Source organism: Cotesia glomerata, linkage group LG3 (genome assembly GCF_020080835.1).
Source record: "Cotesia glomerata isolate CgM1 linkage group LG3, MPM_Cglom_v2.3, whole genome shotgun sequence".
Classification (NCBI taxonomy): domain Eukaryota; kingdom Metazoa; phylum Arthropoda; class Insecta; order Hymenoptera; family Braconidae; genus Cotesia; species Cotesia glomerata.
In genome coordinates, this window is record NC_058160.1 from 11,708,116 (window position 1) to 11,780,204 (window position 72,089).

General features: G+C 36.4%; 3 protein-coding genes and 1 long non-coding RNA gene across 4 annotated transcripts in view; 2 read left to right on the plus strand and 2 right to left on the minus strand.

The window, feature by feature from the left end:
- Nucleotides 1-22,300: 22,300 nt before the first annotated feature.
- On the minus strand, nt 22,301-23,034 carry LOC123261330. Its single transcript, XM_044722919.1, has 2 exons — nt 23,024-23,034; nt 22,301-22,923 (listed from the first exon to the last, which is right to left on the minus strand). The coding sequence occupies exon 2, from the start codon at nt 22,868-22,870 to the stop codon at nt 22,301-22,303; it is 570 nt and encodes a 189-aa protein (XP_044578854.1). The 5' UTR covers nt 22,871-22,923; nt 23,024-23,034.
- Nucleotides 23,035-28,058: 5,024 nt separating this feature from the next.
- On the plus strand, nt 28,059-29,348 carry LOC123262283. Its single transcript, XM_044724472.1, has 2 exons — nt 28,059-28,186; nt 28,256-29,348. Exons 1-2 carry the CDS (start codon nt 28,177-28,179, stop codon nt 29,341-29,343), a joined length of 1,098 nt encoding a protein of 365 aa, XP_044580407.1. The 5' UTR covers nt 28,059-28,176; the 3' UTR covers nt 29,344-29,348.
- A 4,310-nt stretch (nt 29,349-33,658) lies between these two features.
- On the minus strand, nt 33,659-37,928 carry LOC123262282. Its single transcript, XM_044724471.1, has one exon. It carries the CDS (start codon nt 37,684-37,686, stop codon nt 36,400-36,402), a length of 1,287 nt encoding a protein of 428 aa, XP_044580406.1. The 5' UTR covers nt 37,687-37,928; the 3' UTR covers nt 33,659-36,399.
- Nucleotides 37,929-68,546: 30,618 nt separating this feature from the next.
- Nucleotides 68,547-72,089, plus strand: part of LOC123262297 — a 14,821-nt gene continuing 11,278 nt past the window's right edge. The window contains exon 1 of the long non-coding RNA XR_006508907.1: nt 68,547-68,556. This is a non-coding gene — a long non-coding RNA (uncharacterized LOC123262297). The remainder of the gene's footprint in view (nt 68,557-72,089) is intronic.

The following is a 72,089-nucleotide window of genomic DNA, read 5'->3' on the forward strand; positions in this document are numbered from 1 at the left end:
AAAAAACTCCTATCTAAAAATTTCAGGATCTTTTAAGATCAGTACAAGGTATCATATAAAAAAAATTGAGCCAAAATTTCAATGGCGGTCTTCATTTTTGACGATTGTCAAAACTTCAAAATTTGACAAATTTGGCATTTTTCAAAATTTTTTTCCAAAATATTTCTAACTTCCCGCTAAGAAAATTGAAAATTTTCAAAAATTGGGAAGTAATTGGTTTTATCCCGTTTTTCGAAAATCGAGTTTTCATCAGGTCTCGACGTTGTGAGGTCCTAGGAAGCTTCCCTGACTATTTCCGCGAGGGTGTCACTATGTCTGTATGTGTGTGTGTTTTTTTTTTTTTTTTTTTTTTTTCAGAGGGGAGATCCTTTTTGCGGATTCCAGGCATAGCTGTTTTGCCTGGATATGTGAAGACTCGACAAAGCGTCCTAAACCCCTTTTCTTCTTTCCTCTAATCCCTCATGGGTACCACCGTCAGGCATTACTTCGTGAGGGGAGGAACTAGCTACTCCTCTTCCTTCTGGTGGCTAAGGTGTTAACTACCTTCCTTCTATCTTCTGATATTTGCTCTTCTTCTTTCGGTGGAACGCAAGTCTTTGAGGACTTCTGTTGCAAACGTGTTGGTAGCTTTCCAGGCAGCTTCTGATGAGAACATTGCTTCCACTAGTGAATCTGGTTGCATTCTCTGGTTCAGGATCCTCTCCAACTCTTCACGCTGTAGATCGAAACGAGGACATACAAAGACGACGTGCTGCGCATCTTCAGCAACTCCTGGGCAGGATGGGCACTCCGAAGAGTCGTCGTGCTTAAAGCGGTGTCCAGGAATAATGCCAGTGCTGCCCTAAGGATTGATTTCAGGGCAATATTAGGGATTCCGTCCAATCCCGGTGCCTTATTATTCCCTACTTGATTGCCTGCCTCTATCAACTCGTCCAACGTGATAGTTGGGGTGTTTTCAGGGTTGAGCTGCTCCAACTTGTAGGTGAATATCGGCTGTTGGGAAAACAGTGCAGTAACAGTCTTTTCTAAGAGCTTTGGACACGTACGTGATGGCATTGGCTGGCATTTCAGGTGGGCCATAACCACCTTATACGGTCTGCCCCATGGATCTTTCTCTACTTCTGCGACCAGTTCCTTCCAGCAGCATCTTTTGCTATCTTTAATAGCTCTGTTTAGTTCTCGACAGGCCTTTTTATACTCTGCCAACAGCTCTGCGGAGTTATGTCGTCTGTAGCCACGCTGTGACTTTTTTCTTTTTTTAAGACACTCTGAACGTAGAATGCTAATGTGATCGTTCCACCAGTGCACCGAAGGTCTTGAATTCATGCCACGTTTCCAAGACATACGGGCGTCGCAAGCCTGGGTGACTCTTCTCATTAGGTCTTTGGTCTTCTCTTTAACTTTCTACCCAACCGCGCTGGCGTTCCTGTTGACTCTTGTTAGATTCTGGCCAGTTAATATTTCCCATAGTATCGCACTATGGTCACTGGCTGTGTAGATGTTCAATACTTTCCAAGAAAAACTTCTTCGAGCTAAGCAACTGCTGACAAATGTAAGGTCGACAATTGAGTTTGCCTCTCCCTTAGTATACGTTGGCGTGTCACCGGTGTTAATAAGGATCACGTCCAGTGTGGCCATTGCCTCGAGAAGTGCTTTTCCACGTGTATTAGTGAACTTGCTGCCCCAGTCTGCTGCCCAGGAATTGAAGTCACCAGCTATTGTCACGTGAAAGTGTTTTCTTGCGTCCTCAGTTAGCCGATCAAGGAAGTTTTCAAACTGTTCATTAGAGAGACTAGGTGGTGCATAGCAACTGTAGAAGCGGAGACCATCTACCCATGCTGCTACGAAGCCGGCTTCTTTATTGTTGACTGTTCTCTGAAAAGGACATTTACTATAGGATCAGATGATGGCTTTGTTAGTGCCGTCGGATTCCCAGGGTTGGTTACTCAGGTGTCTATAAGGCTCACTTATAAGTGCTACGTCTGCCTCTAATTCGCGCACAGTTTGCATGAGCAGGTCATGCGCAGCCTCACAATGATTGAGGTTGAACTGCAATATCATCATGTTCTTGGCTTCGTTATCTTCTGGTGCGCTTCTTGGAAGACGGGACATCTGTTCGTGCCTGCATGGTAAGCCGCCTTTCTACGCCGTGCTGTTCAACGCACAGTGCACATTTAGCTGGATTTTTACAATCAGCAATTTTGTGTCCTTCTTTTCCACACCTTATGCAGTGCTTAGACCGGTCAACTTCGCTTTTGCACTGAGATCCGGCGTGCCCAAAGTGCCAGCATTTGAAGCATTGTATGGGTCTCTTCGTTGCTCTCATTCGGCAAGTGACCCAGCCGATCCTTATTTTGCAGTTTCCCTCCAGTAACTTTTGTGCTGCAGCTGCTGGTAGTGACACTATGGCAGTCTGCGTACCCCTAAAGGCTTTACGGATTTTGATTACCTCTAGTGGGATTTCACAACTTTCTCCAGCTTCTCTCTTTAGAGCGGTCTGAATATGCTCTTTCGTCGTGTCATTATCGACATCTCGGATCTCGATGGTCTCCTGTGGTCCTTTGCAGATCACTTTGGCCTCCTCCTTAAGGATGTCTGCGATCGTATTTTGGAGGGCTTGGCCTTTGTCAGTGCTCTTCCTCGAAATCGTAATTAACAAGTCGCCACGTTTGGTCTTGTTGATCTTATCTACCGTTGAACGAACCTGCTCATCTGGGATGTCCTGCTTTATGCGACGCAGAATCTCGGCATACTTTGTTTTCTCGGCCGGGCGGATGATCAGTGCGTCGGGTCTGATCCATTTGCGTGGTTTTTTCCGCTTAGGCTCTGACCTGGACTCCTTCGGCGGCTGCTTTGAGAGTTGCTCTCTAGCTAGCTTCCTCTTCTCCTTCTTAGACTGTACTTTTTCCCAATCAGTTGCCTTCTTAGGTTCGTCGCCTTGCCCTGCCAGTCGTTGGGGAGGGCTTTTTTTCAAGTCCTTCTTCTTTGTGACTTTGTCAGTTGGCTCTGGCGAATTTTGGTCCTTTCTCTTTTCAGGCTTTGTGTCAGTTTCACCCTTGTCCTCAGCAGCAGATTCGCCGTCACCGTCGGCTCCAGTGTCTATTGCTTCTTCCGTCTCAACTTGAGTTTGAATGCGTCGTCGTAATGACTGCCATTCCTCGTCCAGTTTCTTGAATTTTCCCAGAACATTGACTTCACCGGTTGTCTTGGTCTTTATCTCCTTCTGGATATTGACCTTAGTTTGGACAAACTCTTGCAGCTCAATGGTCAGCTTTTCAAGGCGCTGCAACGCTTGCGTTCTCTTCATTTTAGCGCTTACTTCAATCGCTGCTTGTTGGGTATGATGCCCGTTTCCACTTTTGTTTGTTTCCTGTAAATTACTCATACTTTTTGATTTACCAGCGCATCATACGGAGTAGAGCGGGTTGTCATAACTAGGAACGGGTGTACCCTCGCAGATAGTACTCCTACCCCAGTTCTCTGAGACCTAGCCGACACTTAGCCAGTCCCGGAATACACGGACGGACTAGACTCGCTCGGGGCGGTGAAGATTCCGATCTCTAATACTCACCGCGTACTTCCTGATCAAGGTCCGAAGTGGCTAGCTCCTGATCCGCTACTGCAACTTACACCTCGGTATAGCAAGCTCATATCAGCCGTAGCCCGCATTGTCAGAAATAATCGACATGGGTTCCGGACACTCTCAGTGAGTTACAGCAGGGAACGATCGTCTTGCTAGGTCAATTAGTGTGACCAACCTATTAAAGGGGAGGGGGGGAGTTTTGTCCACGGGAGCGTCTTTCATTTGGCTCTTACCCTCTGTACCTCATCAACTAAGAGACCTAGTGTCATCCAAGGACAGCTAGCGTTCTCCCATCCGCTACGGGGAGACGCGCCTGGTAGCAGTTTCTTCTCAACCGCAGGCCTGTATGTGTGTGTGTGTGTGTTTTTTGGGGGGAATCCTTTTTACGGATTCTAGGCATAGCTGTTTGGCCTCGATATGTGGCGACTCGACGCAGCGTCATACTAACTCGACACTAACGCCCCTACCCACTAAACCCTAAACCCCTTTTCCTTCTTTCCTCTAATCCCTCATGGAAACCGCCGTCAGGCATTACTTCGTGAAGGGAGGATCTAGCTACTGCTCTTCCTTCTGGTGGCTAAGGTGTTAACTATCTTCCTTCTATCTTCTACTATTTGCTCTTTTTCTTTCGGTGGAACGCAAGTCTTTAAGGACTTCTGTTGCAAACGTGTTGGTAGCGTTCCAGGCAGCTTCTGATGACAACATTGCTTCTACTAGTGAATCTGGTTGCATTCTCTGGTTCAGGATCCTCTCCAGTTCTTCACGCTGTGGATCGAAACGAGGACATACAAAGAAGACGTGCTCCGCGTCTTCAGCAGCTCCTGGGCAGGACGGGCACTCCGAAGAGTCATCGTGCTTAAAGCGGTGTAGATACTCTCGAAAACACCTATGTCCCGACAACATCTGCGTAAGATAGTAATTGACCTCACCGTGATTCCGGTTAAGCCAAATGTCGACCCGAGGTATGAGACGGTGCGTCCACCTACCCTTCTCTGCAGCATCCCATTGTAGTTACCATCGGCCTATGCTCTTCTGCCGTTCTTCAATTCTAAATTCTTCCGGGCTCAGTGCAGTTGACCTTTTTTCGTTGGTAAAGGGCCCGTCTTTCCTCTGCTAGAACTCTCAGAGGTAGGGTTCCAGCAATGACGCACACTGCTTCTTCTGATATAGTGCGGAAGGCACTAGCTACTCGTAGGGCACTCAGTCGGTATATTGGTCCAGCTTTTCTCCATGATTCTTGGGTTTCCAGTGCATCAGCCCAAATGGATATTCCGTAAGTGAGCACTGATGTGACTACTGATGACAATAGTAGCCTCCTGCTCTGCATTGGGCCTCCGATGTTAGGCATCAGCCGTGCGAGACTAGCCCTCACTACTGACGCTTTGGCACTGACATGTTCCACCTGCTGTTTGAAGTTGAGTCGTGCATCCAGCATCACTCCCAGATAACGGATAAATGGTTGTGATGTGATTTCTTGTTCTCCGACTCTCAACTTGATGGTTTCTACCGTTTTTCTGCTGGTGATGAGCACTGCCTCGGTTTTATGCTTGGCTAGTTGCAAGTTCATCATGTCCATCCACAAATTGACTCGTCTGAATGTAATATCAAATGCCATTTCTATCTCTTCGAGGTGCTTTGCGACAATCACGACAGCTACGTCATCCGCATATGCTACAAGTTTGACTCCCGTAGGCAATGCTATTCTCAGGAGGCCATCATACATGATGTTCCATAGCAGAGGACCTAAAACTGATCCCTGTGGCACTCCTCCGGTGATTTCGTACTCTTCCGTACCATTCGTCGTGTCATATTTCAGGAGCCTGTTCGTGAAGTAGCTCGCTACTATTCTGCGAAGGTATCCTGGTATGTTTTTTTCTTCTAGAGCCCGCATAACGCAGTTCCAGTTAGCGGAGTTGAAGGCATTCTTGATGTCCAAAGCAGCCACCAAGCAGTATTTCTTCTTTCCACCTTTCCATCTCGTTCCGGCGATTGCATCCTTGGCTATATCAACAACCAATTTGATAGCATCCAGAGTTGACCGTCCTTTTCGGAAACCAAACTGGTTCTCTGCTAGGAGTGGATCGACTAAAGCCTCTATTCTCTGATGAATTATGCGCTCGAATATCTTGCCGGCCGTGTCTAACATGCAGAGTGGTCGGTAGGATGACGGTTCTTCCGGCGGCTTTTTCCCCTTCGGAAGTAACACTAGCCGTTGCTGTTTCCACTTCTGGGGAAAAGTCCCTTCCTTCAGGCATGTATCGTAAACGTCCAGGAATAATGTTGGTGCTGCCCTAAGGATTGATTTCAGGGCAATATTAGGAAATCCGTCCAATCCCGGCGCCTTATTATTCCCTACTCGATTTCCTGCCTCTATCAACTCGTCCAACGTGATAGTTGGGATGTCTTCAGAACTGAGCTGCTCCAACTTGCAGGTGAATACCAGCTGTTGGGGAAACAACGTAGTAACAATCTTCTCTAGGAGTTGTGGACACGTAGGTGATGGCATTGGTTGGCATTTCAAGTGGGTCATAACCACCTTATACGGTCTGCCCTATGGATCTTTCTCAACTTCTGCGACCAGTTCCTTCCAGCAACGTCTTTTGCTTTCTTTGATGGCTCTGTTCAGTTCTCGACGGGCCTTTTTATACTCTGCCAACAGCTCTGCGAAGTTAGATCGTCTGTAGCCACGCTGAGACTTTCTTCTTTTTTTAAGACACTTTGAGCGTAGAATGCTTATGTGATCGTTCCACCAGTGCATTGAAGGTCTTGAATTTATGCGACGTTTCCGAGACATACTAGCGTCGCAAGCCTGGGTGACTCTTCTCATTAGGTCCTTGGTCTTCTCTTCAGCAGTTTCTACGATGATCGGATTGCAGTCTAAGGCTACTAATAAAGCAGTGGGGTCGAGAGACTTAACTTCCCACCCAACCGCGCTAGCGCTCCTGTTGTCTCTTGTTAGTTTCTGGCCAGTTGATATTTCCCATAGTATCGCACTATGGTCGCTGGCTGTATAGATGTTCAATACTTCCCAAGAAAAACCTCTTCGAGCTAAGCAACTGCTGACAAATGTAAGGTCGACAGTTGAGTTTGCCTCTCCTTTAGTATACGTTGGCGTGTCACCGGTATTAAGAAGGATCACGTCCAGAGTGGCCATTGCCTCGAGAAGTGCTTTTCCACGTGTATTAGTGAACTTGCTGCCCCAGTCTGTTGCCCAGGAATTGAAGTCACCAGCTATTGCCACGGGAAAGTGTTTTTTTGCGTCCTCAGTTAGCCGATCAAGGAAGTCTTCAAAATGGTCATTAGAGAGACTAGGTGGTGCATAGCAACTGTAGAAGCGGATGCCATCTACCCATGCTGCTACGAAGCCAGCTTCTTTATTGTTGACTGTTCTCTGAAAAGGACATTTACCGCAGGACCAGATGACGGCTTTGTTAGTGCTGTCAGATTCCCAGGGTTGGTTACTCAGATGTCTATAAGGCTCACTTATAAGTGCTACATCTGCCTCTAATTCGCGCACAGTTTGCATGAGCAGGTCATGCGCAGCCTCACAATGATTGAGGTTGAGCTGCACTATCTTCATGTTTTTGGCTTCGTTATCTTCTGGAGCGCTTCTTGGAAGATGGGGCATCTGTTCGTGCCTGCATGGTGAGCCGCCTTTTCTACGCCGTGCCGTTCAAAGCACAGTGCACATTTAGCTGGATTTTTACAATCAGCAATTTTGTGTCCTTCTTTTCCGCACCTTATGCAGAGTTTAGACCGGTCGACTTCGCTTTTGCACTGCGATCCGAAGTGCCCAAAGTGCCAGCATTTGAAGCATTGTATGGGTCTCTTCGTTGCTCTCATTCGGCAATTAGACCAGCCTATCCTTATTCGATCGTCTTTTGCAGACCTTGGCCTTTGTCAGTGCTCTTCCTCGAAATCGTGATCAACAAGTCCCCACTTCTGGTCTTGTTGATCTTATCCACAGTTGAACGAACCTGCTCATCTGGGACGTCCTGCTTTATACGACGCAGAATCTCGGCATACTTTGTTTTCTCGGCCGGGCGGATGATCAGTGCGTCGGGTCTGATCCATTTGCGTGGTTTTTTCTGCTTAGGCTCTGGCCTGGGCTCCTTCGGCGGCTGTTTTGAGAGTTGCTCTCTAGCTAGCCTTCTCTTCTCCTTCTTAGACTGTACTTTTTCCCAGTCAGTCGTCTTCTTGGGTTCGTCGCCCTGCCCTGCCAGTCGTTGGAGAGGGCTTTTTTTCAAGTCCTTCTTCTTTGTGACTTTGTCGGTTGACTCTGGCGAATCTCGGTCCTTTCTCTTTCCAGACCTTGTGTCAGTTTCACCCTTGTCCTCAGCAGCAGATTCACCGTCACCGTCGGCTCCAGTGTCCATTGCTTCTTCCGTCTCATTTTCAGTTTCCATGCGGCGTCGTGATGACTGCCATTCCTCGTCCAGTTTCTTGAATCTTCCAAGAGCATTGACCACACCGGTTGTCTTGGTCTTTATCTCCTTGTGGATATTGACCTTCGTTTGGACAAACTCTTGCAGCTCAATAGTTAGCTTCTCAAGGCACTCCAACGCTTGCGTTCTCTTCATGTCAGCGCTTGCTTCAATCGCTGCTTGTTGAGCATGAAGCCCGTTTCTATTCATGTTTGTTTCCTGTAACTTACTCATTCTTTTTTGATTTACCAGCGCATCGTACGGAGTGGAGCGGGTTGCCATAACTAGGAACGGGTGTACCCTCGGAGATAGTACTCCTACCCCAGTTTCCTGAGGCCTAGCCGACACTTAGCCAGTCCCGGAATACACGGACGGACTAGACTCGCTCGGAGCGGTGAAGATTCCGATCTCTAACACTCACTGCGTACTTCCTGATCAAGGCCCGAAGTGGCTGGCTCCTGATCCACTGCTGCAACTTATACCTCGGTAGAGCAAGCTCACATCAGCCGTGGCCTGCATCGTCGGAAACTACGATACAGGTTCCGGTCACTCCCAGTGGGTCACAGCAGAGAATGATCGTCTTGTTAGGTCAGTTAGTGCGACCAACCCATTAAAGGGGAGTTTTGTCCACGGGAGCGTATTTTGTTTGGTTATTTTGCTTGGCTCCTACCCGCTGTACCTCATCAACTAAGAGATTAAGTGTCATTCAAGGACAGCGAGCGATCTCCCATCCGCTCGGGGAGACGCGCCCGGTAGCAGTATCTCTTCTGCCCCGAGTGTGTGTGTGTGTGTGTGTGTGTGTGTGTGTGTGTGTAAGTATGTAAACCTCTAATAACTTCTGAACGGTTAAACCGATTTCATCGTGGTTGGTGCCATTCAAAAGGGCTAGGCCAAACTTAGATTTTGAATACAATTTGGACTGATTCGGACCGATGAATTTCGAAAAATCTAAAAAAAACTAAAAAAAAAAAAGGTGTGTGTGCGATTCACACACGATAGAAGTGAAACTTCAGTGAATCGACAAAAGAATGAGATGAATATTTATAACAAGGGTAGGATAATTACAAAGTTTAATTGTTCAAAAATGAAAGTATTTTGATTAATTTTAAAAGATATTTTATATTTTATTTAACATATGTTACATAATCTATTACTCAAGTTCCATATTTTCAGTTTCAACAAATGATACAAGAGGCTTATGATAACTAAAATACGATACAAATATTTTAGTTTCAATTTGGTTGATATATCTTTGGAACACTGCATCTATTACCGTTTTTGATCTTGTAGTTGATTGAGTGCGATTGTTACACATTTTTAAATAAAATGTTGTATCGAGAAACTCAATCAAAGGAAGCGCTGTATCTGATGCAAAATTTATGTTAAAATCCCCACTTAAAATCATCGGAATTTTATCATAATTCTTTTGAGAATTCGCGATACCTCTGGGGTATATTTGATCAAATTTTCATGTATAAATTCAATAACTGATTTTATTGATTGGTTGGGAAAGATGTAAATTGCTACGATCAAAATTAAATCTCCTTGGTCATTTCTGCTCTCACAGGCACATATTTCTCCAACTTTCGAAAGCTGAACAGACAATGATTCTAGCTGTTGTGCATTGAGATCCATTTGTGGCGTAACAACACGGGCTCCATCATTTACGTTGTGATAAATTGCTACTCCGCCTGCCCTCGTACGTGGTCTTTTGTAATTAACAACAATATTAAAATTTGGAATGTCTACAATATCTTCATTATTCATCCATGTCTCCGAAAGAATTAAAAAATTTGACGATGACACTATATTGTCATGTTGCAGATCTTGTACATGAGCTCGTAAGCTTTGACAGTTAAAGGTAAACAGTGACATCCCTTTTCTTTTATTTAAGAAATCATATAAAACATTTGTAATTGTCTCAAGTCGATTCAAGTTCAGCCTTCGAAATTCATGTTGTAGATCAATTGTAGATACTGACGCTCTTCGGCCATGGTAAAATTTTTTATCATTTTTTTTTGAAACGAGATATAAGCCGTTTATTGATGTAACTCGTGATAATGCGACGTACAGGAGTTGTTGAACGTGTGATTTATCATATTCATATACAATCTCACCAAAAGTAGCTCCCTGGGACTTGTGAATCGTCATTGCACATGCAGAGACTAATGGGAAATGATTACGTTTTACAATAACGGTTTTATTAGGTACTAGTGGTATAGATGATGTTCTGCGATCTATTGGTACTGCCAGTGGATGAAGATTATTTTTGAATTGATGCCGCTGCCTTTCTTCTCAATTTTTCTCCGATTTTTGGAGATTCTGGAAATTCTAGCCATAAACGACCTATCTCTCCTTTGTCATTATATTCAATGAAAATTAATTTTCCCGTCGCACCATTTGCTAATCCATCTGATACATCGATGTTAGTTGTTATCATGTATGGTTTGTTCAAAACCAATGTAATTTGATATGGCAAACCTCCTGTATCAATAGTTGACATTTTATGTAATTTTTGACGCATAGAAGTTTGCTGTTCAACATTTCTACATCCAATATATATATCAGTTGCCTCTGAATTCACTTTTTCTTCTATAGAATTCAAAATTTTATTGTTGTATTCAGCAACTGAATGATTATTACATCAAAATCGTATACCGTCTGGACAAAGTCTCTCAGCTTCTTCTTCAGAGTAAATCCGTGACTCAATTAAATCTAGCTCTTCCTGATCTAACAACTGTCCATTACCAATTTTTGTTAATATTGTTGCAAAACTTTGATTAGCTTGTCGCATAACTTCGTTTAGTTCGAAAAATTTCAACCCTCGCCATAGTGTTGAACCTGCTATTTGTCGTTTTATTTGTTTGTAAATTGGGGTAGCACGAACTGGCGGTAGTTGACGTAGATCACCAATCAAAATTATATCTAATCCACCAAAATGGACTTCAAAATTACCGGTGATTTGCTTTAACCTTGAATCTATTTGGGACAACAACTCGGCTCCAATCATACTAATTTCATCGATAATCAATACACGAACATATTTAAAAAGTGATCTATATTGTTGGGCTACTTCAATTGATAAAGGAAGCAACTTTGAAAGACTTATCTTCAGTGCAGTGTGTACAGTGTACAGTAAGCTCACGTAGTTTTCACATGCACTACACACGTTAAATGCTCAAATACAAGCACGTATTAAACAGTGTGCAATATACATACACACTGACATCTGCTCTCTCGCTCTGGCTCACAAATTACAGGCGACTATGCTTAGAAGACGGGAGTGGGGACGCTACGAAGTATGGCACAAAGAGGAGAGACCGATAATATACAAATTGTATGTATATTTCTGTCTCATTCTTTCCCCTGGCTTCATCCTACACATTTTTGTATTTGTGTCTCTTACCTGTCGTTTTTTCGTTGCATCCGGTTTGAAATCACAACGATTCTAAAGAAGTTTCACTTCAAAAATTTTTCAAAAGTGGTTTTTTTGGAATAACTTTTAAACGGCTTTGTTAATCAACTCTAAAAACTAATCAGCTCTTAACATAACAAAACCACGTCGATTGTCGCTAATCCGGCCAAAATCAGTTGATTCGTTTGAGAGATATCGTGCAGGAAAAAAAACCCAAAAAGTGTTTTTTCAGAATTACCCCTAAATTTCTAGTTTGACCAATTAAAACTTAAAAATTCTTCATGAGGCTTAAAAAAATGCGTAGAATGCCGCCAACCACGTACAAATCGGTTCATTCATTCAAAAGTTATTGTGGTTTGAAAAAATTCAAAAAATAGTGTTCTATTATTTATATATCCAATTCTTGGAGAGCTCAAAACAACACACAGATTGTATTTTTGAGATCGGAGAGCTCAAAAACTTCGAAGGTGCAATTTTAAGCGCCCAGGTATTAACGGAATTAGCGGGAAGTTGCAGGGATGGCCTTTAGGGTCAACCGTTTTCCTATTTTAAACCTCCCGCTAAGAAAATTGAAAATTTTTAAAAATCGGGAAGTTATTGTTTCTACCCCGTTTTTCGAAAATCGAGTTTTCATCAGATCTCGACGTTTTGAGGTCCTAGGAAGCTTCCCCGACTATTCCCGCGATTGTGTCTGTATGTATGTATGTATGTATGTGTGTGTGTGTGTGTGTGTGTGTGTGTGTGTGTGTGTGTTTTTTTTCCCTTAGGGGGGGGAATCCTTTTTACGGATTCTAGGCGTAGCTGTTTGGCCTGGATATGTGGCGACTCGACGCAGCGTCATACTAAAACTCGACGCTAACGCCCCTACCCACTAAACCCTAAACCCCTTTCCTCTTTCCTCTAATCCCTCATGGAAACCGCCGTTAGGCATTACTTCGTGGGGGGAGGATATAGCGACTGCTCTTCCTTCTGGTAATTAGGTATTATTTTACCTTTCTTCTAGTTGTTGTCATTTGCTCTTTTTCTTTCGATGGAACGCAAGTCTATAAGGACTTCTGTTGCAAACGTGTTTGCGGCGTTCCAGGCAGCCTCTGATGACAGCATTGCTTCTACTATTGTCTCTGGTTGGATTTTCTTCTTCAGGATCTTCTCCAGCTCATCGCGCTGTAGGTAAAATCGTGGGCACTCAATGAAAACGTGCTCCGCGTCTTCATTAATTCCTGGGCAGGACGGGCACTCCGGTGAATCATCATGCTTGAAGCGGTGAAGATACGTCCGAAAACATCCATGTCCTGACAACATCTGCGTCAGATAGTAATTGATCTCGCTATGACTCCGGTTTATCCAAATGTCGATTTTCGGTATGAGACGGTGTGTCCATCTTCCTGTTGTCGCGGCGTCCCACTGCGATTGCCATCGTGCGATGCTGTTCTGCCGTTCTTCAGCTCTGAGTTCCTCGGCACAGTGTGGTTGACTTCTTTCATTGGTAAAGGTTCCTTCTTTCCTCAGCTAGAACTCTAAGCGGCAGAGTTCCGGAAATGACACACACTGCTACTTCTGATATCGTGCGGAATGCACTGGCTAGTCTTACAGCGCTCAGTCGATATACTGGTCCAGCTTTTCTCCATGATTCTTGCAACTTCAGCGCGTCTGCCCAAATGGATATTCCATATGTGAGCACCGATGTGACAACTGATGATAGTAGTAGTCTCCTGCTCTGCTTTGGCCCTCCGACGTTCGGCATCAGTCGTGCGAGACTAGCCCTCACTACTGACGCTTTGGCACTGACGTGTTCCACTTGCTGTTTAAAGTTGAGACGGGCATCAAGTATCACTCCCAAATATCGGATGTAAGGTTGTGATGTGATTTCTTGTTCGCCGACTTTCAGCTTGATGGTCTCTAACATGTGTGTGTGAGTGTGTGTGTGTGTGTGTGTGTGTGTGTGTGTGTGTGTGTATGTAAACCTCTCATAACTTTTGAACGGCTTGACCGATTTGATCTTTTTCGAATTACACCGAAGTTTCCGGTCTGATCAATTTATGTTTGAAAATATATCATAGAATTTGAAAAACTGCGTCGAATGGCGTCAACCGCGTGAAAATCGGTACAATCATTCAAAAGTTATTGCGGTTTGAAAATTCAAAAAATAATGTTTCATTAAACTTCTATCAGACTTTTGAGCTCGGAGAGCTCGAAACTACACGAAAAGTATATTTTTGAGCTCGAAGAGCTCAAAAACGTAATAAGTGCAATTTTGAGTGCTCAATTACGAAAGTAGCGGAAAGTTGCAGGGATGGCCCTCAGGGTCAACCGTTTTCCTAATTTTTTTTTTAATATCCCTAAGTGTCCCCTTTCAAACAAAAAAATACCATTTCTGTATCTATAATAGTATCGAGATATTGCAAAAACAAAATTGAAAAACTGGAAAAATCGCGAAATTTTAAATTTTCATGTCTTGAAAAAAATTTTTTTATTTTTTTTCCTTTGGCAAAACTTCGTTTTATGATAAAAGAAAACTTCTGACTAAAATTCATCTAAATCGAAACGGGTCGATTCCAACTATTGGTCGATTTGACATGGAATGACCCATATTAATGTTGAAAAATGTTCTGAGCGTTGATAATTATTTAATTTAACAATATCACAATTATTAAATAAGATTAGTTGAATTACCCGAGTTTATTAACTTATTATTATCACATTAATTAATATTAATGTTAATGACGTGAGAATATTTATTACGAGCGATGAGACGAGTGAAGAACACGGAGGAGAGCTTGAACGCTAACTGAACTTAAATTGTGCATTCACAGGAGAAAGACGAAGAAAGAGATTAAAAGATTAAGTGCGTACCTGGTGATCGGTGATACCACCTCAGCCAGGTATGACAAAGATTGAACTTGATTACTAGATTGTTGTATGATGAGTCATATCTCATTGAAATATTAATAAACGATAAATTTAATCCCGTGTGATTGCAGATCATGATTGTATTACAATGCAATAGTGAATGATCAAATTTATACCTATAGTTTACCGGCATGAGAATTAACAATGGTGAAAATTATGAATGATGATTATTTAACAGGTTTTTAGTAAAAAAGTTAATGAAATGCATGAGAAAACAATACCTGCGTTACTAATGATGTTAACTTTCCTTGGTAAACTAATTATAGTGATGAGATGCACTTAAAATATTAAGTAAACTTATGAACATACAATGCACGTGTTGTTGTTCACCACGTGTAGATTAATTATGGCGGATGGCCCGCAAGCAGCTGTTGACTTCGGGAGGTTGACAGTCAGAGTGCGCGACAGTCGCCGCACATCTGATGAGGTTGAATGCGAATTTACCACATGTTTTGGCGCGAACATGTGGTATTTACGCAACAATAAACTACAAGAATTATTACGGATTTTGCCTGGCTTAGAGATTTACCAAGCCAGGCTCACCGAATATATTAATCTGACTTGAATAATTATAAAGTTAGACGCCGGAAGATTATTCTCCAATTAAATTGAAACTTGACTGCGGCTAGCTCGATCTCACCTCTTCTTTAGGGTTGTGGCCTATGTTAAGGATTCTCGGCACTGAAATGAATTAATTATGAAGTGAACTTATCTCGAAATTAAAATAAGATAATTAACATAAGAAAATGAAAATGAATGAAAGAAATAAACAATTCAGCGGCCAATATTAATCGTCGTTTAGCGAAAGTATCTGCACGCACTCTAGCAACAGCATCGAACAATCTAAATCACCCGGTGGTACAATCTATGTGGCATTCCATGCCAAATCACCAAGGTTTCGGCCCGACCCCCTTCGATTTCGCTGAAAATTTTTTATCATTTTCTACCCGACCAGACATTTTTCTGAATTTTTTCAGATTTTTTTACCCAACCCAAAAGAAGGTAAGAACTTTTGAAAAAAAAAACGCTCTTTTTTTTCAAATTGCTATAACTTTGACACAAATTGACCTTTTGGCACTTTTATTTTTTAAATTTTATTTTTAATTGCAGTTTTCAGAAAAAAATAAAAAAAAATTTTATAAGTCAGGAGATGAAATATTTTCGTTTTTTTAATAAAACCGTCATTTTTTCGAAGTTCGGAACCTTCGATTTTCAATTTTTTTGTCTCAAAAAAATCTTTAACTAAGATAGTATTTAACCCCCCTATTTAGATTTTGTGCCGACTTTTCTTTCTATTTTTTTTTCGATTGAAAAAAAAAAAAATTCTAAAGTTAGCTTATTTTACATAACTTTGCGTTAAAATTTTTTTGGATTGTTTTTAAAATCTTAGATATTGAAAAAGATTGTACAAAAATAATCGTTAAGTGTATTTGCGCAAGTATTAAATTATTTTTAACAGCTTAAAATATTTTATTAACGTATAGTGTTATTAATTTTTCTCTATTTATTCAGTTTTGTTTACCCCGCGTGATGATGAGTTTAAAATTTCAAATTTTCAAATAAGAAATTTTTTACCAACTGCTCATATCGCCGATAAGAGAATTCACCACTGATAATGAAGGTAACTTCTTTTTTTTTCTTAATCATTTTAAAGCTATGTTTTCTGAACGATGTTAGGTTGTACGACATTTGTACGAAACGACATTTGTCCAAAAACAGATTTTCTGAGGTCGGTAATTGGTGAAATACTTATCGTAAGTAACAAGAGATGGCGACATCACAACAGATTGCACCAAAACAGCCAACAGAAGGTAACGAGACTTTCCGTCTCTGTGAATCGTGTTTGATTCTTTTAATAGAAAATGATAAAAGATTGACATTACTGGGATTATATAAAGGCCACTATGTATACAATTTTTGTTTCATAAGGAAAAATCAATATAATTTTCAAGGAATAAAAAGAACGAACTAATATCGATATAGGACGAATTATAAATAATCATTTTTTGAATAGCAGTTCAAACGCATATTCAATAATTTCTTTGAATAAATTTAAGGAATAATAAGAGTTTCATTGAGAAATAACGATACGCTTTCTTGATAATTTGATATCTACTGCTTTATAGGAGTAAGCTAAATATTATCAAACAATCAAATAAGAAGACAAAATGAGTTTATTTTCTTATTTTGAAAATCATAGTCAAAATTATTTAATGAAATAAAAAGTATCGAAAAAAAAAAATATTAGCGTGGTCGTTTTTAAGCACTTTTGTGTCTACTGTTTGTTAGCAGTATAAACTAAAAATACTCAAAAAATTTAATCCGATTATTGGAGAGACTTTTATTTATTTATTTATTTTTTTTTTAAAGATGAATTAACATTTTTTTAAGTAAAAATTAATTAATTAGATGTCAGAGCTTAGATAAAAAATAAACATACCCTTTTTGCAATATTTCTTTCCTACTGCTTGTTAGCAGTAAACCGAAATTATTCAAAAAATTCAATTTAATCATTAGAGAGACTCTCAAATTTAATTTTTTCATAGAAAAAAACACTTGACATCTTTTTTTTGATGACAATCAAAAATTAATTACATTTAAAAGTTGAAAATAAAGAATTAATATACCTTATCGATGCAACTTATTTCTTAGTGCTCGTTAGCAGTAAACCGAAAGTACTTGAAAAATTCAATTCATAGCTTGACCTTCACTTAAGAAACTTCCAATTACTATTTTTTTAATAGAAAGAACAGTTGATATCCTATGTGATTACAATAAATTAATTAGATTGAAAAGCTTAGAATGAATAATTAATATAAACCTTATATATACTATTTATTTCTTACTGCTCGTTAGCAGTAATCCGAAAATATTCAAAAAATTCAATTCAATTTTTGCAGAGACCTTTAAATTTGATTTTTTTTAAAATAAAATACACTTAATATATTTTTTGATTACAATCAATAGACTGAAAAGCTCAGAATAAATAATTAATATACTGTATCTACACTGTTTATTTCTTACCGCTTATTAGCAGTTGTTCACAACTGCTTATTAGCAGTTGTGAACAGGCCCAGCCGCGATAAAGTCGCTCCTGGGGGACTCCCAATTTCACGAGCCGCACCTGTCTACCGCTAGTTCCCGCAAAAACTAACCACCTATGAAAGCTTAGCTTGACTGATCACGCCATGTCTCGGTGGTGTGATTGGCTGATCGCTCCGCTGACATGCGCAATCAGCCTTCTTCCCCAAGTCGACGAGGAAGAAGACGCATTATTATTATTATTCTTTCGCTTCACCGCCATTGAGTCGAACGTTTCGCTATCCCGCTAAATTAATTCGCTTAAGTTATAAAATTCCGCTTTTTCGCTAAATTGATTATTAATCCGCTTTAATAAATTGTGCTTATTTTATTTTGAGTCTGTTTCAGATAATTTGTGTTATTTGTGCAGTAATTCACCGCTTTTCCAGTGCGGGCAGTGTGTTCACCAACGTGTCAACCGGCTTCGCTTTATTATTCACGCAGTGCTTGAATTATCCGTTTTTATTTAAACAATCCACGAACTAACATATTTAATATAACTTGTATTTAGTGCATATTAATAATAATATTTCCGCGTTTTAATTGAGATATCCAGACCAAAACCTGATCCTCCGCTTTCCGGCAATTTCAACATTTTACATTTGGTCCTTCGAGCCGGATCAAGCTGGCTCGATCTCAATTAATTTAAGATAGTAGTCTGGTAACATGCCTATTTTCATGACTTCTTTGGAGGGTAGTTTTTTATAGGAAAATAAAAATGAATTATCTTGAATATTCAGAGTGTTTTTATTTACATATTAAAAATATAAAAAAACATTTATTTGAAAAAATTTAATAGTTTATTACTATTATTATTGTCACTCGAAGTTGGAACCTCAAAAAAAAATGCACGTTGATTGCCCGGGTGATTTTGGCTCTTGATGTTATCTGAAATCAAATATTCTTGATTATTCTTAATCTATAGACATGTCATTCTGGTCGGAACTACTGAAGTTAAATTTCAAGGGTAAATAGCAAAATGGCGAACTTTGAAAAAAAAAATCCTTTTATTTTAGCAAAGAAAGGGTTCTAAAATAAAAAGTTAGGGGTGAAAAAAATTCTCGTTAGTACCGACGAGAACTATAAGTGTGTAGAACAGCCTGTTGAAATTTGAAAGCAATCGGTTCAGTAGAAAAAAAGTTATGACCCGGGCCGACCAGAAAAACAATGTTTTGAGAAAAACGCGTTTAAAGTTCAACAACAAATTTTCATAAATAAACTTATACTTACGTCAATCGTCTATGCCTGGAGCGTATAATATGCCTTCATCTTCTTCATAGGCATCATTCTCCGCAACTTTGTCCGCTCTTCGACTCTTTCTGGCTTCTTTCGATGACATTGCTGTGGCATTTTCCGCTTTTGCAATCCGAGATTTATTGTAAGATTTTGCAAACGCGACAGCGCACGGGCCGAGCGTAACGTCCATGACTTCCAATATTTTTAGTACTGGATAAAATCCTTCGTTAAATATACATGCTGCAGTGAATGCAGCAATTTCTAACGTTTTTTGGCCTACAAAAATATGTTTTGGTGCAAAACTCCAAACAAAACGATTAAAAGCCTCGTTATTATTCTGTGTGTTTCTTCCTGAACATCTTTCCAAAAGATTATCTGATGACAGATCTTCGTAAATTGGTTCGAAAAGTTTTGCAGTGTCTTTATCGAAAGCAGGCGGATGAACAAACGTATCTTCATGACCTTCAGATTTCAATTTTTGATACTTGCACCAGAAATCGGGACCCTCTGGGCAATAAGAGTGCTGGGGTTCTTCATTTTTTTTTTTTTTTTTTTTTTGGGCGAGAGGAAGAAAATCTTCATAAGACACCGGCTAGATGTTGATGATTTGGTTGCCGGTAGTGTGAGATTTTTACTCACTAAAACCCTCCCCTCTCTTGTACCTGATACTGCGGGACCGCGTTAGCATTACTTCGTAGTACCAGGCCCCCTCCAAGCTACTCCTGTAGCTATTTCTCTTATATAATCCTGTAGCTATTCCTCCGCTTTTTTTTCCTCTTTCCTCTTCTCTAGCAGGGCCTCACGCGTCAGCCTTCAAGGCCTCGACATATGGGATTTTTTACGTTCCTCCTACTATTCCCTCCGTTTTGCGGCTGTGGCCGACTTACAGTCTGTACCCGCATTTGCCTGTGCCCCGCCTATTAGCACAGGGGCACAGTGACCGAAGAAACCACAGAGACCTGGTCAAGGTACAGTCGGCAAGGAAGCAAGCCCCGGAAAATCGCAGAAAAATTGCGACTGCCAGGGCTCGAACCTACGCCTGAGCGACTGCTGTACGGCAGTTTAAGACTTAAACCGCTCGGCCACGCAGTCGCCTGGGGCTCTTCACTAGTTGATATCAAATGATAATAAGTTGCCCATATAGCTTTTCTCATATTTTCCACAGTCTTCATTTCTCATAACAGCTAAGCCATAATAAGTACTAAGTTTGATCATTAATTTATAAGTTAGTGTCAGACTTTTGGTAGCTTTGGTGCTCTCGGTATCAATGGTATCCTTCTTTGGTGTTCTTGTTTTTTTTGGTGTCGTCCCTTTCTTCGGAGTTACTCCTTTCTTCGCTGTAACTTCTTTTTCTTTTTTATAATTTTTCTTCGTTTTTTTAGATTTTTCTTCAGCAGCTTCTATTTTTTTTTAGCTTTTTGGAGCTGCGTTAAAGTTTTTTTAGCTTCTTTGACTCGTCTGTACATACGCTTTTTCACATGTAAAACGCACTCATTTTTTTCAACTTTAGGATCATTATTGTAAATATTTGCTTCTAGTAAATTTTTATAAGTTTAAGCAATATGTATTGTATCAAGGATACTGTAGTATCCGCTCTTACTTAACCCTGGTCCCAAATCCATCATGGCACAAAAAATGTTTATACCCGATAAACTAACACCGAGTAGTCGCATAACAAAAGTAAGATGTCTGTTGACCTCAAACGCATTCCTCACTTTTGGGCAAGAATTAATGGTAGCAAATTCATCGCACTTACACTTCATACACAAGTTAAATCCCAATCCAACTTGAGATTTTTTAAGAAATTTTATATCACTCTTGTAAGCTTTACAAATCAGAACACTTTCTAAAGCACTGAATACTAAAGTAAAACTCAAAAGAGCGTACGCTGAGCTCTCATCAATGGCTACTTCAATATCTTCTTCATTTTTTAATTTTTCAGCAGACTTGCTCACAAATGTTACATCTTTTTCAGCAGTGTATCTATTACCGTGAAATTTTCGCTTAATGCCTGTATCCCCAGGACTTTTCGTACCACGTTTTTTTCCTTTCCTACCATCTTAGATGCTTACGTGTCAACGTACGATCAAATACTAACAGAGTACTGTGAATTTTAACCTAAATATACTTTAAAATTAGTATATATTATATATACATAAATATATAAATATATATATAAATATATATAATAGAATAACAGAGTCAACCCAGGTATAAAAATGCGCGCAAACAATAAAAGGGTCCAAGCGTTGCTACTGCCGGTCAACCTTAAAGGTTGGACTCCGAGGCGCTCTAGGAAACTCGTTATAACTCCCGAAATATTTCAAATTTCTGTCTGAAATTTTCACAGTATATTCTCAAGACATTGTACTTTCAAATTAAGCAAAATTTCGATTTTTTGAATCCAAGTTACCAGACTACTACCTTAAATTAATTATACCGCTAATAATTGTGTTGTGCGAGTGAAGTTTATTACCGCTAGGAAGGGTCGAGTGTCAGGGGCATCGCAGAGCACTCGAGTGCTGCTCCTGGTAGTCATTCGTACACCGGTACGCTGAACTTTCCGCTTTATTAAGACTGAAAACTCGATCTCGGGCCTAGATTAATCCCGCAATGCAGTTCGAAGCAGCTATTGCTATGCAACAGTACTACCTAGATGCATTGTACGCCATGGTAGACCGCTTAACTGACGAGGAGCTCAACACACTGTCGCTGACTGCTATTGACTTAGTGGCAACACAAAGCTCCAGGCTTTGGCAAGATATCACTGCCCTGAATTCGCTTATTTTTAAGACGTACCCGGAAGTACTCGAGCACGAGTACCACACCGAGAATCGATATACTGATGCACACGCCACTTACGCAATTTTAGAGACTCGCATAGTCACCCGCAAGGACGCCATACAGCTGGAGATTGAAGCCAAGGAAGCTGCTCAGACTCAACATTTGGCTATGCACAGCACCGCATTCATGGGAGGTTCCACAGGTACTTGGCTCCCAAAGATCAAGCTTCAGAGCTTCTCTGGAGACTTCAAACGCTGGGGATCCTTCAGTCAGCTATTTTCTGATATTGTCATCGACAATGCACTTCTGAAGAACAGCCAGAAGATGCATTATCTTAAGACCTTCACCGAGGATGAGGTACATTAGCTCATTGGCAATATGTCATTTACTGACGAGTCATTTGAGCCCGCTTGGAACTCATTGAAGAGCCGCTATTCAAATCCTCGCCACGTCGTTTCATCACATCTTGAAGACCTGTTGGTCGGTGAATCAGTTCCCGCTAGATCAGCCGCTAAATTAGACGCTTTGCTATTAGCCAACCAGAAGGCTTTGGATTCCATCAAGGCCCAGGGGGTTCCAGTTGAACACTGGGACCTGATGATAATTCATTTGACGCTTCGCCGCTTACCACCCGCTGTGGGAGAAGATTGGGAGACCAACCTTGGTCTTACTGATAAAATGCCAACCTACACGCAGCTTTCACGCTTTATCACGCAGATTTCGACGATGTTCAAAATTTGACAAATTTGGCATTTTTCAAAACTTTTTTTTTCAATAGCTCCAAGTGTCCCCTATAAAACAAACGAAAGCCGATTCCTGTATCCATAATAGCGTTCGAGATATTACAAAATCATATAACTATATAAATCATATACTATCGATTTCTTCAGGACGGATTTTGTCGATGAACCAAACCAAAATGTGTGCATGAGGTAATCCTCGCTTTTGCCACTCAACCGAATACATCCAGCAACGTGTGGGACCAAATACATGTGATTTAGTAATGAAACTTATTAAAGACTTCAACTTTTGTCTGAACACACGTGCTGTAATGTCATGGCGATGTATTGCATTTTGGCCAGGCAGTAGCAAAGATGTAATCTCTGGCCATTTTGGATTACATGTGAACGTGATAAATAAACATGGTTGTCCATATTCGCGCACGAAAGTCAGAGCATCCTGTATATATTCTTGCATATGACGTGGACTGCCTACGTACGATGATGGTAAAATGACATGGTTACCAATTTCGGCGACGTCGGCGTTGTTGTTAATAGCGTCTCGCAAATGAATGTACTCTTCCGCGCGCAGCTTTTGTTGATTATATCGTAAGTATCGTAGTCGTTCGCTCTCAATCTTCGCGTACATGTCGACCATGAATTGTTGACAAAGCTCACGACATCGTAAAATGACGTTGTCCAGGCCACGTCTAATCATTAATCGGTACGCATAATAATCCTTTGAGCTAACGTTCTTGTTTGTTTCAGCTCCTGTAATATTTGTTCATAAAAATTAATTTAAATTTATTAAGTTCAATAATTTAATTGTTTTGTTAATGATTAATGATCAAATTAATAATCAATGAAGTACCTGATACGGGATCTCGTTTATGTTTATTTATGTTTATGCAATATCCGTCTTGTCCCTTCCAGAATATTAGCGGATATTGGAGAGCGTCATATGAACGATGTGTGTCAGCAATGAACTGAAGATTATTATTTTTTCTACGAATCACAATTTCTCGTGCAGCTGTACAATCGCCAACCATGATTCCAGCAACATCATCAACAACGGGTGCATTAAATCTACGAATATGCTCTCCAGCTGGTGTTTTATCAGGATTAATGACGATAGCGTGATTATCGCTTTGTAATTGGTGCATATGTGATTTGAATATTTTCAACAACTCGTTGTGCTCGTTCAAAAGAGCATCTAGCTCGCTGACGATGCGCCTGGTATAAAGTGAATCAAGGTTATTATAATCACAACGTGCATTCACGCGATTGGCAAGTGCGCTTCCGGAATCCTCGCCGCCCATAAAGTAGATTTGTAAGAATTTATGTGGTTCGTTTGGCATTGGCAGCAGTGAGCCCATTTTATGATAAACTTGGCCTTTGATTTTGAATGTAGAATTGAATTGTTGACCATTTGCATTAGTATTTCGAACTATTTCTGTTGCTCCGAACGATGTCATTTGAAAGCATGAATTGAATCTTCGAATTGACTTCAGGAACACGTTAGAATCTGAATCCGTGCCGATAAGTAAGCCGTTCAATGGTTCAGGTGGTGTTTCAATTTCAGGTAGTTGCACTTTTCCTGACGCGCAACATATCCCAGCTGGCTCATTTTTGAATTTCAGAGCATGACAATGCGGACATTCCTTGTCCATAGCACCAATTACTACTTTTGAATGAGCATAATATTCAATATCGGGCTCATACTGGAATGCTAGACGCAGGAATGAATCAGATATAAATGCTCGATGTACCTGTTGTCGTTGTTGGTCATTTGTTCTTCGTCTATTGACTGTGAAACGGCGTGATTGTCGTTGTTCTAATCTTCTGACTTCATTGCGTTCAGCTCGTGTATCTTCTGGCTCTTCTTGATGCAATTGCGCCATTCTGACACGTGCATCAGTATTTTGTTGCTGGATTTGTTCTTCTGTTCTTTCGGATCTGCTATTTCACAAGTTTCGAGCTTTACTTGTACTGCGGCTCAAATCAGCCCCTTTGCGTTTTCTTGGCATTGCTCACTGTACAAAACATACATAAATAGAATTAATGAAATTATTTGATGATGAAAAATGTTAAAAGTATAACTAGGGCCAGGATTTTTGCCGCAATTTTGAAATGATTAGTTTTAATTTATGAAATTATAACAAAAATATAAGTTTTATGGAAAAATTTTTCAAACAAAAGTAAGAAATTAAATTTTATGAAAACATTGTCTCTTATAATTTTTTCATACAACCAATATTTCCATTGACATTTCAAAATAAAGATTCATAATGATTGATTTTTTGGAAACTATGAAAATCTTAATTGTTCAATTACATTTTTTTAATAAAATTAAATTAAAATTACATTTTTATAAGATCAACAACATTTTCGATATAAATAAAAAAAAGTATACTTACAACACAAAATCCGTTGTTATTGGAAGCTCGTGTCACGTGTTGAGTACTTTTGAGGTTATAAAATCACTTGATTAACTAATCGTGCAAAATACACTCAAAATTGATAATTTAATTATTATTGATAAAATAGGAATGATTAAAAGTTAATATGAGAGTTACACTGAGATAGCAAAATAATAATTGTCAATGTTACTACTACACTTGATGCATAAACAATAATGATGGCCGACAAATGTGTAGGGAGTGAGAAAGAAAGGAGACCGGCTTCGTTCTCATCCCTACTCCGTGCTGTTTACTGGGTCAGAAGTGACACCTGTAGACATCTGGCGGGGATTAATTAAATGACGATTGATCAGTTTTCGACCGGAGAGGAAAAATGATTAAATTACTAAAATGGCTATTAAAAAATAAGGGTTGATCGTAGAAGGGTGAAAATTGAGGATTGTATGTATTTTTGTATGTTGTGTAACAGGGAAAATCGAACTTCCCGGGGTCATTATCGACCACTTAATTAACGCACGGTAGGTCAGGGCTTTCCCTTACCTTTCGATTTTTCACAAGTAGTTTCGACTTGTCACCGGGCGTGCTAATCGAAAGTCCTCACTACAGTCCCCGGAAAATGAAGCGCGGGAGCGAAGATAGGAAAGTTGGAGAGCACGAGAAGAGGTTATAAAAACGCCGGGTGTTGTGTCAAGACTCTCTTTCTTCCGGTGAAATTTTGCGAGTACGTTGGGTAACTGTGTTCCAGTGTGGGATATTTTTCTGAGACAAGTAAGTAGTTGATTTCTTAAGGCTTCACGAATGGAACGAAGCGATTAAATTTTATTGTCTGGTATTTTTGTTAAAAATTACTTGTCGTTAGGCCATTTGGCTGACGATTTTCGTCTTATTCGAAATATTCATTTACTGGAATTTCTAGGATAAATTGATCGAGGATAAGATTGGGAGCTGGGTGTAATTTGGTGACACGAGTTTCTGGAGCTTTGGAAGTCAGCAGGCACAGTGGAGCTGATCCCGTCATTTTCTTTCTACTGGGAAAAGAATTCATCGCTGGAGTACCGGTTTCAGTTGTCAGGTATTTTGGGTTATTTTAGGCCAAATTAATTAATAATTTAATTAAGAGGCCAAAATAATTAAATTTAATTTCTCGAGCGGTCATCTTTCATTAGCGAATTCGTACTTTAGTTTCTATTGTTAAGGTCAAGTAGTTAGTTTTGTCGCTGGACTTTTATATTTAATGGATAAATTGTTAATTTATTGGTAAAGAATTTATTAGTAATTTATTATAGGCCTGTTGGCTATGATAAATTAATTTTAGTTAAGAATTTTCGAGACAGAATTTAATTAAGAAATATCGCCTAAAATTTATTTAAAGAGAATTAAGAATTGAAATTAAGTTAGTGAAGGTCATTCTATAATGCTCTACGGGTGTAATTTTGTTGAGACGTTTTAGAATTTCAGAGTTGGATTTAAGAAATTGTGTTAAATTAGATTTAGGCCAGTGGGCTAAATTTAATTAATTTAGTTAATTTAACGAATGTATTTATTGAGAAATTTAGTGAATTTAGAAAATGATTACCGAACTTGTTAAGAAAATTATGTAGTGAACTTTGTTAAAGATTATTTAGTGGAGATCAAGAAATGAAATAAATCAGTGGGTTCAGTAGAATAAATTGATTGATAACTTTAGTAGAAAATTTGGTTAAGTAAGTTGGAAATAAATTTAGTTAAGAAGATGTATTAATGAATTTAATGAATTAAAATCGAAGGTCGGAATTTTGTGTTAAGTAATTATTAGGCGTAATTTTGGTAATTTTGGAAAATGCGAAGTTTTGAGATTTAATTTTATTGGGTAAATGATGTCGTTTGTTATTCCGTCAGTTGGACGAGGGTTTAAGAAATTGAAGATAGATGCGTAATGGTCTATGTTGAGTTAAGAAATTGAAGATAGATGCGTAATGGTCTAAAAGTGAATTAGGAAATTAAGAAGATAGATGCGTAATGGTCTATGTTGAGTTAAGAAATTAAGAAGATAGATGCGTAATGATCTATGGTTAAAAGAATTTAATGATATTTAGTTGTAAGTTTTGGCAAGTGCCTGCGTAGGTGAGAGGTTCTCACAATTAAGTGATTGATAGGTTAATTTTAAGGGCAATATTGTTAAGGAATTTTGTTAGAATTAAATTGTTTACATTGAATAAATAATTAAATTGTTAATAATTGTTTCTCAGTATTAATTTTTCAGCCTTTCTCAACTTCTCACGACCCGATCTTTCCTTCTCATGCTCCCCGGTTTCTGGGACACCGAGTATAAAATCCCAGTGGCGCCCTTTTCAAAGAGGAAGGGGTGACCGATTGGGCAGGGCTAACCACCCCGTTACAGTTGTATCATAACAAAATAGAAATTAAAAATTTTGTCTAAAAAATAAAAAAAAAAATTTAGGGGTGGACTACCCCTAACATTTAGGGGGATGAAAAATAGATGTCAGCCGATTCTCATAGATACCGGATAAGCACAAAAAATTTCATCAAAATCGGTCAAGCCGTTTCGGAGGAGTATGGCAACGAAAACTGTGACACGAGAATTTTATATATTAGATATAAGATATATGGGGTATTCCATGCCAAATCGACCACTTTTGACCCCGACCCTTTTCGATTTGGCCGAAAGTTTTCCATCCTTTTCTACCCTATAAAAAACGGTTCTCAGAATTTTTTTGAATTTTTTTACCTAACTCCAAAAAAGTTATGAATTTTTCAAAAAAATGGCTTTTTTATTTTCAAATAGCCATAACTTTTTCAAAACTAAACATTTAAGCTCAGGATCCCAAGTTAGCGCTGCAACTCAATTACCCGTAATAAACCATGCATTAGAATTGTTAAATCAATCACCGATTCCATCGAAGAAATTGAATGATAATCAATTTTTGAACAATAAAATAAATCGGGTATCCGACAGCTTGAAAAAAGTTTTGCTTTCTTCTTCAGATGAAGAATCGATTGATGACGATGGTGAAAATTTTCGCTCTCTAATTAAAATGTTGTATGATAAATTCAACGATAAAGAAACTGATAAGTCTTTGAAAATACAAATTTTAATATTATTACCTGTAAAATGGAGTGAGAGACGTATTTGTGAAACTATGAATACATCAAGACATTTGTCAAGAGTAGCAAAAAATTTGGTTGAAGAAACGGGTTTACTTTCTACACCTGAATCGAAATTAGGTATGGGTAGCGTAAAATCGATGTTTTAAATACACTTGAAAACTGAATTACTCAACATTTTTGTATAGGGAGGACAATTACTGATCAGGTAAAATTAAAAGTTGAAAATTTTTACAACGATGATGAGTATAGTGCTCAAATGCCCGATATGAAAGACTTTGTATCAATTCGAAGTGATGATGGTAATCGGATACACGTCCAAAAAAGACTTATCCTGTCTAACTTAAAAGAATTATACCAATGTTTCTGTGAAACAAATCCTGCTGAGAGAATTGGATTTTCAAAATTCGCTTCTTTGCGACCAAAACATTGTGTGTTAGCAGGGGCAAGTGGAACACACACCATCTGCGTGTGTACGATTCATCAAAACGTGAAGTTAATGATGCTTGGTAATTATCAAATTAATTAATAATCATAAATGCGTGAATTTTAAGTTTACTAAATTACTGTTATTTTAGGTGCAAATATTTATTCTTTGACAAGGAACACAGAAAAGCCCATTAAACACTACAGCGATTACTTGAGCATGATTATATGTGAAAATCCATCTTTTCAGTGTTATTTAGGTGGATGTAAAAACTGTCCTGGGGTCGATGAGTTGAGTAAAATTTTATTAAAATGTTTTGAGGACCGGGAAATCGAGAATATTACATATAAATATTGGATATCAAAACCGAGAAGTAGTTTAGAAACTATTATTGAGCCTACAGAAGAATTTGTGGAAAAATTTTGTAGTGAGTTAGAAATTCTTCTACCTCATTCGTTCATTGCTAAGGAGCAAGCCCAATTCTTGAAGACATTGAAAGAAACATTGAAACCAAACGAATACGTTATTATTTGTGATTTTGCAGAAAATTATGCCTTCGTAGTACAAAATGCGGCAGCTGGTTTTCACTGGAATAATAATCAGGCAACAGTTTTTCCAGTCGTTATTTATTATAAAGTAAATAACAAACTTGAACACAAAAGTTTAGTAATTATCTCAGATTCTAACAAACATGATGCCGTTGCTGTTCATGTTTTCATCGAAATAATAACTGATTACGTGAAAAGTCTTCCTGAACGTTGTAACAAGATTTATTATTTTTCTGATGGAGCTCCTCAACAATTTAAAAACTTTAAAAACTTTGTAAATTTATATTACCACGAAGATGATTTTGATATTCCTGCTGAATTGCATTTTTTTGCGACTGCCCATGGGAAAGGTCCGTGTGATGGAATCGGTGGTATTCTCAAACGACTTGCAGCGAGAGCAAGTCTCCAACTCGCGGTAGACAAACAAATAACGACACCAGAAGAACTTTTTGAATGGGCTTCTGCACCGGATAACTTGCCGAATATTATAGTGAAGTTTTCCCCAGAAGAAGATTATGACACAGCAGTAAATGATTTAAATGATCGATTTTTGAAAACGAAACCGATTACAGGAACTCAACAACTACATTGTATAATTCCGGACAAAAATGGTTGTTTACTAGTTAAAAACTTTTCGAATTCGAATGAACACAGAATTTGTAAAATATTTAAACGACAGAGAGAAAAGTAATTAATTTTAGCTGCATCAATTATTGATCTTACTAATTACAGTCATCGATGAAGCCTCTAAATTGTGAATGTAATGCCGTAAAATTGTTGAATTGTATTTATCTTATTATATAAATAAAATTTATGAAAAAAAATTTTTTTTCCATTTTTGAAAATTTAACAATTTTTTTTCAATTGAATAAAAAAAATAGAAAGAGAAATCGGCCCAATCTGGGTTCTACAGGGATAACTGTGGAATTGATTAAAGTTTATTTTAGAAAAAAAAATTTAAAAAAAAAAATGTCGAACTTCGAAAAATCATTGATTTTTGTCAAAAAACTGAAAAATTCCATATGTATTGACTTACAAAAATTTTTTAATATTTTTTATCGGAAAGTACATCTAAAAACAAAAATTTTAAAAAAAAGGTACCTAAATGTTTAGTTTTGAAAAGTTATGGCTATTTGAAAATAAAAAATCCATTTTTTTGAAAAATTCATAACTGTTTTGGAGTTAGGTAAAAAAATTCAAAAAAATTCTGAGAACCGTTTTTTATAGGGTAGAAAAGGATGGAAAACTTTCGGCCAAATCGAAAAGGGTCGGGGTCAAAAGTGGTCGATTTGGCATGGAATACCCCATATATATATATAATGAAAATGGTTTTTCGTAGACCGTCAACCACGCCAAAACTACTGAACGTATCAATATGGGACTGGAGCTATTCGATGCGGAATGAATTGTAGATGGTTGTAAGCTACTTATTTTTCGAATTTAATCGATCCTTCAACATTTTATTTCTAATTAACTTTAATAAACATTTTTTCCCACTTATGAAAACAAAAGACGGACATTTTTCTTCAATTTATTTGTTTTTTTTTATCGGCATAAAAGGAAATCATTTGTATTACGTTTCTTTTTTGAGAATTTAGTTCCGTCTACCCACACGCGGGCGGAAGCCCGGGTGGATGCATATCTATGTATATATAAGACACTTCTTTTTTGTTCCCGATTTACATTAAAACTACTGGACCGAGCGGCATAAGACCACGACCGTTTGACGCGGAATTATCCGAGTCAAAATTAAAACACTAATTCGAGCCTCGAAAGCCTACTTTCTTTTGATGATGTGCCTACCGCTGAATGTGAAATACTATTTTGACCCTTAATAATCTCGAAATAGGGTATAGAGGCCAAAATTAGTGTTTTAGAATAATCTTTTCAACCTCCAAAACCTAAGATCACTTTGAACACCTTTTTTGCAGTACTTCAAACTACTAAGAACATATGTAAGTTAATTTTACGATTTCATGGAACATAGAATTTCGTCAGTTTACAGTTGAAAACATTAACTAAGCCCATTTTTGGACTTGAAATTTTTCAACTTTATGATCTAAATAAAATTTTCAAAGTTTTTACTTTAACTTTGAATGTGAAAAACTAAAGTTTAAAAATTTCGTTAAATTATTATTTGTTAGTAACAATATTCATTTTTTTTACACGGAAAAAAGTAAACTGTGATAAATAATAATAATAATAAGAATAATAATAATAATAATAATAATAATAATAATAATAATAATAATTCAGTGTAAATGCAGTCAGTGTAAATGAAGTTCGTTTAGCTCTAGATGGCAGCAGAAATTGGGCTGCCCCGGGACCAGATGGCATTAATGTCTTCTGGTGGAAGAAGTTTACTTCTACCCACCTCCATTTGGCCCGTATATTTACATCCTACATTAGAGCTGACGAACCGATTCCAGACTGGCTCGTAGAAGGGCGAACCGTACTGATACCCAAAAAAGGTGACTTGTCTGACCCAAAGAATTACAGGCCTATCACCTGCCTGAATGCGGTTTATAAAATTTTTACAAAAATTTTGAATAACCGTATCTTGCAGGAGATAGGACCTATATGGCAACAGATATATGAACAGCGTGGCAACAAAAGAGGCCTGTCAGGTTGCAAAGAGAACCTGATAGTTGATCGATGTGTCATACAAGATGCGATCTACTATCAACGCAACCTGTCAATGGCCTGGATTGACTATCGCAAGGCATTTGACTCAACTCCTCATGAGTTGATTTTATACCTCCTCAAGTGCTTGGGGGTCAATCCCGAAACGGTGGAATGCATTCAGCGTATAATGCAGCTCTGACGAACGCGTTTCCATATAGGAAATGGAAACGCATTGCACGTAACCGGAGTTGTAGAGTACAAACGAGGGGTCTTCCAAGGCGATTCCTTGAGCCCTCTGCTGTTTTGCATCTCACTGCTGCCTATATCTGTTGCTCTCCGTAAAACCCATGGGTACTCTGTGGGGCCTCCGGGTGATCGAAAATACTCGATCACCCATCTGCTTTACATGGATGATCTGAAGCTATATAAAGCTAATGAAGATCATCTACAGGCAGCCCTGAACATCGTAGCAGAGTACACATGAGATGTCGGAATGTCTTTTGGGTTGGACAAGTGTGCGGTCATACATCTGGCGAGGGGTAAGTGCTCTGATACGGGTGATGATGTCGAGTTAGTAGATAGGAGCATCTTAAGACAATTAGGCGCCGGAGAGTTGTATAGATACCTAGGAATGGAAGAGCACCGCATGCATGCGATCTCTGAAGTCCGAGCAACTCTCCGTAGTGAGTATGTTAGGAGACTCCGGAAAATTTGGTCCTCCGAACTTTCCGGCAAAAATAAAGTCTCCGCCACTAACATGCTCGCTGTCCCAGTCTTACTATACTCTTTCGGTGTCCTGAAATGGGCCCGAAAGGATTTACGAGATCTCGACATCAAAACCCGTAAGGTTATCAATATGAATCGGAGCATGCACCCCAATTCATCAGTCGCCAGATTATACCTCTCCCGGTCCATCGGTGGGAGAGGTCTGCAGAGTTTGGAGCGGCTGCATGATCGTTTGGTCCTGGGCTTAACATTCGAGGTTGTCAATTTCACTGCAGACGAGGATGACTTCCTCATGCAAATCGTACATAAACATGAAAATGCGCATAAGGGGTCGTTCTTGTATAAGGCAGCTATATATGCAGCAAGAACCCTTGGTCTTGGAGAGATAAACGCACTTATGGAACTCCGAAAGGATGAATTTAAGAGCGTCATCAGGAACGCCGAGGAAAAACAACTCCTAGGCGAACTGATGGACAAGTCCATGCACAGCGTGTACTTCAAACACGTGCGTGATCATGGCTTGTCCACCCAGCTGACCTTTTCCTTCTTAAAGTCAGCTGGCCTGATGTCCGAGACTGAAGGGTTCATATTTGCCTGCCAAGATGGTGTCATTAACACTCTAGAATACCGTAGCAAGGTGCTCCAGGTGCAGCTTCTGGACACGTCATGTAGGATGTGTAAACAACACCCGGAGACGCTCATACACCTTTTGTCGGCATGTCCTGTGCTGGCGAGAGGTGCATATATCCAGCGTCACAACGCTGCCCTGAGAGTACTGTACTACTATCTTCGTCATTACTACGGTATTGATATGACACCAGTGCTGCCTTATCTACCAGGAGATATTCCCCAGGTTGTTGAGAATGACAGTTGCAAAATTTACTGGAACATGCCATTTGCAACAACCCGGCGGATCGATCACAACAAACCCGATATTGTGCTCTTCGACAAGGCCACTCGTGACATTTATGTCATTGAGTTCTCGGCCCCGGCTGAACACAACATCTCAGCCAAAGAAGAGCACAAAAGAAAAATATATCAGGATCTCCTATTTGAAATTGGCAAACTTTACCCAGGTTACCGTGTCAAACTAGTCGTCCTAATCGTTGGCGTCCTTGGAGGGATGAAACAGTCTTTTGTATCCTCACTTGCCAAAGTTCCAGCTTGCACGTCAAAATCTGAGTTCTTGGCTGTCAGGATGCAGAAGGCTGTAATATTAGGTTCCCTCCGTCTACTTAGGGAAATGACTTTGGCCTGCTGTGGCCGCTAACCGCCTTGTTGTGCGGAGTGGTCCAGCAGTAATGGATGGAGCTTAGGCTGGGCCCTCGGAGAGTCGGACTTCGGGGACAACCCCCCTGAGCATTTAATAAAATAATAATAATAATAATAATAATAATAATAATAATAATATTTATTTAGCCTTTGGCTACAAAATACATAATAAAAAAAATAAAAGATCTACGATCTTTTATTTACACGATATAAACAATTTTACCGTTATTCATTATAATTTTTCGTCTTTTATTTTTTGCCTCAAAAACTTTTTGAAAACTTTTATATTAGTCGCTTCTTTAGTATTTGTATTAAGTTTATCAAATATTGAAAAACCACACGCATTGATTGTCTTTTCTGCCCCTTTTGTTCTAGATTTTTTCACTAATAGTTTGTTTTTGTTCCTTGTACCATACCTATGTTTACTTTTTACAATAATTCTATTCATATAGTCAGGCAAGATATTATTTAACATTTTATATATAAAAACACATACATTAAACTTAAGTCTGTCTTTAACTGACAAAAAACATAGCGTTTCTAACATACATTCTATAGGCGTATATCTATTCACTCTTAATATAATTCTCATGGCTTGGTTTTGACACTTCTGTAACCTATTTATGCATTCATCATTAATGTTTATTAACAAAGTCGAGCAATAGTCAAAATGAGGCGCAATAATTGATTTATATATTATTACTTTAGTATAATCACTAATAAAACCACTTAGCCTGTATAGTAAATTTATCTTGGTATTAATTTTTTCAACAATATAAAAAGTATGATTCGTAAAACTTAAAAATTCATCTATTACTATGCCCAAATATTTAGTTTCTGTACATTGCCTAATTTTTTCTCCATCCAACCTCAATTCTATGTTCCCAATATTCTTTTTTTTTTTCTATCTCGAATTAACATACAAACAGTCTTTTTAACATTTGGTTTGAGCAAGTTATTATTTAACCATATTCCTAAATTTATTAATACTTTATTCAATACTGATTCGATAACTTTTGTATCTTTTGCACTAAAATATATCATTTTATCATCCGCAAACAATTTACACTTACAACCATAATTATATACAATATCTACAATTGTGTTTATATATATAATAAAGAGCAAAGGACCCAAAATAGATCCTTGCGGAACACCATGGTTGACAGATTTTTTACTAGATATTGACTCTCCAAATTTTACTTGTTGCGTTCTCTCATTCAAATAGCATTTAAACCATTCCAGTGCATTAACACTTACACCATACATTTCTAACCTTTTAATTAATACTTGTCTGTCTATGGTCTCAAAAGCTCTTTTAAGATCAACAAAAACTACCCCTATTATATTGCCTTTGTCTATCTCCTCTCTCCATTCACACATTGTCTTTTGCAAAGTCGTCTCACTTGAATGATGTAATCTAAAACCAGACTGTTCTTCTTTTAATATTTTGTTTTTATCCAGGTGCTTAATTAATCTATTTTTCACTACTTGTTCTAGAATTTTTTCTAACTCTGGCAGAGTATTTACCGGTCTGTATTATTCAGCTTTATTAGTACCCTTCACTTTAGGTATTGGATAGACTAATGAGTTTTTCCATTCTTTTGGAATTTTAGCTGACTAAACTACAATTTATAAGCTTTCGAATAACTACCTTATCAACATCCCATATTTTCTTAATTATATCATAAGATATTACATTCCCTTTACCTTTGTTTTTATCTAACTTCTTAATTATTTTGTCTAACTCTGTTTCATCAACCTCTACTAAATTATCAAATTTTGTCATCAATCCATCATACCTAAAGTTACTATCATCTCGATTACTCTTATCAATATTATTAACAATGTCTTCAACGCTTTGCAAAAAAAAATGATTGAATCTTTCAGCAATAATCGAATTATTCCCGATTGTTTCATTACTAAAGACGATTTTCAGTTTTATTTCTACTTGATTTTTATTACCTATTGTATCTTTCATCTTTTTCCATAAAATTTTAGAATTGTTTTTATGACCGTCAACCAATTTTTCGTAATACTCCTTTTTGGCTTTTCTTATTTCAATCACAACTAAATTTCTTAATTTTTTATACTTTTCCCATTCTGCGACAGAATTTCTACTTTTAAATTCTTTATAAGAATTATCCCTACTATTTATTAACTTTTTAATATGACATTTGAACCACTTACAATTTTCCCATTTGTTTTTTACTATAATTTTTTTAATTGGAGCCACTGTGTTAATACTATTAAGAATAACCTCTGTTAGAAATCCTACTTTTAAATCCACACTTCCACACTCATATTCCAAATTCTCAGTACATAAATTCTTATAGTAATTACAGATATTTTTACTTAAGCTAGCATTATTAAATCTACTATAGTCTCTTTTAAATTTAATACAACTATCATTATTATTGTTTTTTTTCTTATTCTTAACTATTGGTAATGACGCTTTCACAATAAAATGATCCGAAATCTTTGGCACTTCTAAAACTTCCGTACATATATTCTCGTGAGAAAATACTAAATCTATTATAGTTTTAGAATTAGATGTCACGCGAGTATATTCACTAACCCATTGATTCAGACCAACACTTTTCATTTCTTTAATTAGCTTTCTTGAATACTGAGATTCCTTTCCTACGTCTATATTAAAGTCACCAACTAAAATAACTTGTCCCTTTTGATCTAAGTTTTCATATTCTTCTATTAATCTTTCTATAAACATACTATTGCTTTGGTTAGGAGAATGATATACATTGCTTATAATTATATTCTCCAATAGACCTTTAAGTTTGATACTACACATCCACATATTTACTTCTACATTAGCATGATCAACCACATTATTTATTATTTCATAATTGATGTCCTTTCTCACATATATCATTACACCTCCTGTTCTTTTATTATTCGAAAACATTTTCACATTAGTATAATTACCAATAACATATTCATGTTCACTCACATCAGCTGTCAAATGCGATTCAGTTATACATACTATTTCAGGTCTCTTGTTTACTATAAACATTTTTAACTCATCTAAATGTCGTAATAAGCCCTGAATATTTATCACAAACATTTGACTACTCATTGAGCGATTTCTACTTCTTTTTTGTTGCTATTCAGAAAAATATTTGATATTTTTCTGTGCTTTATTTCTAGTTCTTCTATAATATTCACAATTAACGTCATTTGCCCAGTGATTTACTTCAATGTCATCTACTTTATAAACGTCTTTCATTTTTTGACAGTTAACACACTTCTTCTCCGTACTGTCACATTCCTCTTCTTTATGGTCACCCGCACACCTTCTACACTTAATTCCGTTTCTACAATCTTTCGCAAAATGATAATAACCCCAGCACTTATAACACCTTAATACACTCACACAATCTAAGACTCTGCATTTATTCCAACCTAGTTTTATTCTGTTTATTTCCACTAAATACTTATGTAATTTAGGATCAACTTCCATAATAATTAATCCATCTCTTTTCTTTCCAATTCCTTTCTTTTTTATATCCATTTTACTGTTTTCATCCAGGGGTATGTCATTTTGCCGTTGTATCATTTTTATTATTTCCTCATCAGTTTTTTCAGAAATAATGTCCTCCTCAATGTCAATTATTTTTATTTTTGGCATTTTCTTATCTTTCATTTTTATATTATAATCCTGACCTATACTTTTTTTTAATTCTTCTACTAGTTTACATGAATCTTGTTTTTGTTTACAACCGATAATTACTTTTCCACTTCTTGTCTTTCCTATTCTGTCAATTCCCAAACCAAATTTACCAACATCTACACTTTTCTTGAGCTTCTGTACAGTTACTGCCGTATCCTGCTTTTCTTTCGGCTCTACTATAATGTTTTCTAATTGTGATTGCTGTACTTTTCCTATGTACGAGTGAAGCCTTGAACTATAGGTGACACTTGGTGTTGTTACATTCACAGTACTTCGGTTCATTTTCATTAGTTCCTTACGCACTGAATTGGTTACTATAACAGCAATTTCTTTTTTAAAATCTTCCAACTCTTTTTTTACTGACTGTTTAATCTCACTTTTTACTAACAGTTTAATCTCACTTTTTAATAAATCATTATCAGCTTTCATGCTATCAAATCTATCCAGCAATAAATCCATTTTATCATCAAAATCATTATCTGCTTCTTCTGTTCTTTTTCTTTTTGTTTGTCTTAAACTATCACTTGATTTTGTACTTTTTGTATCCATGAATTTATTCAGATCATGACCGACACATTGGACAAGATCATTCATTATGTTTAAACACCTATGTTTCTTTCCTCTACAGCTCTTATGAAAGACATTATTACAACCAGAACGAATAAATGCGTTTTTTACCGTATTCTGTTTACACAAATGACATGTCTGATGGAATGACATTCCTGTTTAGGTTGGTGCTGGTATTCCAGCACCTACACCTACAAAACCGCAACACTCTAACCTCGCTAAATTGAATCCACTTTATTAAAACAATAATAAAAGAACTATTTCATCCATTAACTTAATTATTATGTCAAAATAGACCTCTTCACATAACGAACACAATGATATTAGAATTAAGTTTTTTAATGTACTATAACCAATTCACTAACTGAAAATTCAAGAGCACTGTAAAATCACATTCTCACACAATAATAATAATAATAATAATAATAATAATAATAATAATAATAATAATAATAATAATAATAATAATAATAATAATAACGACGTAGCCGATGCAGTGGGCCAACTACCCACTGCATTGAAATACTGAGTTACAACAAGGCGTAATCTCAGAAGTGCTCCCCACAACCGGTCCTTTTCGGATGAGGACCATTCATCAGGTGGGAGGAGCATGCCGGACCCGATGAACGATGACGACCCTGGCGCTTTAAGGACTTTCTTTAAGTGGACGGAGGAACTACGAGTCGACCTCTTGGTGTGCTACCAACGTAGCGAGCCGGGGGTGAGCGGTTATATGGCCCGGATGCACACTCTTTGGAGTGATATGCATCCGGAGCTAGAGCATTTTACGCCTAAACACCTGCGTAATTATGCCGCTTATCTTCGGCGTAATAGAAGATCGCTTGTGCCGGATAGAAGGCAGTCTAATAGACTTTCCTTTCCGGCGCAATTACACCAAGAGCGACGCCGTTCCTCCTTGGATGACAACAATCCCTTTATAGGACGGCAAGTAAGTATATCTAAAAAGATAACTTACTCCCAACAACAGCTAGAAGCGGTAAATGAAGATCTCCGTGCAAACATCCTGGAGGATTCCACCCTGCTCACTGTGAGCCAGGTTGTGTATGGTGCAGCAGTTTCAGCTTTTCCGAGAGAGAGACATTGTCTCTCGATCGAGGCAAGGTTGAGACAGCGCATCTCACAACTTGGACTCAAAATTGACAGATCCCGGAAACAGGTCTCCCGCATTCAGTGTGTGATTGAGTTTGAAACAACTCAAAGAGCATACACGCCCCGAATTCAGCGCATTGCTGCTGAACTTCGGTGGCGTCATCACACACTGAATAAGAGTACTCTTCTTGTCATCAAGGAAGAGTCTCTCAATAAATTGCGGGCTCTAGTGACTGCCAAAAAGTCACTAGAGAAAAGGCTGAAGCGGTTGGTCGACAACTCGTTGTTTCGATCCAGCCCTTCACGCTTTCTGACACCAAAGACCGATGTTACCGGGAATTATCCAACACCTGAGCGGGTGGAAGCTTTTGGACTGAGTTGTATGGAGATCAACCAAACGTGAACGCCAATACTCCAGCTCTGGACGACTTTAAAGCATTCTGTCGGGAACACCGTAGACAGAATGCTGATGAAGAGAGCCCTGCAGTCAGTGTGAATGAAGTTCGTTCAGCTCTAAATGGCAGCAAAAATTGGGCTGCCCCTGGGTCAGATGGCATAAATGTCTTTTGGTGGAAGAAGTTTACTTCTACCCACCTCCATCTGGCCCGTATATTTACATCGTACATTAGAGCTGACGAACCGATTCCAGACTGGCTCGTGGAAGGGCGAACCGTACTGATACCATATAAAGGTGATTTGTTTGACCCAAAGAATTACAGGCCTATCACCTGCTTGAATGCGGTTTATAAAATTTTTACAAAAATTTTAAACAACTGTTTTTTGCAGGAGATAGAACCTGTATGGCAACAGATATATGAACAGCGTGGCAGCAAAAGAGGCCTGTCAGGTTGCAAAGAGAACTTGATAGTTGATCGATGTGTCACACAAGATGCGATCTACTATCAACGCAACCTGTCAATGGCCTGGATCGACTATCGCAAGGCATTTGACTCAACTTCTCATGAGTTGATTTTATATCTCCTCAAATGCCTGGGGGTCAATCCTGAAATAGTGGAATGCATTCGGCGTACAATGCAGCTCTGGCGAACGCGTTTTCACATTGGAAGTGGAAACGCATTGCACATAACCGGAGTTGTAGAGTACAAACGAGGGGTCTTCCAAGGTGATTCCTTAAGCCCTCTGCTGTTTTGCATCTCACTGCTGCCTATATCTGTTGCTCTCCGTAAAACTCGTGGGTACTCTGTGGGGCCTCCGGGTGATCGAAAATACTCGATTACCCATCTGCTTTATATGGATGACCTGAAGCTGTATAGTGCTGATGAAGATCATTTACAGGCGGCTCTTAACATCGTAGCAGAGTACACGCGGGATGTCGGAATGTCTTTTGGGTTGGACAAGTGTGCGGTCGTACATCTGGCGAGGGGTAAGTGCTCTGTTACGGGTGATGATGTCGAGTTGGTAGATGGGAGCGTTTTAAGACAATTAGACGCCGGAGAGTTGTATATATATCTAGGAATGGAAGAGCACCGCATGCATGCGGTCTCCGAAGTCCAAGCAACTCTCCGTAGCGAGTATGTTAGGAGACTCCGAAAAATTTGGTCCTCCGAACTTTCCGGTAAAAATAAAGTCTCCGCTACTAACACGCTCGCTGTCCCAGTCTTACTATACTCTTTCGGTGTCTTAAAATGGGCCCGAAAGGATCTGCGAGATCTCGACATCAGAACCCGTAAGACTATCAACATGAACCGGAGCATGCACCCCAATTCATCAGTCGCCAGATTATACCTCTCCCGGTCGATCGGTGGGAGAGGTTTGCAGAGCTTGGAGCGGCTTCACGATCGTTTAGTCCTGGGTTTAACATACGAAGTTGTCAATTTCACTGCAGATGAGGATGACTTTCTTATGCAAATTGTTCATAAACATGAGAATGCGCATAAGGGGTCGTTCTTATATAAGGCAGCAATATATGCGGCAAGAACCCTTGGTCTTGGAGAAATAAACGCTCTTATGGAACTCCGAAAGGAGGAATTCAAGAGCGCCATCAGGAACGCCGAGGAAAAACTACTCCTAGGCAAACTGATGGACAAGTCTATGCACAGCGTGTTCTTCAAACACGTGCGTGATCATGGCTTGTCCACCCAGCTGACGTTTTTCTTCTTAAAGTCAGCTGGCCTGATGTCCGAGACTGAAGGGTTCATATTTGCTTGCCAAGATGGTGTCATTAACACTCTAGAGTACCGTAGCAAGGTGCTCCAGGTGCAGCTCCCGGACACGACCTGCAGGGCGTGTAAACTACATCCGGAGACGCTTATGCACATTTTGTCAGCATGTCCTGTGCTGGCGAGAGGTGCATACATCCAGCGTCACAATGCTGCCCTGAGAGTACTGTACAACTATCTTCGTCACCGCTACGGTATTGACGTGACACCGGTGCTGCCTTATCTGCCAGGAGATATTCCCCAGGTTGTTGAGAATGACAGTTGCAAAATTTATTGGAACATGCCGTTTGCAACAACTCGGCGGATAGATCACAACAAACCTGATATTGTGCTCTTCGACAAGGCTACTCGTGACATTTATGTCATTGAGTTCTCGGCCCCGGCTGAATACAACATCTCAGCCAAAGAAGAGCACAAAAGACAAATATATCAGGATCTCCTGTTTGAAATTGGCAAACTTTACCCAGGTTACCGTGTCAAGCTCGTCGTCCTGATTGTTGGCGTCCTCGGAGGGATGAAACAGTCTTTTGTATCCTCACTTGCCAGAGTTCCAGCTTGCTCATCAAAAGCTGAATTCTTGGCGGTCAGGATGCAGAAGACTGTCATACTAGGTTCCCTCCGTCTACTTAGGAAAATGACTTTGGCCTGCTGTGATCATTAACCTCCTTGTTGTGCGGAGTGGTACAGCAGTAATGGATGGAGCTCAGGCTGGGCCCTCGGAGAATCGGACTCCGGGGACAACCCCCCTGAGCATTTAATAACATAATAATAATAATAATAATAATAATAATAATAAAAATAATAATGGTTTATTAATTAATTTAGCATTAGCTATTCTACAATAATCTTATAATTAATACATTTTTTTTTTTTACTGAGTAAAATCATTTAAAATTTATAATAACAATCAATATTCTCCTTAACGTATAACATCAATTTAATTTTAAATATCTTAAGTCGACTTTCATAGATCAATTCATTGTTTAAACTGTTAAACCATTGAAATCCTTTGTAGTTAATAGATTTTTCAGCAGTGTGAGTCCTAGTATGTGCAATCTTCAACAAATTTTGGTTTCTAGTGTTGTAAATATTGTTATTTGAACTTATTATGTCCTTTAAATAATTAGGAAGGAGTCTATTTTTCATTTTGAACACAAAAATACAAGTATTATAAAATATTCTTTGTCGGATCGATAACCAACTTAATGTCTCTAACATTATTGAAATGCTAGTGTACTTATTGACACCTAATATTGCACGCATAGCTTTATTCTGAAGTTTTTGTAGAGTATTAAGTTTATTATCATTATAATTTAACATTAACGTATTGAAGTAATTTATATGGGGGAGTACAATAGTTTTGAAAATAAGACATTTAATATAATTGCTAACAGTAAACCTTAGTCTAGACAAAAGATTAATTTTACTTGCTATTTTCATGCAAGTGTAAGCTGCATTACTCTTAAAAGTTAAATTGTCATCAATGAACACTCCAAGATATTTAGTTTCTTTCACATACTTTAGTTGCTCACCACCAATCATAATAATACAATTGTTTCTAATATTTTGAATTCTTTGGTCATGTATAATCATATAAATAGTTTTTTTTACATTCATTTTTAATTGATTCTTTTTTAACCAATTGTCAAGTATTTCTAACGCAAAATTTAACATACGTTCAATATCATTTAAATTATTAGCCCTAAAACTTAAACTTATATCATCAGCAAATAATTTACAATCAATGCCTAATCTTTTAAAAATAGTGATAATTTCATTAATGTATATAATAAAAAGTAAAGGTCCCAATTTCGATCCCTGGGGCACACCGTTATTAACCTTTTTATCCTCCGACACATCATTCTGAAATCGGACTCTCTGCTTCCTGTTGCTTAGATATGATTCAAACCATTTAAGAACTACACCACGAATACCGAGATTGTAAAGTATTTCAAGCAGTTTCTGTCGATTAATAGTTTCAAAAGCACGTGCAAAGTCTACGAAAATCACACCAATAAGTAAGCCCTTGTCAAGATCTTTCCTCCAGCTAATGATGGAATGTTGAAGAGCAGATTCACAGGAGTGATGTTTTCGGAATCCTGATTGTTCAGGATTTAACACATTATTGTCATCTATAAATTTAGTCAACTTCCTTTTTACTAACTCCTCTAACAATTGCTCGGAGATAGGAAGTGTATTTATCGGTTGAAAATCTTCAACTTTTAAACTACCTGGTATTTTTTGGATCGGTACAATAGTCGAAATTTTCCAATCAGACGGTACTATTCCTAATTGAAGAGAGGTGTTAATCATATAAAGAATAATATCAGATTTGGTCTTCCATATAATCTTAACAAGTCTAGAATTAATTCCGTTTTTTGATCCTTTATTGTTGTCAAGATTATCAATAATTTTATCCAGCACTTCATAACTTACTTCATCAAAAGCGTCCCACATAATATTATTCACATTACTTATGCTCTCAAAAGTATCATTACTACAATTATCACAGTTTATTTCTCCAATAATATTATCAATACTATCTAAGAAATAATTATTCAATTTATTTGCAATGATACGACTATCAGATTCCGTTTGATTACCAAATTGAATTTCAGAGATAACATTATTGCTTTTTTTATCCCCTATTAATTCTTTTAACGTTTTCCACATTTTCTGAGGGTCATTTTTATTATTTAAGATATTGTAGTTGTTAGAGGATACTACACAATATATTAATGATGATAATAATATTTGCAAGATTGATTAATATTTAATGATATTTATTCACTTATTGTTTACATAAGTCACTTAGCGTCTCTCTTATATCTAGTCAGGTCACAATCAATAATAATAATAATAATGATAATGCACAATTACGCCACAGCTATGGCGTGCTAAAAGGCGGGATTATTTGAATCTGTGCGGGATTGTTTGTTGGAGAGAGTGAGAGGGTTTCCCGCTCCGATGACTGGCGCTTTGGTAGGTTTGATTTGACTTCTGGCCGCTGGGAGCGCGACCGAGGCGGCAGGACCGCCACAACCACTCCCCCCCGAGTGGCTTTCGGCGGGAGCCTTGAAAGTCACGGTCCGTGCATAGGTCCTCTTTGGTGGGTCCATTGTTGATCCCCAGTGATGTGCTTGGGCTTGAATCGATGTTGGATTGACAGCATCTGCTTCGTTTTTATTTTCAGCAAGATCACTGTCAGTTTTGCTGCAGTAGTGAGGTTTCAGTCTGTCCACAGAAACGTTTTTTTCTTCCCCGTTTATGTCCAGTTTGTAAAGCCTGTCGGTGAGACGGCTGACGACTTTGTACGGGCCTTGGTAAGGTGGTTCAAGAGGGGCTTTTACATGATCGCTGCGTAGCCAGGCGTGTGAACACGTTTCCAGGTCTTTAAGTATGAAGACTCTGGCCTTCGTGTGATGAGCCGTTGGAGTTGGGCGAATGCCGCGCATGAACTCCCTGTGTTTCTCTACAAAGATCTGTGGATCAGGTGGAAGATCTGCTGTGACGAAGAATTCTCCTGGTATTCTCAGGCACGTTCCATATAACATTTCCGCTGGAGTGGCCTGGATGTCTTCTTTAAATGATGTTCTGAGTCCTAGTAGGACAGTAGGCAGGATTTCGAGCCAGGGTGTTGGCGAACACATGAGCGCCGCCTTAAGTGTGCGGTGCATGCGTTCGACGATGCCATTTGACTGAGGATGGTATGCGGTCGTTCGATTTTTTTCTGCACCTACTAGGTTGGCCAGGGCCTTGAACAATGCGGACTCAAACTGAGCTCCCTGATCTGATGTGATCGTGATTGGTGATCCGAAGCGAGATATCCAGTGATTGAAAAGTTCAGTTGCCACCGTGTCAGCTGTCATGTCCATAATGGGTACAGCTTCTGGCCATCTTGAGAAACGGTCGACCATGGTGAGACAGTATTGATAACCTTTTACGTTTGGTAAAAAGATTATGTCGATATGTATGTGGTTGAATCTCGAATCAGGTACCTCAATGTGATTCGGTTGAAGACGTGTGTGTCGGTGTACTTTGGCTTGCTGGCAAGGCGTGCATTCGCGTGACCATTGAGTAGCGTCTTTTCGAATGCCGGGCCAGGCGAATTTTTCTCGGAGTAACCTTGACGTTGTTCTGCCACTGGGATGAGCCGGTTCGTGGACCTTGCTGAACGCGACTCTGCGTAGTGAACCTGGAATATAAGGCTTCACTTGTCCTCCGGAGATGTTGCAGTATATTTTAATGCCGTTTTCGACTTCGATTTCTTGCAGCAACAGTGACGTAGGATGTTGAATCATATTCTGTAATTCTGCGTCTTTGCGTTGCTCGTTGGCGATCCTCTCAGGGCTGAGCACCGTTGGCATGTTTATTGAGTATATGCGTGAAAGCGCGTCGGCAACTATGTTTTCGTCGCCTTTTACGTACTCAATGTCAGTTGAATATTGAGAGATGTAATCTAGCTGTCTCAGCTGGCGCTCTGAGGCCTTGTCGTGCTTTTGTTTGAAGGCAAATGTGAGCGGTTTGTGGTCCGTCTTGATGATAAAATGTCGACAGTCTAGCAGCTGTTGGAAATATTTTACGGCAGCAAAAATAGCCAGTAATTCACGGTCATAGGTACTATACCGTTGTTCTGTTGGAGTTAATTTCCGCGAGAAAAATCCAAGAGGTTCCCAGTTGTTGTCGATTTGCTGTTCCAGTTTGGCACCGATGGCTGTTGATGATGCATCAGTGGTGAGCGCGAGGCGCGCGTTTGGTGATGGAAATGAGAGAAGAGTGACGTCTGCCAGTTTCTTTTTGCAATCTTCGAATGCTTTGTCAGCCTCAGGTGTCCAGGGAATTTTAGACTTGTCTTTTTTAATGGAGCGTTTCAGGAAGTTGTTGAGTGGTATCTGAGCATGGGCAGCTTGTGGAACACATCTTCTGTAGTAGTTTATCATGCCGAGGAAACGTCTGAGTTCTTCAATCGTTTCAGGTTTTTTATAATCAAGTATCGCTGAAACGCGTTCGTTGATTGGTGTGTAACCGTCTGCGCAAATGTAATATCCGAGAAAGTTGACTTCAGGTTTTCCGAATACACATTTATCGTTGTTGATGCTGAGTGACTGATCTTTGAGGCGTTCAAAGACAGTCTCGAGGTGTTTGACGTGCTCTTCTTCGTTTTTTGACATGATGAGAATGTCATCTATGTAGACAAAAACGAAGTCGAGGTCACGGAAAATGGAGTCCATGTATCGCTGGAAGGTTTGTGTGGCGTTTTTGAGCCCAAATGGCATGACCACGTACTCGAAGAGTCCCCATGGAGTTATTATCGCCGTTTTTTGGATGTCATCTGCGTGCATGGGCACTTGGTAGTAAGCTTTGTCCAGGTCCAGCTTGGTGTAGATGCGTGTGTCAGTTAGCCGTTGGAAGAGGTCTTGTATCAGCGGTGGTGGATACCTGTCCTGCACAGTATTGGCGTTCAGGTTGCGATAATCACCGCAGAGTCTCCAAGTGCCATTTTTTTTTTTAGCCATGTGTATGGGGCTGGCGTAAGGGCTGTTTGATGGTCTCAGGATGCCTTGATCAAGCATGTCAGCAATTTGATTCTTAGCTGATTCTGCTTTCTCGCCTCCAAGCTTGCGTGCGCGTGCTGTGGTGGGCTGTCCTTTTGTTATGATGTGATGTGCATACTGTGTGTTGACGGAATTTTTCTTGCTGATCGGCTTCGTGATCTCGATGTATTTTTGAAGCAAGTCAGCATAAATCTGGGGTAATTTTGAATCTATTGTTGAAATATTATAAGTCTGCGTTGATAAGGTCTCTCCTTTTGTTGAGAGGGACGTGAGCAGGGTCGATTAGCCGCTGATTCTTGAGGTCGATCAGTAGATTGTGTTGAGTCAAGAAATCTGCCCCAATAATGGCTGTTTGGACATCGGCGATGATGAAAGGCCAGGAGAACTTCCTGCGTAGTTTCAGGTCCAGTGAAATAGTTTTAGTCCCATAGGTGCTGATGGCGGATGCGTTTGCTGCGTAAAGTGTAAGTGGATGCTTATTTAGTTTGTCGTTCACGTGACTGGCTGGAATGATAGAAACGATCGACCCCGAGTCGATCAAGAATTTTTTGTTGGTATTGCGATCATACACGTGAAGACGTAGTTCTTGAGGCGGTAGATTAGTTTCGCTGTCACCAACTGCCCCAACTGTTGACAGCGGAACTAGTTTCCCGAGTTAACGGGGGTGACTGGAACGAACTTGCATGGCTGGACGCATTTTCTCGAGTCGTTTCCCCAGCGTTGGTGATAGTAACAGTATCCGTTAGGGTTGGGTGTTGAAGTCCTGCCTCTGGACTGCGATCTACCGTAGCCTTGGTCAGCTCTGGATTTACGTTGGCTGAGGTTGTTGATCAGCAAGAGCTGCTGCTGTAGCTGAAGTTGCATGTTGCTGATGTCCTGTTGAAGACTTTTCATTGTAAATTTAAGCTCTGACATTTGTTGTTCGAGCTGAGCCTGGCCTGTGGAGAGTGAATGTTCTCTGTTGTGAACAGCATAAACCGAGCTGTTTCCCATGCTGAGCACGAGTCGGTCTGCCAGGTCCGCCAAGCCGTTGAGGTCATTGATGTGAGGTGAGACCAAGAGGTACGGACGAATCCAGGCTGGGAGACGCTCTTTCCAGAGCTGGTGTAATGCGTCGTCGTTGATCGAACCTCTTGCCAGTTCACGCATCTCTCGGAGGAGCTGTGAGGGTTTTTTGTCACCAAGTGTCATGTCTCTCAGGAGCTTAAGAAGTTGTGTCTGTCTAGAATCAGAGAAACGACTGAGTATTGCGTTCTTAATTGTACGGTACTTATCTTGAGCTGGTGGATTGCTGATGATGTCCCAGAGCTGAGTTTGTATGTTGGGTTGGAGAGCCTTTAACGTCTGGCTGTATTTCTGATTGTCACTCGTGATGCGGTTTGCTAAGAAGTCTGCTTCGGCGATGGCAAACCACATTTCAGGTCTGTCCGAGGTGAACTGTGGCAGGTGGAGGTTGACAGCAAGTATTTGTGAGACATCGAATGGTGCAACTGGTAATGTTTGCCGTTGTTGGGTTGTCCCAGTGTCACCTTTGTTGTTACCATCATTGTTGCTTTTGTCGTCAACACCGGTGTCTTGAGTTTGTGTCACTATGCCCGAGTTGGATGTTGTGCCCAGTGGATTACCTAGTGGTAAGTCAAACTCAAGTAAAGAATTATTGAGATCGTCTGTTGGTTTGTCTTTGTTAGTTGTAAACATCGTGTCTTTTTTCGCGGGTGTTCTCAACATGTGTTTCTAGGTTACCGGCGTCGGTTGCTTTCGCACTTATTTCTTGCAAAATTAAATCACGTCGGGGTCACCAATTATGTAGTTGTTAGAGGATACTACACTATATATTAATGATGATAATAATATTTGCAAGATTGATTAATATTTAATGATATTTATTCACTTATTGTTTACATAAGTCACTTAGCGTCTCTCTTATATCTAGTCAGGTCACAATCAATAATAATAATAATAATGATAATGCACAATTACGCCACAGCTATGGCGTGCTAAAAGGCGGGATTATTTGAATCTGTGCGGGATTGTTTGTTGGAGAGAGTGAGAGGGTTTCCCGCTCCGATGACTGGCGCTTTGGTAGGTTTGATTTGACTTCTGGCCGCTGGGAGCGCGACCGAGGCGGCAGGACCGCCACAATATAAGATTCATAATAATGTTGTTTACTAACTCTAATTAAGTTTACTACTCTATTGCGCATAAATTTATATTTATTCATGTCCATCACCATTTTTGTCTCAGTTGCAACTTTATATAGTTTATCTTTCTCCTTAATCATGTCAATAATTTTAACATTAATCCAGGGTTTATTAATCCATTTATAATTAGTTCTTTTTTTAATCAATGGTGTCACATCATCAAGTATGTCAATTATGTAGTTGTTTATTTTATCAGTAACTAAATTAAAATTTGTGCTATCATTATAAGAACACAACTCCTTTTCCCAGTTACTAAACTTATCTAGGATTTTAGTTCTAAGAACTTCGTCATTAATACCTCTTAAATCTCTTGTATAGATATAATTACTCTTTTTATTACTTTTTAAGCCATCAATTCCTAAAATTATGATACAATGATCAGAGATTTTAGGCGTCTCCATAACTGCAGATACAATCTGAAAGTTGGTAAAAACTAAGTCGATAATTGTTTTGGATGTAGCAGTTATTCTAGTCGGTGTCGTTATATTTTGTTTCATGCCCATAAAAGACATTTCGTCCGTTAATTTCCGTGCATAAAAGTCATTTTTTAACATGTCAATATTAAAATCGCCTACTATTATAGTTTTACCTTTATCAACAATTTCTTCCACCAGATCTACAAATTTATCACAGAATACATTTACTCTGCTACTGAGTGATCGATATGTATTACAAACAAATAATATATCATCATTTATGGTCAACTGGATACAGTTTAACCATGACCCATCAATCATCACATCACTGTTTAAAATTACTTTAAATTTAATATCTTTCATAACGTAAGTTACAAGTCCACCTGTTCTACTATTGTTAGTGTTAGTTCTTATCATGTTATAATTTTCAAACGCAATCTCATAATCTGAGATGTCATCTGTGGTATGTGTTTCACATAAGCATACTACTTCCGGTCTAATTTCATTAACAATTATATTAACTTCTTCTATACTTTTCATTAATCCACAAATATTAACTGATATTATGTTGAACTGCTGCTTATTACTATAATTAATAATATGTCTATTATATAGCTATTTATGTATGTCATTTATACCATTACTAAGACTTTTGTTAATCACATTACGATACGCACTACAATTTATGTCAGTAGCATGGTGGTTAATGTTTAAATTCTTATCCTTAGACTTGGAATTTATTTCACTACAATTTATACACTTTCTTATATCATTATGACACACCTTTTCATTGTGATTATCCGAACATAATCTACAAATTTCATTTTTCGTACATTTGTCAGCAAAGTGGTTAAATCCCCAGCAACGGAAGCATCTAATAATGTTAGAGTGATTATAAGCTTTATACTTAAGCCATCCAAATTTGACTATACCACAATTTATTATTGTCTCGTGAAGAGAGGGACTAACCTCCAATATAATAGATCCAAAGCCATTTATCGTAGTATACTTTTTAATCAATTTAACAGTATTATTATTATTATTATTATCAGCCTTATCATTTAATATATTCCATTTATTTTGAGTCCGTAAATCATGTAAAATTTTGTCATCACTCATATCAACTATTGATTGATCTAATTTAACGACTTTAACTTTGGGAAGTTTTCTATTCGAATTTTTAACTATCAACGTATTACCAAGTCGGTTACGAATCTCATTAGTAAGTTTAGTTCTATCATTCTCTTCTTCAACATTTATTACAATTTTACCATCAGATCGATTAGTTAGTTTAGTAACATTGATACCAAGTTCAACAACATCAATATTGTTTTTCAATTGATTAATTGTAGTATTGGTATCTTGTTGTTGACGAGGTTCCACTACTATAGGATCAACTTTAGATTTTGATATACTTAAAATAGATTCGCAACTATTATTATCAATATTCGATACAGGTATATTTACATCTTTTTCAGCCAAACTGTTGCTAATGGATAGTTCTTGTTTCCATTCAGATTTCATTACTAAAAATTCCTGTTGAACCATCATTTTGACTGAATTTTTGATATCATCAATATATTGTTTAAATTCCACAATTTCACTTTTCATTTGTTCTACTAGAAACTGTTTCAGATCTAACAAATCCTCTTCGTATTTTTTTCTCATGTTATTAATACATTCTTCCATATTTTCATTAACGATTTGATTTTGATCCTTATTTATTACCCCAGAAGACCTTCGCTGTATGTTATTAACTAATGAGCCAGCTGATCGTCTCGAAGATAAATTTAGGCTACTTGCATCTTTTTTATTCAACTGTAAACTTATTTTCTTGTAAGGCCCATTGCACTTGATTCTTTTATTATGTTCATCCACAAATTTATGGAATTTGATACAACATGGATGAAAATCCATATTACATTTTGTACATCTTTCTACAGTGACTTTTATATCACTATTACATCTTACACATATATATTTATTAGTTTCGGCCATATTTTAAATAAAAAAAAAAAATATATATATATTTTTTTAATAATTACGAGTCGTCAATTCATAGTAAAAATGAATCATATTGTTATTTTTTTCAATTCGTAGAAATGACAATCTTATTATAAGATCACTGTAAGCACGTGTTTCTTACAACCTTAAAATATGCCTTCTATTATTTATAGCAATAATTTACTTCATTAACTATTCCTTTTAATTGAAAAAAAAATAAAACTGTATGTTAACTAATTTCCTGAATTTTAACACAAATTTTATACATATTATTACACTAATTTAACTAATAAAAATAATAAATGCCAAGAAGCTAACTAGCCACGAGGCGCTCGTGCTCAAGGCGCAAACGATAATGATTAATTTTATTAATAATAATAATAATAATAATAATAATAATAATAATAATAATAATAATAATAATAATAATAATAATAATAATAATAATAATCTATATTATTATAAGAGATTCCTATCTATATAGTCACTCATCACGATATCTCGGGAACCATCAGACCTAGAAACTTGAAATTTGGTAGGAATAGTACTTTTGCCATGTAGAGGTCAGCTGAGAACGGTTTTAAAGAAGTTCCTCCTCTCCTTTGGGGGATGACACACAAAATCGTGAAGCGTTCCACATTGTTACAAATATAAATAATGCTGTGAAGTAGGAACGAATAGTAGTTACGGTAATTATTACGTGAAGCGTTCCACATTCACATAACAGGATATTGGTAGGAACGGATTGAGAAAGGAATGTGGAGAAGATCATCTTAATGTGAGTTTATAGAATGTGCGAGAAAAAAATTATTAGATAGCTCGGACTGGGATTCGAAACCAGAACCTTCCGAAGACATGTCGGTTACTCTACCATTTGAGCTATCCGATCTATACTAAATTTCCTTTCGCTTATTCTATATACATTAAGCCACACCGTCCATCTTACGGTAAGCATTTTTACAAATATAAATAATGCTGTGAAGCGGGAAAGAATAGGAGTTACGGTAATTATTACGTGAACAGGGTTTGCGGGGGCGTTAACAATGAAAAATTCCCGTTTTTAAACTCTAGCTCCTATCGACTTCAAATTTGGTAGGAATCTTCTGTCAGACATGTGGAAATAGTATATGAATAAATTTTACGATAGATCACCCTACGAGGGGTTGTGAGGGTGGGTACCAACAATGAAAATTTTTAATTTTCCAACTATAGCTTCTACAAACTTCAAATTTGGTAGGGATTTTCTATAAGTGATGTGAAAATCATTTATGAACGAATTTTACGATAGCTCACCCGACAGGGGTTTGCGGGGGTGGGTATTAACAATGAAAATTTTTAAGTTTCAAACTATAGCTCCTACAGACTCCAATTTTGGTAGGAATTTTCTGTAAGTGATGTATAAATCATTTATGAACGAATTTTACGATAGCTCACCTGACAGGGGATTGCGGGGGTGGGTGTTAACAATAAAAATTCTTAATTTCCAAGCTATAGCTCCCATAAACTTTAAACTTCGTAAGAATCTGCTACATGTGAGGTAGAAATGATTTAAGAGCGCATTTAATGACAACCTCCCTGATTAAACAACTGAATTCGACCGAATTAAAAATTTTAATTCTATTATATTCTGTTAAATTTGGTAAAACCGAATTCAAAAGAATTAAAAATTTTCATTCTGTTCAATTCTGTCGAATTCAGCAAAACAGAATTCAACTGAATTAAAAATATCAATTCTGTTATATTCTTGTTAAATTCTTCAAAATAGAATTTAAAAGAATTAAAAATTTTAATTCTGCTTAATTTTGTTAAATTCTGCGAAAAAAATCCAACTGAATTGAAGATCGCAATTCTGTTATATTTTGTTAAATTCGGTAAGACAGAATTCAAAACAATTAAAAATTTCAATTCTGTTCAATTCTACGGAATTTGGCAGAGCAAAAATTAAAAAAAAAAATGTAAGCCGTCATGGGACGCCTGGCAGATGTGAAGCATTGACATTATTCTGTAAAAGTAATATGCAGAAAAAAACAGATTGTGATAAGAACTAAATATGTCATAACTATTTATTTAATAAACATTTATTTTCATTAAATACAAAAATTTACGAATTTATTTCAAATCGTGACTACTTAATTCGTTTAATCAGTGACTTCGGTAATAGTTATATTCGATGTTGCCTCTGAGGACGGTATTACTGTGACAATTGGTCGATGGTAACTGAAGTATGTTACAGAAGTATTGGACATAACATTATCAAGATATCTAATAAATACAGCATCTATTGTTGTTCCGTATCTGGTGGTAAGTTCTCTTGGATTCTTTTTAATTTGCAATTGAAATTCTTCTTGGAGATACGTAATTAATGGCGTTAATTCATCTTTTGCAAAATTTACATTGAAACCCCCAGCTAAAATCAATGGTAGTTTGTCTTTATTGGTTTTAAAAGTTATTGAACCTTTGTGACTGTACGGAAATAATCTCTTGTGTAAAAATGAAATGATGTCATTTATTTTTTTATTAGGAGAAATGTACACAACAATCATCATCAATTCACTTCCATCTTCTAGTTTAACGTGTGAAGCACATGTATCGCCAATAGATGTTTGGGAGACATGAACTTCTGTAGCATTTTGAATTACTAAATCCATGTTGAATGTAGTAATATGTGAAGTATTGTTGTTTTTATAAATGGCAACTCCAGCGGCTCTAACATTTTGTCTCTTAAATTTAGCTATACAATGAAAATTAGGTAAGTCAACTGATTCATCTGCAGGAAGCCATGTTTCAGTTAGTAATAAAAAGTTACTCCTTTGACAAATAGAATCTTGTAAATCAGTAGTATGTTTTCTGATACTTTGACAGTTTAAAGTATAAATAGTTAATTTATTTCTGGAGTTTATAAATTCAGTGATCAGTCCTTGCAATGTAGTAAGTTTGTTTAGAGATAATCTTTTAAATTCTTGCTGTAAACTTGAAACTGATGGATCTACTCTTCTTCCATGATAAAATCTTAAATTATCCTGACTGTTACATATAAACAACCTTTCAAGACTTGTTACTCGTGTTAAAGCTACGTAAAGTAATGAAATAGAATGACTTTGACTATACTCATAGACCACCTCGTCATATGTACCTCCTTGAGACTTATGAATAGTCATAGCACATCCTGATATCAATGGAAAATGATTTCTTTTTCCCACAATGGTTTTATTATTATTGAGTGGTATACTTGAAGTTCGACGTACGATAGGTACTGCACGTCTATCGATATTATGTTCCGCAAGAAAGGCAGCGGCTTTTCTTCTAGCCACCATACCAGTATTTTTATCTGGAAAAACGAGCCATATGCGAGTTACTTGATTTTCATCATTTTGTTCTATATGAACCAGCTTTCCAACGGCGCCGTTAGCTAAACCGTCTACCACGTCTATGTTAGTTGTAATAATATAAGGTTTTCCAATAACAAAAATGATTTCGTATGGCAAACCTCCAGTATCAATCACTGATAACTTGTGTAATTTTTGTCTCATGTTTGCTTCTTGCTCATGATTAGTACAACCAGAAATAATGTCCATTGCAATTGAATCTATTTTATTTTCAGTTTGTAAAGCTAGTACGTTATATGCGTTAACTGATGCATTATCATGAAATAATCGTACACCACTTGGACACAGGTGCAAGGCTTCTTCCTTCGTAAAAAAGGTAGACTCGATAACGGCTAATTTATCATCATTTAAAATAATACCACTGCCAATTTTTGTGAGAATAGAAGCGAACATTTCGTTATCTTGACGCATTATTTGAGTTAATTCGTAGAATTTTAATCTTCGCCAAAGTAAGGGTCCAATCATCCGTTGTTTAGACTGCTTATAGATTGGAGTTGCACGGACTGGAGGTAATTGTCGCAAATCTCCAATAAAAATAATGTCTAGACCACCAAAGTTTTCATTAAAATTTCCGGTTATTTGCTTTAGTCTTGTGTCTATTTGGTTCAAGAGCTCGGCACCAATCATGCTGATTTCGTCAATTATTAAAACTTTGACATATTTAAATAAGCATCGATATTGTTGTGCTGTTTCTATTGACAACGGAATTAGTTTTGACAATGATATTTTCAATTCAGTATGAACAGTAGTTCCGTTAATAGCTACTGCAGCTTTACCAGTCGAAGCACACGTAATGTATGAATTGCAGAACCCATCATTATCAGAAAATCTGTTATATACTTCCATTATCAATTTTATTACAAAGGTTTTTCCACATCCAGCTGGCCCAGTAAAAAATAATTGTAAAGGTGATCTTTCTGCAGATGAATTGTGATGAATGACGTGAAGCAGCAAATCTTTCTGTTTTTCATTAGCGCTTCTCATGAATTCGCAAAAACGATCATTCTTTTGGCTATTGCTCCCAAGTTTTTAAGCGTAGCTATACGTAAATCTTCATTAACCGCAGCATTCGGATTTCTGTACAATTCTTCAACGGGGTTTGGCTCGGGAAATCTTGTAGCAATGTCTCGAGCTTCTGATTCGTCATCTATTAGCTCACCTTCATGACATATTTGTCGGCATATATCAATTGTCTTTTGAATATCAATATTTGACTCAAATTCTTTTCTTTTTTCTAAAATTTCGTTTTCGTGTTCATCATATATAGTTGTGAATTTCATATCTGCTAATATTTCTGTGTCTTCATTTCTAAATGGTATATGTAAGGTCACCATTTCTCTTCTGTACTCGTTGTAATCCTTAGTTATGTCATAATTTCTATAACAAATAACTTGAGGCTGCTTCTTTCTGATATACTCTCCCTTTCTGTTTTTAGTATAGTTAGAAACAAATTGGGCTAAAGAAATTCCTTCCAATTATTCTGGCCGTTTTCTCTGTCTCTGTCGTTCAATAGACCAACAAGTGTTAATATACTGAACCGCTACTGACGATTTAGACATTGGTAACCTTAAAAGGTACCAAGTTCTTGACTACTCATCTCAATAGTATTCAGCATGTCAACGCTCATTTTACGAGTTATTTCAACAATATCGAATTCTGGATTCCCATTCATAACTTCTATTATTTTGCGTTGTAAATTACTAATGCCTCTGTTGGTTTTATTGACATATTCGACGACATATGCCGTGCAAGAATATTCTTCAGTAATTATCTGAAAATCCATATTTGACTTTAAGACATTAAAAACAAATGGATTGAAAGTATTGTGCTATTTTTCGGACGGATGTCGTTTATTGAATATTCGTCAGCATGAGCTCTTCAGCATGCTCATCGAATAATAAACTTTGTGGGATATTGTGTTGCCCTGGGGCTAATCTTAAATATTTTTCTTCATTCCATACCAAAGTTTGTTGTTGAGCAATTAGGCTTTCTTCAATATCAATATTTTCACTAAATTCGTCAATGTTCTGCTGTGTAATCAGTGGTGTTTCTTGATTAAAAAATGATCCATCAACTGTTATTTTATAATGCAGATATAAAGGTGTATATGAATCAAATAATCCAACCATTGTCTAATTGATCCGATGCTAATTAGGCCATGAACAAAACTACTTTTATGAATCATTTTTTTTTAAATATGTACATAAATGCAATGTTCATCATTGACATCTCTTGGAAGTAATCGTACCATTGTATCAACAGAAACAGGAACATTGATAATTTGTCCGTATATGCCGAATTGTCCTTGAACGTGCCTTAATCTTCTTATTTGCATGAAAGGAATTCGAGGAGAAATAAGCCTTTCAGTGATGAAATCCATTTTTGGTAAATTTTGTGGTATTTTTGGATAGTGAAATCCTTTATAAACAGAAAAATTAGGAATGCTATTTTTATCTAATGCTGATTTACAAGTAGAGCAAATTTTGAGTGCATCCACATTTTGCCCGTTAGTAATTGTGTTAATAATATTTCCAGATGCAGATGGTTTCTTTAAATCTTTTTCAAACCAAAGTCGATCGCAGATTGAGCAAGCATGTCCAAATTCATTATTTTTAAAGTTATCGTTAAAATATTTATGAGCTGATTTATGGTATTTAAATTGACTGTAGTTATTCGGAATTTCCGTAGTATTTGCATTTGATTGACCTCGTCCAATTTGCTGAGATACTTCAACTACTACATGCTGCATCTCTTCTAAACCAGCTACATTTCAAGAATTTGTACTTATTTCATCTATTATTGGATCGTTAATTATTTCTGTAAATTCGATGTTTGGAGAAGTGGATAATTCTGTAATCACATCTGCATTTTGTAGACGCCTCCTTCTTTCCGCTTCACGTTGTTTCAATTTATCTTTGTTCTGCTCCCTGTATCTTTGTTGACGTTCTCTTTTTTTTTGGAGAGCATTTAGTTCATTACCTTGATCATTTCTTTGAATGGATGATGGTTGTATTTTTTCCGAACCAGATGAACTTTGAGCAGTAATTATTTCTTCATTATTCACAAGGGGAAGATACGACCTTGGGGAAACGGATTTGGATAATCTTTGACGCAGTGATAGTACACCATGTGGGTATACTACCTCTGAAATACTAAAGTGCAATACTCAAAAATGGCTGAGAAAACGCACTCAAAGTTTACTCAGCACTATAATATAAATAGGTAAATAATTGATACATTAAATTATTCTTTAATAAAATATTTTTTTATTTTCAACTTCATTTCTATAAATTATCTATGGTGTATATCATGAGATATTTGTAATTCATGAATAATTCTTATAACTCTCATATTAATTATAAGTTTAACTGAAAAATATATACCTGCGCCAGACAATAAGAAGGGTCGAATATGGTATGAGGGTACAATAATTCTTGTCCTCGAGTTATTGTAAACTGTACATCGATTCGAGCTCTGTTGGCCCACCGGAAGAATAGTCATGTTGTTGTCCTTGAACCTATGTTAGTCCCACCACTTTTTCAGAAGCTTGACTATAGCAGTTAGTTTCTGAATTTCGACACGAACAGACGTATTTGTGCAGTGAAATTTACTTTAAAAATTGTTTTATAATTTATAAAATGTCATCAAGCGAAGCCAGTTCTTCTCATGGAGATGAAAACACTCCTGATACATCCTTACATAGTGATTTATCGAAGCAACGGCTAAAAGATGGAGTAGTGTATTATGAAGGTTTACTTCTTGAAAGTGATTTAATTGCAAAAACATCTTCTGACACTCTATCTGAAGATGCTATGTTGATTGGTAGAGAATTATATGATAATTCGTTAGATATGTTAAATAAAAAGAAGTTCGTAAGCGATCAAGAATTGATTCATGCTCAAGAAGAATGCCCAGACGGAAATTTTGAAGCAGTAGAAGATAATTCAGTTGATGACTATGTTCCAGATGAAAAAAAAAAACAAAAAATGATGGATTATATTCCTCTGAAATATAAAATTAAAGTTTTAAACATAGCAAAAGCTCACCCTTCATGGAAACTAGAGACATTACAAAAAAATGGATGTAGTCATTTGAAGAAAATGGATCATTTGAAAGTATGGGAAAAAGATGTTGAACATGGTGGAACTAAATTTGATAAATATCATGTGATTGATTCTTGGACGTATGACCGCTTCGTCGAGGCAAGACAAAATTATCAACAAGTGACTACACGAAATTTGCAGCAATGGGCTTTAGCTGCAGCCAGCCAGTTTCCTAATCTTCAATTTACAGCGTCCGACCCATGGGTAAAAAAATTTAAACAAAGACACAACATTCGTCAACGCAAAATTACAAAATTTGTAACAGACAAAGAAGTTCAAACCATGCCAGAAATTATCGCCTCTGCAGAAATGTTTCGCATTCAAACAAAACAATTGATATCTAACTTCGATAGTGACTTCGTTATTAATACAGATCAAACAGGTATATAAATTTTCTAACGGTAAACTAATTATTTTTTATTCCATTATTAAATTTAATCGAAGTTAATCATTAGATTTTTTAAAATTCATATTTTCAGGACGTCAATACCAATCAATGTTTAATAGGACACTGACGGAAAAAGGAAGCAAAACAGTGTTTGTAAAAGTACAAGACATGACCAAGGTGTCACACTCATATACTGCACAATATAGCATAACATTATCTGGAAAATTACTACCTCATGTTTTTAATTGTTTGCAAGAGCCTACAGGTGATTTTGGGCCAAGAATAAAGAAAAACGTAGAAGAATATTTAAAAAAATACAAAAATGTTATTGTCACATCATCAAAATCAGGAAAACTGACAACTACTCTCTATAAAAATTTTCTAGAGAAATGTTTAATGCCATATGTTCAAAAAAATAAATTTCTTTTAATTATTAACTCGTGGACAGGACAAGTGAAGCCAGAATTATATGATGAAATATTTCAGGATGATAAAAAAATGCCTACATGCACATTTAAAGTTATACCTCCAAAATGTACTCCGTTAGTTCAACCATGTGATGTCTATTTCTATAGACAAGTGAAAAATTTTATCAAACGATTGTAAAGTACCGCTGAACTTCTAGACAAGAATTATGAAATTCATTCCCGAGAGGATTGCATAAAAATTCATTCAATTATTCATCACCAATTGTCAGCGCCAATATTTCGAGACATGATGGAATATGCCTGGTTCGCCAGCGGGCTTTGTGACACAAGAAATTTTTACTAATGTCAATGATGGGTGTTTCTCATTAGACCGTTTAAAAATACCGTGTCATTGTAAAAAGCAGCATTTATTTGTTGTTCTTGGTGTAGAAAAACTTTTTGTTTTGAATGTTTTTATCATAAGTATCACTCAGGATCATGTAATAATATCTCATAATACGTAATTATAAAATATTGCTTTAATTAATTAAAAAAATGTATAATTTTCCATTTAATTTTCGACTTATTATTTGTTTGTACTACCGCAGATAATTTATAGAAATGAAGTTTAAAATTGAAAAATTTTTTATTAAAGAATAATTTAATGTATCAATTATTTACCTATTAATATATTATAGTGCTGGGTAAACTTTGAGTGCGTTTTTCTCAGCCATTTTTGAGTATTGCACTTTAGTATTTCAGAGGTAGTATACCCACATAGTGTACTACCACTACGTCAAAGATTATCAAAATCGGTTTCCCCAAGGTCGTATCCTCCCCTTCAGTTATATTCTATTCGTGTTTGAAGAGGTAGATGGTCCGGCAATACTTTGTGAATATTGTATGCGTTCTCTTCTTTCCGCTTCACGCTGCTTCAATTTGTCTCTGTTCTGCTCCCTGTATCGATTTTGACGTTCTTTTTTATTATTATTTACTCTAAGAAAAATATATAAGTGTTAAAAGAAGCTTAAATAAAAATGAGTATATTCTGGTACTATTAGATTAATAAAATCTTACATAACATTAATAGTATGTCTTGTGTTTAACTGATCTTGGTGATGTCCAGTTTTAATAATAATATTTTGTGACCCCTGTGATGATTTTGGGGTTCTGAAATATTTATAAAAAATATGTTATTAAAATATACAGAAAAATTTTAATTGGCTTCAATATATTAGTAAACTCAAGAATCTTAGCTAGTTATTTCAATATATTACTAAAGATCGTAAATTATAAATATCAATAATGAATGTTTCACTATAAATTCCACTATGATTAGAAAAATTAATTAATTCTTTAATATTCATATTAATAACAAATAAGAAAAACATTCGTGCGCTGCACGCCATCAGCTGATTTTGAAATACAATTCTGTCAGTCTTAATAAATTTATTCTCCAAGCAATTGTTTTAATGCATTAATTTCAATAAGAATGAAATTAAAATTAATAATTAATTTAAAAACATTATATGCAATGAAACTTATGTGAATTTTAATCTACCAAGAGAGTAGATTTTACATTTACTGGCGCTCAAAACACACCAAATATACGCGTGCTTAATGCACAGATAAATGCATACTTTAATTATAAAAATATAATTAACTTACTGATGACTTGATAGTGTGATTTTGCTTTCTTTGCAGGAGGCTGATCACTTTCACTCTCTAAATTATCACGGTCAGACATTTTATTATCAGAAAAATAATTTGTTTTCAAGTAAAATACAGGTTATGTGTACTGTAGTAAACAACACTGTATACACTACGGAGTATACACTATAGGTATCTGAGCTCAGTGTAGCGAGAGAGATGGCTTAACGCCGGATCGAGTGGGAGAGAATCGCACAGTTGATTGCGCATGGTGACGCGTCGCCACACCGTACACACTACTTCATATAGACTGTATATATATATATATACACACACACATACACACAGCCGCACGGACACCATCGCGGGAATAGTCAGGGAAGCTTCCTGTTATCTTGAAACGTCGAGATCTGATGAAAACTCGATTTTCGCAAAACGGGGTGAAACCAATAACTTCCCGATTTTCGAAAATTTTTAATTTTCTTAGCGGGAAGTTCAAAAAACGAGTGCAACAATAAATTTCGTAATTGGCATAGCGGAATAGGACATAATTTCGTGACTACACACACGATATGTTACTCAAATTCAAACTTACTTAAAGAGCTTTTAGATGCAATTCACAGAGAGTCAATAAGTTATACCATTCGAAAGTTATTCGAATAAGAAAGTGAGAAAATATGAATTTTTATGATTTTGACAATTTTGAAATCCTGGCATTTCTAAATTACTCGACCGATTAAGCTTGTCTTCGAACTTGACTTTGGTATCTATCCGTAGAATAATCATGTTGAGTTTGGTAAAGATCCGTCGTAAATTGGCGACGTTATCGTCGTGAACAGCCACGTTCGAGCTTAAAAGTCTGATGAAGAAGTTCCATATAACACAACTTTATGAATTTTAAAACCGCAATAACTTTTCAATGAATTAACAGATTTTCTTGCGGCTTACGGCATTTAATACAGTTTTCTGAGCTTTTTCAATAATCTTAGAGCGCAAACTGGTCAAACTATTAGGAGTTGGAATTAATTCGTAGCGTTTTTAACTTCACAAAAAATTATTTATTCAAATTCAAATACAAAAAATACCTTATTCAATGACATAGCCAATTCCTGATGCGTTTGACATGAGTCTTCATTGAGCAATTCCTCTAATGCTCTATCTTCAAGCTTTTTCGGCTGCCCAGGTCATTTCTTATCTTCTAGATCGAAATCACCACTTTTGAAACGTGCACACCACTTTTTACATGTTTGTTCAGCTAGAGCATGCTCACCGTAAACATCCACTAAAATTCGATGACTTTCGGCAGCAGTTTTATTCATATTAAAATAATGAAGCAAAACTCCCCGCAAAAACACTTTATCCTGCACAAATTTTGACATCTTTAATGAATTACAGAGTGTTGTTGTTGACGTTAAAAAAATTATAATGATAGCTTATGACACCCCTAATGATAGCTGTTTCACATAAAGTAGATAACATTAGGTACCAACGGAATCCTGTACTATTTGCGCTATCTTTTTTAAAACGCTACGAATTAATTTAAACACCTAATAAAAATTTCATAGAAATTCTGAAAAAAACATTTTTTTCAATTTTTTTCGACAAAGATATCTCACGAACGAATTAACTGATTTTGACCGGACAAACAGACCGACAGACAGGCACCATCACGGGAATAGTCAGGGAAGGTTCCTAGGATCCCAAAACATCGATATCTGATGAAAATTCGATTTTCGTTAAACGAGGTGATATCATCAACTTCCCAATTTTTGAAAATTTCCAATTTTCTTAGCGGGAAGTTAAAAATTTGTATGATATTTTAAATAAACCCGTCAAAAAATATTAAATCACAATGCTAAACTATGATAAAAAGTGTATAAAGAAAATATCGTTAGAAAATTGATTCGAAAGAAATATACTCTCAAATAAAAGACATGTTTTAACTTTCAAGCCATCATCCTATCAAAATAACCTCGAATTCTTATGAATATTGTCAAAATTCATGAATTAAATAAATGAATTGAAAACATTTATTAAAAAACTATTAAATTTTTGAACTCTAAGAAATATAAAAGTTGTATTTTTTTGCTCGACGAGCTCAAAACTTCGAAATAAATAATTTCGTGAGCGTTTGAACTGTACATAGTGGAAAGTTCCAGAAATGGCCTGTAGCATCAACCGTTTTCCAGATTTTTTACAAAACAAGTACTGTGAGAAATACTAAGTAGTGCTGTTTTTTTCTCCGTGTACACGTTGTTATTTACATACGGAAGATATATAAAATTTGTCCGCTAAAATTGTCACCAATAACTTTCAAATATACTTCTAATATCAATTCTATTGTTAGCAGTTAAAAGAATTCTTTATATGCGGTCGAATAAAATCGAAAATATTTCTTTTTTGTAGATAAATCAGTGTCGTTTGAAAAGTCAGTATCATTCAGCGATGAACCACCAGACATGAATTCACCAAAACAGCATTCACCACAACACGCAGGCAAGTATTGAATTATAATTATTAATTGTATTCTTGACGATATATACCATTCAAATTTATTGCGTAACAAGATAGTTTGAGTCAGTAATTGGAAGATTTCTTAAAATAATTATATTTAGTCAGTTTTTATGGACATTTTTCGGCAATCTGAATTATGAATACATTGCAATTATTTTTTTATTCAGCTATTCACTCATTGCGTAAAATAACGCATGAAAATATTTTCTGTATGCCCTGATGTATTTATATATGGCCATATCAAAATTTCCGATATAATTGTGTAAGGCTTTTACAATATGCGTATTAGGGTGGCGCAAAAAAACCGACTATTTTTTTTTTAGTCTCGAGTGAGAAAATTTTAGTTTTTGATGTTTTAAGAGCTCTCTCCAAAGGACAGCTCAAAAAAAAATTTTTAAGAGGTCGCTTCAAATTTTTTTACATTTCAAAAATCGTCAAAAATCGAATTATTTTTTTTTCAATTTTTTTTCTCGTTACGTTGTAACGGGTTGGTAAACAATAAGCTAAATAAAATTGAAATCTAAATCAATGAACAAAAGGGCGCCACCAAGATTTTTAATCACGGTTCCTGGAACCGGTTGCAGAGCCGAGAACTTATCTTACAGGGAGAGAGAGTGGAGGAAGGTGCTGTGAAAGAAATAAATTTTTATTTAACAATGGATCCATTATGACCCAAATTTTACTTTTTGTAATTGAGTATTTTAGTTTATTTGTTGTTAATTACTTAAAAATTAATAGAAACAATTATTGTTATTAGTGCGGCGATTATTATTTAATTATTGTATTTATTTAGTTAATAATTTTATATTATTGTTACCGAAGGTATGATTGAATTAAGAAAATAAGCGTGTGAGAAATTATTACGAAGCCGAGCGAATTAATTGTAAAAGAAATTAAAAGACTGGGAAAATTATTTTAAGTTCCGAACAAGATTTAGTATGGGAAAGTGATGAATGGATATAAAATGAAAGAAATGACGATTATTATTTTGTAAGAAATAAATTCGGTAAGCGAAAATTTTATAAGTCCCGAGGACAATTTAGTATGGAAAAATCAACGAATGGATATATAATGAAGGAAATTGCGATTAAAATCATAAAAAATTGTGAATTTGACGAAACGAATGGATAGAGAATGAAGAAAATTGCGATTAAAATAATAAAGAATTGAGTTTCGAAAATAAAAACTTAGAATTTGGCGAAACGAATGGATAGAAAATGAAGGAAATTACGACTAAAATAATAAATAATTATTTTTGAATGCTAGTTCGAGGGCACCGGACAGGTGTCTAAAACGACCCTTCCGGTTCGTTACGAGAGAGTTGGGGTAAAAATGATAAACGCCAAAATTTGGCTCGATAAAGCAAGCAGTTCTTTCTCGGGAGAATTACTCGGGCGAATACTCTTCACCAAGTAATTCCAGAGGATGATACTCTACCTGGAGTCTGACCAAGGCCCAGGTAAGTATCATGAACCGACCGGATGAAAGTGCTTCTCCCTGTGCCGAAGCCTTCAGCAGAGGTACGGTAGGTGATCATAAGCCGTGTAGGTGGGGGCGAAGAGGACACTCTCCATTCGCTCTCGGGGTAGAGGTTTAGGCCCGGGGGTGACGGCTAGTCTCCTGGGGAAGCGGGGAACCAGCTCTTGACAGTTAGTTCGCGATTTTGAACCGCGAATAATGTGTGAAAAGAGTGTTCTAATATATTGTTTATATTGTTTAATTTGTTTATATTGTTTATATCGTTTATTAACATGATCAGGCCAATAAAGAGGTTTCCCTTTTTCTTTGATTTATTTAAAATGAAGTGTTTTGTTTATATTTTGTTATTGATAATGTAATCTCCGTTTATCACCCTGGACTCCGGCGAGCAAATTTCGAGCCGGGGACAAATAAATTATTTATTTTTATAATTTTTGAAAACGTGGACGTTACACCATAAATTTATTAACAAAACAATTTAACAACTTTAATCACACTCACACTCACACTATAATCAACTTAAAACTATAGCCTACTAACGGCTAACCAGAACTATTTTAATAACCCTGCACAAAGACCGCAGTGTGACAAGGATCGTCTAGCCTGCTAACGGCTAACCAGAACTAACTTGACTACGAAACTTAACTAAGTAGCGAGCGAAGCACCTCGCACAGAGACTGTCGTATACGAGGGGATGCTGTTAACACACAACTCTCATCACCCACACGTCTACACACACACTGAATTTACTTTACTTTTTATATATAGAAATTTGTCACAAAATATAATTTAAGAAAAATTATTACAATAATTTCAACTTAAGAATTTCAGTCATTAGCTAACAATTAAATTATAAAATATTTTCACGACTAATAATTTAATTCCTAAAAATTCGAACTAAAATCCGATGCATAAATTTATTCTAAGTCAAATCACAAATTTAATCCTCAACATTAAAATAAATTCTTAAGAATATTCGATATAAATTTAACTGAATACTCCCGGACTTAATATCCACGCTGATAAATGAATTTTAAAGAATTTTATCAATGATGAAATTAAATTATTAAAATAAAATTTTCCAGAACGTAAGTTCAACATATAAAAATAACCACGTGGAATTTTCCGGTTAAATAAATAATTATTAAATAATTTATCCCTATATAAAAATAAATTAGCGAAAAATTATCCACGGGTAAGTCAGTCTTAAATGCGCCAAATCTTGATAGATAAATTCTTATTAAATAAAATAATGTTCATAAATCATAATCTTGTACTAAATAATATTAATAAATAATAATTGAATAGTTCAAAATAAATTATCGCGTAAAATAATCAGCAAGTAATTTGTGCGCTCAAAATGGACGCCAATATTCGTTAGTGCGTAGTAACTTTGACCTTGGGTACGAGTTAACTGCGTTGTAAAATTCAACCGACGCTTGACTAGTCCGTGAGAAGACAATGGAAACTTCTCGAATAATTTATTATTCGGGTTTTATTTTATTAAATTGTTAAATAAAATATATGCAACTAAAACCGATTTTTCAGATGTTCAAGAATTATTAATTCACGAAAATTAACACCACAAGGTCTCTGAGTAGTCTTCGGGTAAAAATCCCCTTGAGGGCCACTCACACCGACTAACGAATATAAATCAATTGCAATTAATTATTGAATTATTATTAATTAATCAGGAATAGAAAATTAATCAAAAATAAGTAATTAATAAAAATACAAGAGAAGTATTGAAATGAACCGAGTATAAACCCCGCGGTTCATTCACGGAGAAAGTTTTTTTGTACCTGATAAATTTTGGAATTGATGAAACTCCTTGAATCTCTGGAAAATGGTAGGCTTCCTTTGGTGAGACTTCTCCGTATCACTATTGTCACCTGGGTATGGACACAACAGTTTTAGAGGCAAATCATTCGAAGGTGTGGACTGGGCTCTTGCCAACATAATAACAGTTTTTACTAGCAAAACTATAGTAATTTCATATTATTTTTACAATAGTTGGTACATGTTGATTACAACAACCTCTATGGATACTTACCAAAAATAATCGAATCTTCTGCAAACAGTTTATAATTAACTTTTGCAACTAGTGCATCGACTTGATGGATAGCCTAAAGGTTACGGTTGCCGAATCATATCGTCGACTGAGGTTCGATTCCTGGTCGGGAAATTTTTTTTTTATTTTTTTTTTTTTTAATCATATCACCACTTCAACGATTAAAAATAATTCATATCGAAACATTAATGATGAAAATAATGACAACAATTTAAAAAAACTTATTTGAAAATCATTATGAAAGTGAAAAAATTAATATTACGGAGGTAAATAAGTAATTAATATAAGTTCTGATTAAAAAAAAAAATTATAGAATTTTTGAATAATGAAAAGAAATTATATCATAAAATTTTATTTTTAAAACAACAAATTTCATAAATAAATAATTTATTAAATTATCATTTTTCAAAATTAAATTTTCATTTTCGTTTATAAGAAAAAAGTCAAATAATTATTTAGCTTTTCCCATTTGTTGGGCTAATTTAATTGCATTTGCCGATGGTACTTCTATGATAGCTTGCCGAGAATTCAAGGCCTTGTACGACTCTGTTATTAATATTCGGGATAGAGCATTAATTAATTTCTTAGTTACAGTGCCGTTGTGATTCGGATAACTAAACCAATTTAAATTACATTCGTTAAGCAACCTTCTTTCACTCAATGACACTACATCTTCATTATGCAACTTCGATAATACATTTCTACTGTATGTATCAATTTCTTTAAAAACGTAATTTTTAAAAGCCTTACTAAGACCGGATTGCTCAGCATTATCAGTGAGTGACAATTTACAGACCAAACAATTTTCAATTTTTAACTTTTTCAGTAACCGTTGTCCAATAATATCTGTTGCGAGACAATCATTCAGGGCGACAAAGTTTTCAGTTTCTAATTTTTCGTCGAGACTTTCTAATTCTGGAAAATAGTATTCACAACAATCTATGTTATCAGTGATATGTAGTGTAGGTGGGAAGTCATAATTGCAATCATTATTCAGTGATAAAGCTGGTTACTTTTTGTCTTCATAATATTCTAGCGCAAGCATGGCGTTGTCATTAGATACCTCGGGTACCAGTTGAATACAGTGGTTATTGGCTTGATCGTGAGTCATATTAAATGTATTTTTGTCTTGAGAAAGTAGTTCACTCAGATTTACAATCTTTGATGATTCTTCTTCAGCTTCACAATTGAAACCTGGACGATAAGTTCCAGAAAATCTAGTTACCAAAGCTGTTTTAAAAGCAGCTTCCAGATGTAAACACGTCGGGTGGTGACAATCACCACATTCCTGCCGCATAAGTCCAAAAAAATTTTCAATTCCGTCTTGGTTTAAATACCGTAAATTAAGTTCATTAAATCCTTCCGACTGCAGATCCTCCCATAATCCTTGCATAGACCGAAGAGTTACAGCCAGAGCATCAGGAGTCGGTGTATTCACCTTTTTACCGGTGCTGTATTCAAACCAAAATTTCCTGGCAGCTATATCTTCGTATCTTTTTCATTGTTCTTTATGAGATGATGAAGTGTTAACTTTCATTCTTGTATTAGCTTTTGGGTCAGTAGGTTTATTACTGCCATTAGTGAGGTCAAACATTAAATCAATGTCTTCCAGAATACTTGCTGTTTCCCAAATTTCTGCATGTTCCACAATATTAATGAAGCCTTCGTTCAATTTATAATTTGCCATTTGCTTAAGATTTTTGACAACTGTGCAACTAAAAATTTGAGCTGCAAACTTTACCCGCATTTTAGTTTTTCCAGTTGGAAATACGTGTTCTTCTGTCAAGGTTAATTTCTCAGAAAGCTTTGGATTAAAAATATAAAGTTCAATAATATGTCGCCAGTAACCAGTTTTTCCGTCCCACTTGATACATTGGAGAGATGTGTACATGACCAAATAGTTATGTATATTAATGCTAACAATTATGCTGATGAGCGACAAATGGCATTTGAGGAAGGTCTAAGTACTCAGACTGCTGTGATTAAACTTTGTGATGACATTCGTCTAGGAATTGATGTGTCCAAGGTGACAATAGCTGTATTTTTTGACTTTAGTAAAGCATTTGATTCAGTTAACCATAAAAGATTATTACAAAAACTATTATTTATGAACTTCTCTGATATTGCTATTGAATGGATTCGGTCATATTTGTCTCAGCGAGTGCAATCAGTTCGGAACAATAATGATATATCGTTGTAGAGAAGTGTGTTAAATGGTGTTCTTCAAGATAGTGTTCTTGGCCCGTTGTTATGTGTCTTATACATTTCTGATCCATCAAAAATCTTAAACTGTCAATACCTCTTTTATGCTGATGATCTTGTGATATATTTATCTTGTCATTTAGTACAGATCAGTGAGAACATTGCTTTATTGAATAGTGAAATAGAAAAAATTATTAAATGGTGTGATTTAAATTGCTTGAAGTTAAATGCTTCAAAAACCAAAGCAATCATCTTTGGCAGTAGACTAAAAGTTAGCAATGATTATTGTATAAATGCAGAGAATATTTTAGTTGATAATTGCGTTATTCCTTATGTTAATACTGTCAAATATCTAGGGGTCATTTTAGATAATAATCTCTCTTGGGAACACCAAGTATTAAAGACTTGTAATCAAGCTATGAAAACGTTAGCTCAACTTAAAATTAACAATGAAATATTTAATGAACAATTGCGAGTAAAATTAGTAACTACACTTATATTCCCGATTTTTTATTATTGTTGTGCTGCGTTTACCAACATGTCGAAAAAGCTGCTGCTTAGGTTGCAAAGAAAAATGAATTCTTGCGTAAGATTTATTTTCAAATTATCCAGATATGAACATGTACCCCCGTATTATAATAAATTAGGGTGGCTAAAATTGAGTAAGAGAAGAGATTATTTCATAGCATGTTTGTTTTTTAAAGAAATAAGATTAAATTATCGGCAGTTGTTTGGCCCAGGACTTCAATATCTTAATGTATCAATGCGTAAAGGTGACATTAGACAAGATTACTTGCGTTTGTCGAGAGCAAATAGTAATATGTATGAACAATCTTTTATAATCAATGGTATACGTATCTGGAACTCGTTGCCACCTGGGCTGACAACTGTAGATAATCTTCCTGAATTTCAAAATGCATCTTTTTCATTTTTTCTGGCTAATGACAATTAAAATCATTATTATATTTGTTTAATTAATTATAATTTCTGTTTCAAAGTGTCTCAAAGTGTTTATAAATTTACTAACTAACTACTGTAAATTTATTAAGTAACTTTATTGTATTTAGGTAACTTTAAAACCTTGCTGTTGTTATATTATCGAACTTACAATACTATTGTAATTGTATTTTTATACTGTATACTGTATACTGTATATATATATATATATATATATATATATATATATATATATATATATATATATATATATATATATATATATATATAAAATGTATTGCTTATTGATGGCCTTGAGGGAGCTTCGGCTCTAAGAACAAATAAATATATATCTATCTATCTATCTATCTATCTATCTATCTATCTATCTATATACACACACACATATATATACACATATATATACACATACATATACATATATATATATATATATATATATTGTGATGCCTTTTCCGGCACTGGCGTCGACAGGACCGGATCAGGTCAACAAAATTTAATTGGCCTACCTGGTTCGTAGATTTGGTTGGGCGCCAAGAACTTAATGTTCCACGGGTCGATCTCGCTGTTGATCTTCGTTGGGCGGCGGGTCGGTGTTGAAGAGATTCAAAAATCGAATAACGGCAATCGACGGACAAAGAAATCGAAATTGGACGATGGGATCGGTTAATCAGAGCAACAACAATTAAACAAAATAATTGAGGCGTGCACTTCTAATCCAGCAACGGTTTATTCAACAACATATATATTCTGTCGGCAATGTCGCATCAATACCAAAAATTATTTTAACGCAAAAATAATTCTAACGCAAAACTAGTGCTAACGCAATGATTCAACATTTCAAAATAAAACAAATTACAAAAAAAAAAAATATTCGAGTAACCAAAAATAAAAATTACAAAGTCTTTTCTTAAAAAAAATTAATTAACTCAACTCGCCAAATTTATTCAAAAATTTTCAAAACAAATAATTAATTCAACTCGCCAAATTTATTCAAAAATGTTCAAAACAAATAATTAATTCAACTCGCCAAATTTATTAAAAAATTTTCAAAACAAACAATTAATTCAACTCGCAAAATTTATTCCAAAATTTTCAAAACAAATAATTAATTCAACTCGCCAAATTTATTCAAAAAATTTCAAAACAAATAATTAATTCAACTCGCCTAATTTATTCGAAAATATTCAAAACAAATAATTAATTCAACTCGCAAAATTTATTCCAAAATTTTCAAAACAAATAATTAATTCAACTCGCCAAATTTATTAAAAAGGAAATAATTATTTCAATCGCAAAATTTTATCAAAAATTTCCATCGCAAAATTTTATCAAAAATTTCAATCGCCAAATTTAATAACAAAATCTCAATCGCAAAACTTTATCAAAAATCGCAACCACAAAATTTATTTACGAAGTTTTCTTTTTTTTTTTTTTTTAAAAAAAATAATAATTTTAATCGCAAAAAGTCAACCAGTAATTTCAATCGCAAAATTCTTAATACACAAATTTCTAGAGAATATAATAAATTCAATCGCAAAAACCTAATAAAGATCTCAAAATTATCCAAAAATAATTCAAATCGCCATATGGTTCAACAATGACATGAAAAAAAAAAACAAATTATGCGAAGTATTCGAATTAGTCAACTTATTTTACAAAGCAATTTACTAAGCCGCTTTGTCGGGTATTTAAAGCTCGAGGTAGGTAAACAGTACTTATAATCCTGACCAAAAATTCCACACACACAAACACGTGACTCAACGGTACCGTGCCGCAGAGTGTCGTCACTAAGCTTCAAAAATACCGCACGGAATTTATTTAATTCCGTGCAACTCGAATTATAAGCAAATTATTTTAACACGACGAAATTCGCGGTGATGACACCCTGGGGCTAATAAAGACAGCGACCAGACTTACCCTGCAGCTACCG

Bases quoted from the DNA above. Each gene is read 5' to 3' on its own strand.
- LOC123261330 (XM_044722919.1), bottom strand. From the start codon at position 22,870: ATGATTAGACGTGGCCTGGACAACGTCATTTTACGATGTCGTGAGCTT.
- LOC123262282 (XM_044724471.1), bottom strand. From the start codon at position 37,686: ATGTCATTCCATCAGACATGTCATTTGTGTAAACAGAATACGGTAAAA.